This window comes from Scyliorhinus torazame, chromosome 9 (assembly GCF_047496885.1).
Source record: "Scyliorhinus torazame isolate Kashiwa2021f chromosome 9, sScyTor2.1, whole genome shotgun sequence".
Classification (NCBI taxonomy): domain Eukaryota; kingdom Metazoa; phylum Chordata; class Chondrichthyes; order Carcharhiniformes; family Scyliorhinidae; genus Scyliorhinus; species Scyliorhinus torazame.
Window position 1 is genome coordinate 92,641,192 of NC_092715.1, and position 72,089 is coordinate 92,713,280.

At 47.8% G+C, this 72,089-nt stretch overlaps 1 protein-coding gene across 2 annotated transcripts; it reads right to left on the bottom strand.

The window, feature by feature from the left end:
• Positions 1 to 9,080: 9,080 nt before the first annotated feature.
• arrdc3a (arrestin domain containing 3a) lies at positions 9,081 to 41,059 on the bottom strand. Of its 2 annotated transcripts, XM_072516265.1 has the most exons (8): positions 40,541 to 41,059; positions 36,245 to 36,326; positions 34,880 to 35,027; positions 33,046 to 33,148; positions 31,850 to 32,106; positions 29,335 to 29,497; positions 14,113 to 14,267; positions 9,081 to 11,228 (listed from the first exon to the last, which is right to left on the bottom strand). In XM_072516265.1, exons 1-8 carry the CDS (start codon positions 40,818 to 40,820, stop codon positions 11,163 to 11,165), a joined length of 1,254 nt encoding a protein of 417 aa, XP_072372366.1. In that variant the 5' UTR covers positions 40,821 to 41,059; the 3' UTR covers positions 9,081 to 11,162. The 2 variants fall into 2 exon arrangements, with proteins under 2 accessions (XP_072372366.1, XP_072372367.1); XM_072516266.1 differs by lacking the exons at positions 33,046 to 33,148; positions 36,245 to 36,326; positions 40,541 to 41,059.
• Positions 41,060 to 72,089: the final 31,030 nt, after the last annotated feature.

Here is a 72,089-nt window from a genome sequence, read left to right on the forward strand (position 1 = left end):
GATGGCGCGCATCGTGGCTTTTGCGATGTCCGCTTTGATGCGGCTGAAGGCCTGGCAAGCCTCTGTCGACAGAGGGAAGGTCGTGGTCTGTATTAGGCGGCGGGCCTTGTCTGCGTACTGGGGAACCCACTGGGCGTAGTACGAAAAGAACCCCAGGCAGCGTTTCAGGGCTTTTGGGCAGTGCGGGAGGGGAAATTCCATGAGTGCGCGCATACATTCGGGGTCGGGGCCTATTATCCCATTGCGCACTATGTAGCCCAGAATGGCTAGCCGATCGGTGCTAAAAACGCACTTGTCCTCGTTGTAGGCGAGGTTCAAGGCTTTGGCGGTCTGGAGGAATTTTTGGAGGTTGGCGTCGTGGTCCTGCTGATCGTGGCCGCAGATGGTTACATTGTTGAGGTACGGGAACGTGGCCCGTAACCCATGTTGATCAACCATTCGGTCCATCTCCCGTTGGAAGACCGAGACCCCGTTTGTGACGCCAAAAGGGACCCGTAGGAAATGGTATAATCGCCCGTCTGCCTCGAAGGCTGTGTACTTGCGGTCACTTGGGCGGATGGGGAGCTGATGGTAGGCGGACTTGAGGTCCACGGTGGAGAAGACTTTATACTGGGCAATCCGATTGACCATGTCGGATATGCGGGGGAGAGGGTACGCGTCTAGTTGTGTGTACCTGTTGATGGTCTGGCTACAGTCAATGACCATCCTTTGTTTCTCCCCTGTCTTCACTACTACCACCTGCGCTCTCCAGGGACTATTGCTGGCCTGGATTATGCCCTCCTTTAGTAGCCGCTGGACTTCGGACCGAATGAAGGTCCGGTCCTGGGCGCTGTACCGTCTGCTCCTAGTGGCGACGGGTTTGCAATCCGGGGTGAGGTTCGCAAACAAGGACGGGGGTTGCACCTTGAGGGTGGCGAGGTCGCAGATAGTGAGTGGGGGTATGGGGCCACCGAATTTAAACGTAAGGCTCTGTAGGTTACATTGGAAATCTAAGCCCAGCAAGGTGGGGGCACAGAGTTGGGGAAGGACGTTAAGTTTGTAGTTTTTGAATTCCCTCCACTGTACCGTTAGGGTAACTATGCAGAATCCCTGGATCTGTACGGAGTGGGATCCTGCAGCTAGGCAAATCTTTTGTGCGCTGGGGTAGGTAGTTAAGGAACAGCGTCTTACCGTGTCGGGATGTATAAAACTTTCCGTGCTCCCGGAGTCGAGTAGGCATGGCGTCTCGTGGCCGTTAATTAGGACCGTTGTCGTCGTCGTCTGGAGAGTCCGGGGCCGAGCCTGATCGAGCGTAACCGAAGCGAGCCGTGGTTGTAGTGGTGGGGTGGGGTCCGTTGTTGCCGTCCAAGATGGCGTCGGGGATGGACAAAATGGCCGCCCCCATGCGTCGTACAGGTCGGGGGCGGTCCAAGATGACGGCGCCCCCCTCCCCTCGTGGTGGTCGGGACCCAAAATGGCGGCGTCTGCGGGTCGCACATGGTGTGCTGGGGGGTCTGGGGAGCGTTAGGACCGCGCGGAGTTCCTTCACTGCGAGCGCCAGGGCCGCGGGCGCTAGGACCGCGCGGAGTTCCTTCACTGCGAGCGCCAGGGCCGCGGGCGCTAGGACCGCGCGGAGCTCCCTCGCCGCGGACAGCGGTGGTCGGAGCCCAAGTTGGCGGCGCCGGCGGGTCAGGCGTGGGGCTGCGAGCGCAATGAGCTCCCTCACCGGGGACAGCGGTGGTCGGGGCCCAAGTCGACGGCGGCGGCGGGTCAGGCGTGGGGCCGCGAGCGCAAGGAGCGTGAGGAGCTCCCTCATCGGGGACAGCGGTGGTCGGGGTCCAGGTAGGTGGCGCCGGCGGGTCAGGCGTGGGGCGCGGGACGGGGGTGAGGGTGGCATTCGGGACGCAAAAAACCCCTTGCTCTCCGTGGAGAGTGTTGGCCGGCACCCAAATCGGGAGCGCCGGCGGCGGGTCGTACATGGACTGCGGGGAGGGGGGTTGGGGAGTGTAGGCGGCGTGCAGGTCTCCCTGTTCTCCCGGGGCCGCGGTGGTCGGGACCCAGAGCGGCTGCGCCTGCGGGTCGCACATGGCGTGCTGGGGGGGTTGGGAGGCATAGACTGCTTGTAGGGCTCCCTGTGGCGCCGGGACGGCGGCGACCTCGCGGGATCGGCACACCACCGCATAGTGGCCCTTTTTCCCGCAACTTTTGCAGATGGCTGCGCGGGCCGGACAGCGTTGTCGGGGGTACTTCGCCTGGCCGCAGAAATAACAGCGGGCGCCCCCGGTGCGACTCGGCGTTTGGACTGCACAAGCCTGTGGGGTGTCCGGGGGGGCGGGGGGTAGGGGGTTTGCCGTGACGGGTACGTACGGGGCCCAATGGCCTGCCGCGCGGTCGGGGCCGTAGGCGCGGGTATTACACGCGGCGACGTCTAGTGAGGCTGCTAGGGCCCGTGCCTCTGAGAGTCCTAGCGACTCTTTTTCTAGAAGTCTTTGGCGGATTTGGGAGGATTGCATACCTGCCACAAAAGCGTTGCGCATTAACATGTCCACGTGTTCGTTTGCATTCACCGACGGGCAGCTGCAGGCTCGTCCCAAAATCAGCAGCGCGGCGTAGAACTCGTCCATCAATTCTCCGGGAGCTTGCCGTCTCGTCGCGAGCTGGTAGCGAGCGTAGATTTGGTTAACAGGGCGGACATAGAGACTTCTCAGTGCTGCGAACGCCGTCTGGAAATCGTCGGTGTCTTCAATGAGGGTGAAAATCTCCGTGCTCACCCTCGAGTGCAGGACCTGCAGTTTTTGTTCGTCTGAGACCCGGCCGGTGGTCGGTCTGAGGTAGGCCTCGAAGCAAGTCTGCCAGTGTTTGAAGGCTGCTGCCGCATTCACTGCGTGGGGGCTGATCCTCAGGCATTCTGGAATGATCCTGAGCTCCATAGTCCTTTTTAGGCACGCTTAATAAATTGTAGCGGACAAAGACTCCATGAGACGAATAGAGTGAAGTCGATGAGGCTTTATTAAGCGTGTCTGTTCCCCAGCAGCTCGATAGTAAACTGGCTTGCGGGGGAAGACACCGGCTTCTTATACTTCGCCTTCAGGGCGGAGCTTGAGGTCAACGGCCAACCAGGACCCGGGATCTGTCAGCCAATGACATTAGGGCTTCCAGTCCCACATGAGCCCCAATACATACTACCACAAGTATTCACTAGAGAAAGGTACCTTGTTACTCATGAGAACAGCGTGAACCAGGTTAATAGACTCAAACAGGTTGATATTAAGAAGGAGGATGTGCTGGAAATTTTGGAAAAGCATCAGAATAGATAAGTCCCCTGGGCCTGACGGGATATACCCAAGGTCACTATGGGAAGTGAGGGAGGGGATTTCTGCATCGTTGGTGACGATCTTTGTGTCCTCACTCTCCACTGGAATAGTACCGGATGATTGGAGGGAGGTGAATATAGTTGCCCTGTTCAAGAAAGGGAATAGGGAAATCCCTGGGAATTACTGACCAGTCAGTCTTACGTCTGTGGTGAGCAAAATTTTGGAAAGGATTCTGAAAGATGCGATTTATGATTATTTAGAAAAACATAGTTTGATTAAAGATAGTCAGCATGGCTTTGTGAGGGGCAGGTCATGTCTCACAAGCCTCATTGAGTTCTTTGAGGATGTGATGAGACACATTGATGAAGGTCGGGCAATGGATGTGGTGTTTATGGATTTCAGTAAGACATTTGATAAGGTTCCCCAGGGTAGGCTCATTCAGAAAGTTAGGGGGCATGGGATACAAGGAAATTTGACTATCTGGATACAGAATTGGCTGGCCGAAAGAAGACAGCGAGTGGTAGTGGATGGAAAATATTCTGCCTGGAGGCCGGTGACCAGTGGTGTCCCGCAGGGATCTTTTCTAGGACCTCTGCTCTTTGTGGTTTTTATAAATGACTTGGATGAGGAAGTGGAAGGGTTAATAATTTTGCCGATGACACAAAGTGGAGTTATAGATAGTGTCGAGGGCTGTTGCAGGTTACAACAGGACATTGACAGGATGCAGAGCTGGGCTGAGAAGTGGCAGATGGAGTTCAACTAAGATAAATGTGAAGTGATTCATTTTGGAAAGTCGAATTTGAATGCTGAATACAGGGTTAAAGGCAGGATTCTTGGAAGTGTGGAGGAACAGATGGATCTTGGGGTCCACGTACATAGATCCTTCAAAGTTGCCACCGAGGTTGATAGGGTTGTTAAGAAGGCGTACGGTATGTTGGCTTTCATTAACAGGGGGATTGAGTTTAAGAGCCGCGAGGTTTTGCTGCAGCTTTATAAAACACAAGACCACACTTGGAATACTGTGTCCAGTTCTTGTCATCTCATTATAGGAAGGATGTGGATACTTTGGAGAGGATGCAGAGGAGATTTACCAGGATGCTACCTGGACTGGAGGGCATGTCTTATGAAGAAAGGTTGAGGGAGCAAGGGCTTTCCTCACTGGAGCGAAGAAGGAAGAGAGGTGACTTGATAGAGGTGTACAAGGTGACGAGAGGCATGGATAGAGTGGATAGCCAGAGACTTTTCCCCAGGGCGGAAATGGCTGTCACGAGGGGACATAATTTTATGGTGAGTGGAAGAAGGTATAGGGGAGATGTCAGAGGTAGGTTCTTTACACAGAGTGTGGTGGGTACGTGGAATGCACTGTCAGCAGAGGTGGTGGAGTCAGAGAATTGGGACATTTAAGCGACTCTTGGACAGGCACATGGACAACAGTAAATTGAAGGGGTGTATGTCAGGTTGATCTTAGATTAGGATAAATGATCGGCACAACATCGTGGGCTGAAGGGCCTGTACTGTGTTGCACTGTTCTATGTTGTGTATGACCCACATCTGTTTTTTCTTATTTTTTGAAAAATTAAACATTTAGCACTAGTTGAAACAAGATCAATTTAAATCAATAAGCTGGTTCACTTGATATTTGTTGCACAGTCAGAGTAATGGCCAGTAAACTTAACTCATTTTGTAATGGCTTGCATCACATGGAAAAATCACAACTCCCCCCACAGAGCCAAATACACTTTATCGACTGGCATTTTCCCAGAATCTAGTTAGCAATACCCAAAGGAGAGTCATGTCTCTTGTTTTATGATTTACTATTTCTCCAGAAAACGTTTTTTTCTGTCCTAACGTAGGTGGACAAAAGGCTAAAGAATTGAACTCTGATTTCACCTCTCCATGTTTGGGGTTTAGTCAGTTGAGCCGTCAATTAAACCTACCACCTTGAATACATCACCTTCCCCAACCACAACATCTAAATGACCTGTTCAGTCTGACCCCTGCTATGCTTAGTAAAAAAGAGCCTTCTGATCTTCTGATGTTACATATATGAATATCACTTGATGACAAGCTATCAATTCAATTGCCAGAGTAAAACTATCAATACCGTTCTCTACTTTAAGATAAGGAATAAAGTTACATTTTTAAAAAATATGGACAAAATATTAGGTGACATCATGTACTAACTCACTGCTTGTATACTTGTTTCGGGCAGTTGAAAGCTATGGTGATGCTCTTTCTTCTCATTGTTAGCCTTAAATCTGGACTCCCTTTCGACTTCATGTCTGCATTATTCCCCCTTTCTGTCAATCGAACTCTGAGGGAAATCTGCACTCTTTGAACTGAAACTCTTTTTTAAGTACCAATCTCAAATTCTGCCTCTTTTAACATGGTAGCACAGTGGTTAGCACTGTTACTTCACAGAGACCCGGGTTCGATTCTAACTTGGGTCACTGTCTGTGTGGAGTCTGTACGTTCTCCCCGTGTCTGCTTGAGTTTCCTCCGGGTGCTCTGGTTTCCTCCCACAAGTCCCAAAATATGTGCTTGTTAGATGAATTGGACATTCTGAATTCTCCCTCAGTGTACCCCAACAGGCACCGTAGTGTGGCAACTAGGGGATTTTCACAGTAACTTAATTGCAGTGTTTATGAAAGCCTACTTATGACACGGATAAAAATTATTAAAATACATTTTAAAATATCTCTGCCTCGGTTTTAATTTACAAATATTTGAAATCACTTTACCACCAGTGCACATCAGTATTCCAGGAAGCTGTCATTTTTCAACTTGGTTCAGTGTCACCAGTGTGGCGCATGTGAAGATCCCCTCAGACTAATTTATCAGGAGTTTAACTTTACTGAACAATTTCTAGTCATACAACATGGGGACCCAGGGATCTTAAAATGATGAAAACTCTTTGTTCTGTGAACTGGATAATGCGAACTCACATGAGTTCCCAAGTGCATTTCCTTGATGCAAACACCAGTGAGACGATGCCATTTAAAATCAAAGAACAAAGAAAAGTACAGCACAGGAACAGGCCCTTCGGCCCTCCAGGCCCGTGTCGACCATGCTGCCCGACTAAACTACAATCTTCTACACTTCCTGGGTCCGTATCCCTCTATTCCCAACAAGTTGGTTTTTTTCCCCCCACCCCATGTAATATGCAAACTGAGAAACAATTACAGTGAATTTTGCATTACTCCTTGTAATGTAAAAAACAACAAAGCAAAGCACCTTACTTATCTAAGTTAGATAATTATACCTTCCTGATTATCATTCTCTTGGGAGACTGGGCTGCACGGTAGCAGTGGTTAGCACTGTTGCTTCACAGCGCCAGGGTTCCAGGTTTGATTCCCGGCTTGGGTCACTGTCTGTGTGGAGTCTGCACGTTCTCCCAGTGTCTGCATGGGTTTCCTCCGGGTTCTCCGGCTTCCTCCCACAAGTCCTGAAAGACGTGTTGGGAGGTGAATTGGACATTCTGAATTCGCCCTCAGTGTACCCAAGCAGGTGCCGGAATGTGGCGACTAGGGGATTTTCACAGTAACTTCACTGTAGTGTTGATGTAAGCCTACTTGTGAGAATAATAAAGATTATTATTAGTCAACATTTAAGGAAATTAAGCTCTCTCCCCAGACCTTATCCCAATAACCTCTCCCATGTTTGCATGACATGCAGCCTGATTTTCATTGCATTATCACAAATCTAAATATAATTTGCAAGTTTAATAATGTTAACAATCTCTCATTTTCTCAAACAAATATAGATACAGGTTTCCATGCCTGGCTCATCACCTTTCAGGAGAGGTCATTAAAAAACCTCAACCTCACTTCTTCCAGTGGCTTGAGACATTCTCCTCGATCAAGAGAACTGCCTGGTCTCAGGGAGTAATCCTCAGAATTGCGAAACTCACTTTATATTAAAATCAAATCTTTCTATATTTCAAGTGCTGTTCCTAGAAAAAAAATTGCCTGGCAGTCTTGTGTTGTGAATATCAATGCACGCTGGATGGTATAGTTCTGCAGCCTCCATAACACATGTTTCTCACGTAAGAGATGCTGAGTTTGCAAGCAGTTGACTAAATCCTGGCACAGTCACTGCGGAAGAAGCTGGAATCAGCGGCAAGCATACAGCCTCACTGGAGGAGCTGAAGATAATGACTGTTGCCTTCTCAAAGTTTACAAAGCGCTTTGTAGATTGCAGATACCTGGGCAATTTTCACATTGTTGTAATGGAATTGGAATTAACTAGCTCTAGATCATAGGTTTTCAACACCACATCCAAGATATTGTCAGGGCCCCATAACCTTTGATGTGTCCAATGCACCCACTGGTTTCTTCATGTCATATTGAATTGATCAAATTGGCTTGAAAACTGGTATCTTTGATGCATTAGGCCTCAGGTCGAGGTGGAAAAGGTTATCTATTTGGTACTTCCAGCTGAAGATGGTTGCAAAAGCTTCAACCTAGTCGTTAGTGCTCAAATTCTGGATATCACCATTGTCTGTATAGCCTTCGCCTTTCGCTGATTAATTACTTACCACCATTCACAGCTGTACGGCAGGGCTGCTCGTTTTACTGATAATGGAAGTGCTTAGCCTCATCTATGGCATCCCGATTTCATTGTTTAACATGCACACAGCCTTACATTATAGTTTCACGAGGTTGCTACCTCATTTGATATTATGCTCAAGCATGCTCTTCTAAATGCCTCGTTGAACCAGGATTGGTCATATGGCTCGATGGCAATGGAGGTATGAGGAAGGTGTTGGCCCATAAGCTTAAAGGTTGTGATGGAATACAATGCTGCTGCTGGAGCAAATGGCCCACAGCCCTTGTGCGATGCTTCAATGAGCTGCCAGGTCTGCCCTTGACCAATCTCACATTGCATATTCTACATGACACATACTTGAGGGTGTTCTGTGTGAAAATTAAAGTAGAAAGAATAGCTTTCAACAGCGTAGTCAAATGGTGCGTTTACAGTGGTTCTTTGTTTGTATTGCACATGATTAAAAATGAAATTTGAAAGGAATATTTCACTTTTGGTTCGAATTTCAACGAACTAAAAACGTAAAACATTCTGGGGGCGGTTTTCAGAATAAAGAAAGCAATTAAATTAGGTATTAAATTCACTAGTTCGAATACAGTTGCACAGGTTGTTTTTTTGTTTCCTTACAGAAAATAGGTCAGTGTTGTTTGCCTTAGCTTGCCCCATTGTAAAACCAAGAACAGCTGCATTGAATTTAGATTGAACACGAGACAAGACAGGTCATCTAGCCTGTCTGGATTGTGTGTAGATAATCCATTACCATCACAACCATACACTCAAAAAGTTTTCAATCCATTCCCCTCCCACCCCCCCCCGCAATTGGCTGCATTGATGTCCTCCTTCTCCAAATTCCACACTTCAGAGATTGATTATAACTAGGGTAAATTTTCATTCATTAGTAGACTTGTGATTCCTCAGCCTTGAATTCAGTTTTCATAGTGAACCCTTGACGGTATTGGGAAGAGATGTATCTAGGAGCATCACACAACTGAGATCCGTCCTACACTTACCAGGCATTCTCATACATCCAGCTTCCAGCAGGGGGTGCCAAATAGCAATTGCCTGGATTCATTTTTCATTTCACTTCCTTGATGGCTCTGGAGCCAATTGTAGAGCCCTTGCTGATACTCTGGCAAGAAACAAATTTGGAATCTCTCCCTGGCCTGAGCCATAAGCAACTAGACAGCTTTATATTACTTTGTTTTCAGAGGCAGCAAATAAGGTAAATACGAAGTGCAAAAATTCAATAGCAAAACATTTTTATTTTACACGAACAACGAAACAAAAATTAAACCATACAGGACATGGAACTTTATCTCCTTAACAAAATCTACAAATATAATTACAGCACAAAACTTAAAAAAAAGTCTGTACACAGTCAAGGAATAAACCTTACAAAAAACATTAAATATTGCACTTGGTTTCTAGAACATTTTGGATTTTTCAAAATATTTATTCCTAATTTTTAAATCAGGAAACTAAATTGAATATTGGACTACAAAGTCCTTTTTTCTTACATTAGGGATCGATCAATATTGAAGAAATTGTTTAAAAAAAACATTCTCGCACCAATTCAGTTTCAGCAACTGCGTCTATACCTGAAGCATCGAGAACTCCATTCAAATAACTGCACTCAAGATCTGGAAAGCAAAGAAAAACTGTGCATCGTGAGTAATGATGACCAGCCCTCTTTAGCCAATGAAGGGGCGCAGAATAATATTGACCAATCCCTTTGAAAATTTTTTGTAATTTTTTCATATGGAATCAGGTTTCATACCTGCTGTAGACATAAACAATTGTTGATCCCTAATTTTGAAAAAAGAAATGAGGGTTGCCCAAATGGAAACATCAAATGCCCTATAATGCCAACTACCCCACAAAATAAATTTGTCAATCAGGGGCACTCGTAAAATGCTGTGAACCTCAAAGCCCTCCCTCACAACGCAGCAGAACAATACACAGCAGAATATCCAGTCAAACCCTTCTACATATCTATCCCATGTTTGTGCTGCACTTGTGTCAATACAGAATAGCACACTTCAGTTGAATTTGTTTTCTTTACAAAAAGGCCACACATGGAATAAGACCACTTGTACTCAATCCTACAGTTGATCGAACTGGAAGAGTTTGACTTTTGTTTGCAACAGAAATGCCCATTACTGGTTCTAAAAGTTTCAACCTGTAGCATTCAATACTAAACAAAGTGTTTAGGTTCTTCAGACGTTTATAGATTATCTAGAATTGCTCCATTTTTTTTGTTGGAAATAGGTTGGCCAAATCTTGGCCCAATTCACAGGGGACAGGGTCACAAAACGTAGTGGAGAAAAAGTAATGCTTCATTGTGAGAATAAATATTATGGTCAAATGTGGCAATGGTATCATTATGGGGAGAGAGAAAGGAATTCAAAATCCATCCATATTTTGGAAGTGTCCCTTGCTTTAAAACAGTGCAATTTAATCAAAACACAAAAAAAAAAAGAATATACCAACAATTTGGCAAGTGACAAATTCACCTGAGATTTGAGTGTTTTAGGCAGTCTGAAACACAAAACTACTCTGTATATTGTAGAAATGCAACAAATAGGAGTAACAAGAAAATACATAGCCTCCCAACAATAGAAAATGAACCTAGAATCTTCTCCGAAACCTCATTCCAGGTTTTTTGATCAGTTGCTATTCTACTACAATAGGCTGCAAAAGAACAAATATTGGCTTGAAGGCATTTGATGTTTTAAAAGAAGCCACAGTAGGTTGGTGTTGCAAGGCCTGTCTGAGACGACAATACTGAGCACGTGCAAAGCAGGTACAGTCCAGGCTACATAACATCAGTGCATTGTCAGTTTTGTACACTGCTGACTTGATCTTTGAACTGTGCAGACCCCAGATGAAAAGAAAAATCAATAACTTGAAGTCTGCAGTCTGCAATTCACCACAACCAGAAGTAAAATTAAACAGCCATCTTCAAGACTGAATGGAATATGAAGCGCAACACAAGCACTGAATAATATGTGCAAATTTCCATTTTAAGGTTGAGAACCCCAGGAGAATGGTGTGAATGTCATGAAACTGTGGCCACTGTCCACGTCAGCTGCTTCTTGGATGTGCCACTTGAAAGTGTTAGGATTTCCTCTGGCATTTTCAGCAGCTCTCTGTCTAGGCCACAGATTTTCGGTTTCATTAGCACAAAGTTGTCTCTGTCTGTCCGCTGTTAAAAAACATCACAGAACTTTTCTCTTTAGCGTCGAGTCTTCTGTCCTCAACAGTGCAGCGATGCATTTTAAAACCATTCTGAAAGAATAGGCTCGATAGCCACACAAACCCCCATCAGCGGGAAGAACAGCATGGGTTTATTTCTCGGTTCTGATTTGCCTGATCTGGATTAGGATCAATCTGCAAAATGAAAACGCATTCAAAGAATAAGTAGGTAAATGGACAAGTCCCCAGCGCACAACAATCTGCAATTCAACAACAATAGGCAGCTATGCAGCAAAGGGCCCTGAAAGCATATGCTGGGAATTACTTGCTGACTCTCTTTCGCTACCCCCACCCACCCACCATTTGCTATTGAGTGATGCCGAGATCTAATTTGACCTCTGGTCCATGTCTTAATCAGGTAATGCCAGCCATAAGTCAAGTGTGTCGGGGGAGGAGGGAGAAAACCAGGAATGTCAATGCAGCAACAACAAGAAGAAACAAGTATCTGTGTAAAAAGGTAAATGGATGGGATTGGCAAGGATAGACCAATGGTGGAAACCAATGGTGTTTCCTGCTTCTAAAGATTCCAGGCCTGCAATTTCTTTAAAAATGTAACTAATGATTCGTATCAAAATCTGGTGCTACCAACATGTGAGTGCTATTAGCATACACCTGAAATTTAAAACCACTAGAAATCAGTATAAATAGAGCCATAAAACAGTTTCCATATTCCATATTCTTTGAATACATGGAAATTAAATGTTTGAGGCCATCCAATCAGGTGTTACACACATTGGGTGGGATGGATTCTCCAGCCGGGTTCATCCGGAGAATCCTGCCCGGGGTCAATGGATTTTTCCACTGTCAGCGTCTCACCCCTGGCATTCTTGTGGTGGGCAGGGCGGGAGAATCCAACACATAAGCTGCAAATCTGTTAAGGAGATGCAATTGTGCAACTCATTCTGATGTGACACAAATGCGTCCAAAAAGGTCCAGTGTGCAGTATTTTATGAATCGCCATTTAGAACAGAGGAGGCAGTTTTGTTAATGAGCAGCAGACAGTTGTTGGAGAAGTTTCGCTGAATAGGTGCAACAAAATAGAAGAAATGAAAGACCCGGACTTGGTTATTAAAGGCCTAATTTCAAAGTTTGAACATGACACAAAGCTTGGAAATGTAATAAATGAGCACAGAAGCAGAATTCAGGAGAGCGAAGAATGGCTGTTGAAATGGGTCATCACATGGCACATGAAACTGAATGCAGAAAAAGTGTGAAGTGATGCAATAATGAGAAGCATTATAAGCTAAAATAATACAATCTTAAAAGGGGTGCAGGAACCTAGGTGATGATATATTTGAAGATTGGCAGGACAGAAATTGATACGGCAGTATACAGGATCTTGGCTTCATAAATATATACACTTTTCACAGTAACTTCATTGAAGCCTACTTGTGACAATAAACGATTATTATTATTATATAGGGGTATGGGCCTTGATATTAATACTGCATCATTTAAAAAGTGAAAATGGACAAGATGACGACACCACATGTTTCCTTCCACATGCCAGTTGATATCACTGCGACTGCATGGTCCACCGTAGAATGATGGGATACTTAATTAACATTTAAAAAAAAGGGCTCCCGCAGCATAATTGGATGTTCAATTTAAAACTGACAGTTCCTGAATGGGCTACCCAGGGGTTCAGAAAACTCATAGTAAATGGGAGCTGTCCCTCCAAGATCAGTGCTTCCTCCTGCATTCTGTGTGAGAAAGAAGGGGCAGAAATATTCTGCCCAAACTCCAGAAGGAATTCACTGTCTTCTCCCCAGATCTTTCCTGTCCAGGCACCCCTGACCACCCAATAGGAGAGCCACCTTCTGCTGCCAGTTTGGCTGGAGCCCGGCAGGAATTGGGAGTGTTAATAAAGTCCTTGCCCTCATCCTTGGCAGGTTCTTTGGTTGTTCCGGCCTCATGTGCACTGTTCCCATAAATACTGGGGCCGCTGAATGAAACAAAATGAAAAGAAAAATGAAAATTGCTTGTCGTCACAAGTAGGCTTCAAATGAAGTTACTGTGAAAAGTCCCTAGTCGCCACATTCCGGTGCCTGTTCGGGGAGGCTGGTACGGGAATTGAACCCGCGCTGCTGGCCTGCTTTAAAAGCCAGCTATTTAGCCCACTAAATCAGCCCCTAAAAAAATAATTTAAAATAATTGCCTAAAAAGGTCAAGAGTTGAGATAGGGGGAAATATTTTTATGTAGCCGGAATGCATAAAGGAAGATGATCCCAAAAATAACACCAAAGGAACATTTCCTGGGCTATGTGAAAAGGGACTAATTAGTTAACTCTTTCAAAGGGCTGGCACAGGTGAAATAATCAGAAAGGCCTTCTGTGCTGCATGATTCTAAATTTGGGGAGTGTACAAAATGACACAAATCACCTACAGCAAGTTTCTCTAATCTTTTGCACTGAAAACTGGCGTTCTTGGGTCTGTTTTGACACGGGTTTAAAAGATTACATGCCCTGATGTTCTGGATTTAGTTGTAGTGATAGCTGCCTAAATCTAAACGTCTACTGATCCGGTAAATCCTTTTGAGAAGTAGAAACTAGCAATTACTAGTTGATCTCTCCTGTGATTTGCTTTTAGGAGGCATTACCCCATCTCTCTGTATTGTATTGCGTAAAGGAGATAACACAACCAGCCACATTCTAGGTCTTGCTGTTGCTGAGGTACCTGCTGATACTGGTGCATGCTGGGAGCTGTCACCGTACCTGCTGATATTGGTGCATTCTGGGAGCTGTCACCCAGCATTATGACAGAGGCATTTTCAAATGGTCAGAGAAACATCTTTGACATGAAACTCAGGCTCCAGGCATCAGTCAGGGGCAGGTCTTTTGGTATTTCTAATGCATCACATCTGGTTTGTGGATAGGTTCAGCTCAGAATTGAGGAACATCGACTGTCATATGCTTTACAAAAGATCTTCAATAACACATACTCTGTATATACTCAAGTTACAATTAATAAGGAGGTCTCCATATTCCTGATTCTTGTAAATAAATTAAAAGACACTTACCTCTGAATACACAGGTGGCGGCTGGTACCTAAATTCCTGGATGTAGGCAAACAATGGTCCCTCAAACACTCTTTCTAATTCATCCCGCACTGCTATGGTGGCAAAGTTATTTCGTCGCTGCTGCTCAGACACAATTTCTGCATAGCTAGGTGGAGCTGAAATGAAAATATAGTTGTGTATCATTATCTGAAATTAATTGCACTTGATTCAATCAACTGCTAGGGCAAGGTGGCAGAATTCTACAGTCCTACTACATCCAGAATTCTCGTTGTCAGCCTCGTTTATGATTTTTGTTCTATTTTTTGCTGCAGCCCCCTTTCAGGCATAGACTCTTGCTGGTATACAGTTCCAAACCCATTGGTTACTCTCTGGTACATTGCCTAGGTAGTGACACTTCACATGGCACCACAGACAATAGGTATCAGAAGCTGGGTCATCCATCCTGGGCCATGCAAGAATTCCTGGTTTCTCCTTGTGGCTTGGGCAATCACATATACAGGGAGTGTTGCCATCTCAAGTTCCAGGTTGTGGGGCGTAGGCAGCAGCTGGAGTCACTACCGGGCATCCATGAGGCTCAGATCTTGGTGGATTGCACGTTTCTGGAGGTGGTCACCTCAGAACTTAACATGTACAAAAAGAGAGGGAACGAGTGACAGAAGGACAAGGAAAAAAAGGCAGGGATCCCAAGTGTATTTCACTGCCCAACTGGTATTTTGTTCTGAATGCTGGTGAGAAGAGTGATTGTTCCTCTGGGGAGTGCAGCCAGACCCATGTCCACAGCACTGTAATTGGCTCGGTTCCACAGGTAGGTGGGAGCGAAAGAGCGTGTGGTCGGGGACTTGATGGAGAAGGGTGTTTTTGTGGCTGCAGCCGTGACTCCAGGATTTGTGTTGCTTCCCTGGTGGCAGGGACGGATGCCACGGAGTGGTGACCAGGCACGGAGGAGAGTGGGTGAACGGTTAGAGGACATGGTTCAAAACCAGCACCGATGACACGGACAGAAAGGTCGATTTCTGTAGAGTTTAGGGAGCTGGGAGATTGAAAAGCAGGACCTCAGCGATATGCTGGTGACTGCTAGAAATAGGAAGGTAGAGCTGATGAATATGTAGCTGGAGAGATGGTACAGGAAGGAAGGCATTGGCAGACATCTGGTGCTGTGGGTGTGCTAAGCAGGCACACAAAAGGTGGCTCTCTCCCTTGAACCATGAATTTAGGCACTTTAAACTCAAAATAGTCCGCTAAATGCGGGGGAAAACCCTCAACCTCCTCCAACACCATCAAGACTTGCCTAGCAGCAGCAATTCTACAGGCTGAAGAGACGGCAAAGGCAGTAAGAGCTGGGAGAACGAATGGAGAGAGTTCCTAATGCAGGAATTCCCAGGGCTCAAGGATGCCATTAGGATGGAAATGATGGAAACGGTGAAGGTGGCGGCAGCGGAGGCACTGGGCACCCAGCAAGCAGCGCTGGGGATACAGGAAGCGACATCAAGGAGCTGGAGAAGGCCGTGACCAACCAGAGCGATTGGATCGCCTCACTAGAGACAGAATTGGCAAGGTTGGTGGCGAGGCAAGGGACACTAAGGGGGAAGGTCGAGGACCAAGAAAGTCGGTCACAACGCCAAAACCTCTGCATTGTGTGCCTACAAGAGGGAACAGAGGGCAGGAACCCTGCAGACTATGTGGCCCAGATGCTAGGCAAACTGGCTGGAAGGGAAAGCTTCCCCAAGCCTCGTGAAGTGGACAGAGCCCACAGGTTACTCCGGCCAAAGCCCAAGGCCGGGGAACACGGGTCATTATTACGAAGTTGCACTGACAGACCCGGAGGAAAGCAGAGGGACATGGCATGGGGGAGGGTTAGTCTGACTATGACAGATTGCACATGGCAAGGAACAAAAAGGCACCGCAAACAGCCACTGTGGGAGGCCCCCAAACAAAGGGAAACCCGGACTGCAGGTGCACGCCCATATATGGCATACACATAGATGGCGGCCATCTTGGGTTAAAGGGAAACCCCGCAGCGCAGCGGCCCAGACTCATGGTGAGTACGGTGACCGCAGACATTTTGGTTGTCCCCCTAACAAAAGAGAAACCCCGGAGTTCAGGGGCGCATCCACAAGGCAAGTATAGTTAATCCCACAGGAGGTGGGTGGAGGGGGGCGGGGACAGAAACCCTTGATCAGAATAGTCATCTGGAATGTCAGGGCCCAGTGAAAAGATTCAGAGTCTTCGCCCACCAGAAAAGTATGAAAGCCAACAGTCTTCCTTCAGAAGAGCCACCTGAAGGAGAAGGACTGACTGTGGAAGAAAGAGCTGGGTGAGGCAGACTTACCAATTGTGCTATGGGACAAGGACAGTTAGGGACCAAGGGGAATGGTAAGTCATGGTTAGTGGTGTCCTGGAAGGAGCACCAGTGGTCCTTGTAAACGTGTACAACTGGGACGATGCAGAATATGTGAAAATAAATCCATGGCAGAAACCCCGACATTGACACACACCAACTCATCATGGGGGGAGGGGGAGGGGGGGGGGGGGGGGGGACGAAATCAAACATTGTAAAGTAACTGGGTGTGTTCATGGAACAGATAGGGGCAGTGGGCCCATGGAGGAGAACACACCCAGGGAAGGAGTTCTCCTTCTTCTCCCAGGTACACAGGGTCTACACCAGGATCGACTTCGCTGTAATGGGGAAAACAGTGCTTCCAGCACTAGTAGGAGCAGAGTATTCCTCAATCATAATTTACGACCGCACATGGGAGGTTTGAGACTGGCACGGCTCATCACCCCCGTGGAGGCTGGACATGGCCTCCTTGCCGATGGACATCACAGGCCATAGAAGGGTACGTTACCAACAGGGAGGTCTCGCCTTCCACGGTCTGGGAGGTGGAGGGGAAATTATCGCTTACAAAGATCACAAAGAGAGGGTGGCTAGGCAACAATTGGGGTGGCGTGGTGGTACAGTGACTAGCACTGCTGCCTCACAGCTCCAGGGACCCTGGTTCAATTCCAGCTTTGGGTGACTGTCTGTGTGGAGTTTGCACTTTCTCCCAGTGTCTGTGTGGGTTTCCTCCGGGTGCTCCGGTTTCCGCCCACAAACCCAATTAGGTGGATTGGCTGAAGTGCCCAAAAGATTAGGTGGGGTTATTGGTGGGCTTAAGTAGGCTCTTTCCAAGGGCTGGTGCAGTCTCAATGGTCCGAATGGCCTCCGTCAGCACTGTAAATTCTACGATTCTATGAACTGGCTGACTCCATACTGGAGGTGGACTGCCAATACTCCACAGCCCGACTGTGGAGCTACTGGCAGAGAGGAAAAACTACAAATGGACTTTGACTTGCTCTCTACAGGGAAAGCAGTGCACCAGCTCCACTACAGGGGGGGACCTTTTGCGAACAGGGCATCTCGGGGATTAAGCAGATCCTTGCCAGACGTGGTGGAAGACAGGAGATGGGGCCTCGATGTGCCATTAGAACTGGAAGAAGTGATGGAGAGTATCAACTCCATGCAGGTGGGGAAGGCGCCGGGGCCAGGTGGATTCCTGGCAGACTTCTACATAAAATGTGCGACAGCACTGGCCCCACACTTGGGGGAGATGTTCGCAGACTCGCTGGTGAGAGGCTTCCTGCCACCAATACTAATGCAAACCTCAATATCGCTGATACCCAAAAAGGACAAAGACCCAACTGAGTGCAGGTCCTATAGGCCAATCTCAATACTCAATGTAGACGCCAAAGCCCTGGCTAGATGTCTGGAGAAGCAGCATGCCGGAGGTAGTCAGAGATCAAGGGCAGGCAACTAACATCGAACATCAGGCGCCTGCTGAACGTGATAATAACCTTCTCCGGGGTCAGAACACCAGAAATGATCATCTCCCTGGCCGCAGCAAAGGCCTTCGACAGAGACAAGTGGAAGTACCTCAGAGGTACTGGAACGTTTTGGGTTCAGGCCAGGGTTTACCTCTTGGTTGAAACTACCGTACAGCGCTCCCACGGCGAGCGTATGGACTAACACCACCAGCTCTAAATATATCCAGCTGCACAGAGGTGTCCCTGCTGCTGTTTGCCCTGGCAATCGCCCTCACAACGGCAAAGGGGTGGAGAGGTATCCAGAGGGGAGACAGAAAGAGTCTCACTCAATGCGGATGACCTGCTCTTCTACATCTCGAACCCCGGAAGCATGGAAGGGATAAGATTGGAGCCTTCTTGGGCTACAAACTCAACCTGAGCAAAAATGAATATGTCCTGGTAAACCTTCAGAGGTGAGGGACAGAGCTGGAAGGTCCACCGTTCAAACAAGCCCAAACCAGATTCCCCTACCTGGGGATCCAAATAGCCCACAACTGGATAGGGATCCACAAATGGAACCTGACAAGTCTGGTGGAGGAAGTCAAAAGGGACCTGCAGGGGTGGGGCTCACTCCCACTCTTGCTGACAGGAAGAGTGCAGATGATCAAAATGAAAGTACTGCCCAGGCTCCTCTTCCTGTTCAGATACCTCCAGATCTACACCCCCAAGGCCTTCTTTAATACAGTAGACTAACTAATCATGGTGTGTGTACATCAGTGTGTGTGTGGGTGTGTGTGTGTGTGTGTGGGTGGTGGTGGGAAAGAACCAAGAACCAGAGGATCCAACAAAAAAAAAAAAAAAAAAAAAAAAAAAAAAAAGGTCCTACAAAAGGAAAAACATGGAAGGCCTCGCCCTCCCAGGGTGGGGGGAGGAGGGAGGGGAGGGAGGGGGGAGAGGGAGGAGGGAGAGGGAGGAGGGAGGGGAGGAGGGAGGGGAGGAGGGAGAGGGAGGAGGGGTGATGAGGAGCAGTAAACAAGCTAAGGGACAAAGGGGAGGGAGCAAAAACAAAGTAGGGAAGAGAAGCAAGGGACAATATCGTAGGGGATGGACCCCGAGGGTAAACTGAAAACCAAAGTCATTGGTAAAGGCGCACTTGTAAATAAGCACTCGGGCCGCACTGGGGAGTATAACAAAGACAGACTGGCGAAAGTGGGGCAGCGGCCGAAGGGAGTCAAAGGCCTGTAAATATATGTGAGGATTTTGGATTGCCTTTGTCTTCCCCCTTATCTTAGTTTTCTTTGTTCTGGTCTTATAAATTCAATTTTTTCCCTTTTTTTTTTTCTGTTTTGTTTTCTTGTGTGGGTATGCAACATGTAGCTGAAGTGTGAAACATTAAAATGTGAAAACTAATAAAAACATTTTTTTAAAAAAGATTTGAACCATTGGGACCACTTCTGGGAGAGGTGAGACCTGTGCAAGTCAATGTGTGAAAAAGAGCCGGGACCATATCCTCGCAAGCGCTTGCGCCGTTGGAAAGGTTTTTAACTAACTTGGTTGGGGAAAGGGAATCCGAGGATGAGATTCAGAAGGGAAAGGAGTAAAGTTGAAAATGAGTAAAAGTGTGATTGCAATGCAGAGGAAATGAAGGGTAGAAAATGAACATCAAAGGAATTTGACTGTGCTGCATGCTTCAATGCAAGGCAAATGAGCTGAGAGCACAAATTGACACTTTGGAGAAGAATAACACAGCTATTACGGAGACATGGCTGAAAAGGGGCAGTAATGGCAGCGTAATATTCATGCTTACAGGGTTTTTAAGAGGAGATAGAGAGGGGGATTAAAAAAAGGAGAGGGGGGTTATAATATTGATTACAGAAACAATTATAGCTATGAGGAGGGATAACATGCGAGAAGGATTAAATGGAATGAACTGAAGAACAATAAAAAAGGGACAATCACACCACTGGGATTGCACTTTGGCCCCCCTCAGAGTCAGAAGAAAAACGAGAAGTGGAAAAACAAGAGAGCAGTAATAGGCAGGGAATTACAACTACCCGAATAGTAACTGGTCTGAAAGACACAGAAGGAGCATAATTCTTAAAATTTACAGTGCAGAAGGAGGCCATTCAGCCCATCGCGTCTGCACCAGCCCTTGGAAAGAGCACCCCACCTATGCCCACACCTCCACCCTATCCCCATAACCCCATCTAACCTTTTTCAAGATAACATTTTTTTAAGCCAGTATTTAGCAAGTTCAACAAGAGAGGGGCAGTTCTGGACTTGGTTTTAGGGAATGAAGCTGGGTAGATGGAAGTGGTCATAATTCAATTAGATGAAGTGGATTGGATTTTGTTTATTGTCATGTGTACCGAGGTACAGTGAAGTATTTTTCTGCGAGCGGCTCAACAGATTGTAGTGATCTGTACATGGGTATGTACAGAAGATGCTGATGGGAAATGGAAAGACCACTAGGGGGCAGCACTGGCGGGTATAAAAGGGGAAACAAAGCAGCCCTCAAGGGCTCTTTGGCTGAGAAGACTGTGAGGAGAACAAAGGCAGAGATTTAGCTCAGGGCTGCTAGTGTGGTCAGGCCTAGTTGTCGTGTATAGAAAAGTTGTAACCTTTCTACTAGTACAGTTCTTAAAAGTAAGAGCTCACGCAGTTATTTAAGTTGTGTTACTCAATAAATTTTATGTAAAACTTCTGGATGACTTCGAGCCTTCTTCCGAAAGCCTTTGCTGCAACTGAATTGAGTAGCACATGTTACCTGCCATACAGGTAACAAAACATGTCACCAGGTTGGTTTAATCGAACAGCACTAGATAGATTAGGTTAGAGACCAGAAAGAACCAAAATAAGCAGAAAAAGTAACGGGCCGGCCACTCGACTGTGGAGGACTTCGCAGCATTTGGATTCCAGACAACCAACCAAAGCGATGGACCACACGCCACTTCCAGAGCTGCTAAAAACTACCGGTAATTTAAATAGTAACTGGAAAATGTATAAACAGCAGCTTCAAATATACATGGCAGCTACTGCCTGAAATGCAGCCCCCGACGAGAGAAAGATTGGGGTATTACTGTCAACAGTAGGCCGGCAAGCTGTAGACATTTATAACTCTTTTACGTATGGTGACAATGAAGATAAAAATAGCTTTCAAGTGATAATTGCAATATTTGATGAACAATGTAAATCACAGTCAAATGAAATCTTGAAACGCTTTAACCTGCGTAACAGATTACAACGAAATGGGGAGACTCTCTCTAATTTTGTCACAGATCTCCGATTGCAAGCACAAGGTTGTAACTATGCTGATGTAACAGACTCAATCATCAGGGATCAATTAATCTATGGTCTCTCAGATGAAAATTTAAGGGAATTATTAATGCAGCAAAATGATTTAACTTTAAAAAGTACCATAGCAAAATGCTTTCAGCAAAAACAGAAAAAACAGCAGTACCTAGAGTTTCTAGAAAAAAAAACGTGGAGAAAATCCTCTACGAGGTGGAAGACGTTACAATGGTGGCCTCTACTCACAGGCATTCGTTTACGGCCGCTGGCGACCATTCCAGCATGTCCGCGCATGCGCAGTATGCAAAGTTCCGAACCCAGCCAGAAGAGCGAGTCGCACATGCGCGATCGCTGCTGACGCGTGGCGTCACGAACGTCATGATGTGTTACCGTTGTGGCAACGCCCACTTAAAAGGGAAATGTCCTGTTAGGGAAAAGATGTCTAAAGTGCTCCAAAATAAATCATTTTGCCTCCCAGTGTCAGTCCACAGCAAAATATTACTCTCCAACGGTAAGACATGGAAACTTCAAGGTTCGCATAGATGCAATAGATACTCGAAGAAAATTTTTCCGAACACGAAGATTTCCACTCCTGGGAGAACACATACGGCGTTGGAATCATAAATGCCACAGAGGAACCGGACGAGCTGACCACACAGCCTCAATACGTGCATACCATTGACTCCGCAAGCGAATGAAGTGCCATGGTGCAAGTGAACAACTCCCCAATTACGTTCAAGCTTGACACGGGAGTATCCGCAAACTTGATGACAAGCGAAGATCTCGCATCCATCCCAGGGACACACACACGAGATGATACTGCTGCAGGCAAGTTAACAAACTACAATGGCAATCAGATCGCCTCGAGGGGATCAGGCCACCTACAAGCAGTCAATGAGAAAGTCACGAAAGGACTACGCTTTGAGATCGTGGCTGACAAACGAACGTCGCTGTTAGGTGCTCAAGCCTGTAAGGATTTGCGGCTGATAGAGGATTTTCATGAACACGATTGATTCATCACGACTGGCTGATGTCATCCAGCTGCTTCTCAGTGAGTATCCTGATGTTTTGTGGCATGGGTACGTTGCCCTACAAGTATAAAATCCTGCTCAAAGACGATGCAACACCAGTCATTCATGCACCAATGCGGATACCAGCTACGTTGCGGGACAGGCTTAAAGCAGAACTCCCAACGCCTCCAATCTCAAGGCAGCATATCACAGGTCACACACACGTCAGCTCGTTGGTGTGTGTGTCAAGAAGCCGACCGGTGAACTCCGATCTGTTTAGATGCCAAAGATTTGTACAAAAACATTTGCAGGGAACACTATCACATCCCCAAGCGAGAGGAGATAATGAGTGAAATGGCGAAGGCTCGCATATTCACCAAACTTGATGCCTCACAAGGCTTCTGGCTGATGCAGCTCGATGATTCAAGCCAACTGTTGTGTACCTTCAACACACCGTTTGGACGATACTGCTATAATCGTATGCCTTTCAGAATTATCTCTGCATCCGAAATATTTCACAGAATTATGGAGCAGATGACGGAGGGCATTGACGGTGTCCGAGTATATGTTGATGACATCATAATAGGGTCAACGACAGAGGAAGACCACATTGCTCGGTTAAAGCAAGTCTTCAAAAGAATCCACCAATTTGAGCTGAAGCTTAACCAATCCAAGTGCACCTTCATCTCTGACCTGCCTGGGTGACACGATATCAGAGCACTGGGTGATGCCGGACAGGGAGAAGATCGCGGCAATTCAGAACATGCAGCGGCCACGTGACAAGAAAGCAGTGCTCAGATTTCTTGGATACATCAACTTCCTAGGCAAGTTCATATCAAACCTAGCAGCACGGACGACAGCATTATGAAATGTGACAAGGAAGGACACGGAGTTTGAATGGACTCCACGCCACCAAGACGAGTGGGTGGATCTGAAGCACCAATTGATGGCAGCTCCAACACTGCTCTTCGACTCTACAAAACCCACAAAGATCTCCACCGACACCAGTCAACATGGAATTGGTGCGGTGCTACTTCAACAGAATGACCAATTGGACTGGGTCCCAGTGGCATACGCTTCTAGAGCGATGACCGCCACAGAATGCACAGATAGAGAAGGATTGCCTGGGATTGATCAAACAAAATTCCACCACGATATGTATGGCCTTCCCACATTTCTAGTAGAGACTGATCATAGGCCACTGGTCAACATTATCAACAAAAATCTCAATGACATGACGCTGCGCCTACAACGCATGATGATGAAGTTGAGGAGGTACGACTTCACGCTGGTCTACACTCCAGGGAAAGACCTAATAATCGCTGACACCTTGTCCCGAGCCATTGATGCTAACAGTACACCTCCGGCATCCATTAATGATGGAGAAGCTGATGCACAGTTGCGCAGAGAGACACTCCCGGCAACGGACGAGAGGCTGCAGCAAATTCGTCAGGCAACACGAGAAGATGCGACCCTGCTCCAGGTCATGCACAAGCTTCAGCATGGCTGGCCAAGAGGGCGGTGCCCACAGTTCGAAAACGTCAAAACTGAACTGTCCGTGGTGGGTGGCATCATACTACGAAATGACAGAATCGTCATTCCACTGGTGCTCCGAGGGGACATGCTCCGCAGGATTCAGGAGGGGCACCTTGGTGTCGAGAAATGCAAAAGAAGAGCACGGCAATCAGTGTACTGGCCTGGGATAAACGAGGACATAACAAAAATGGTGCTCACATGTGACACGTGTCAAAAACATCGGCCGGCACAATGCAAGGAGCCACTCCGATAACATGAGATGGCTGCGTCACCGTGGGCCAAAGTTGGTATTGGCTTGTTTCATTCCATGGGTCGACACTATGTTCTTCTCATCGATTATTACTCCAACTTTCCGGAAGTAATGAAACTCCCAGATCTCACATCGGCGTCAGTTATCAAAACCTGCAAGGAAACCTTCTCGAGGCATGGCATCCCACAAACGGTCATGTCTGACAATGGTCCTTGCTTTACAAGCGGGGAGTGGATGGAATTTTCAAAAAAAATATAACTTCAAGCACATGACATCGACTCCACACTTTCCTCAATCGAACAGCAGGGTGGAGAAAAGTGTACACATTATTAAGCAACTGTTCAGCAAGGCCACTGACTCGAATTCCGACATACACTTGGCTCTATTATCATATCGTTCATCACCATTGAGCTCAGGGCTGTCACTGGCTCAAATGCTCTTCAATCGAGATGTGAGGACAACGCTACCGGCGTTACACTTCACCGATCCAGATCACTCGCAAGTGCTGGACAAGTTGTGTCACCAACATCACATACAAAAGCAGCATTATGACCGACATGCAAAAGTGCTGCATCTGTTAGCGATCAACGACATGGTTAGACTGAGAAAGCCTGGTGGAAGATGGTCTAACGTGGCAATGGTGCTCCGACAAGTATCATCACGATCGTACATTGTGAAATCTGATAATGGTATGCTGTTTCGACGCAATCGACAAGACCTGATGAAGGTTCCACCTCATCAACCTGTATTTCCGACATTGGATCTGCAGGACGCTATCATGCGACATCCCGGGACACCAGCAGCTGGTGCCAAGCTGGATGTAAAAACCTCAGGGTCTCCATGCCCACTCAGGAGGTCTACCTGAATCAGACGTGCACCCAACCGTCTGAACTTGTGAACATGGTACTGATACAATTATTGCTCTCTGTTTTGTATTTGTGCATGAAACTAACGGTGTTTGTTCCATTGTAGTTACAGCTCTGCAACTAAATAATTTTTTTAAAGTGGAAAAGGGGGATGTAGTGATCTTTACATGGGTATGTACAGAAGGGGCAGATGGGAAATGGAAAGACCACTAGGGGGCAGCACTGGCAGGTATAAAAGGGGAAGCAAGCAGCCCTCAAGGGCTCTTTGGCTGAGAAGACTGTGAAAACAAAGGCAGAGATTTAGCTCAGGGCTGCGAGTGTGGTCAGGCCTAGTTGTAGTGTATAGAAATTTTGTAACCTTTCTACTAGTACAGTTCTTAAAGTAAGAGCTCACGCAGTTATTTAAGTTGTGTTACTCAATAAATTTTATGTAAAACTTCTGGACGACTTTGAGCCTTCTTCCGAAAGCCTTTTCTGTAACTGAATTGAGTAGCACATGTTACCTGCCATACAGGTAACAAAACACAGATCATTAAGTACATGAAGATAAAATAAAATACATAATAGGACAACACAAGGTACACAATGTAACTACATAAACACCGGGATCGGGTGAAGCATACAGGGGTGTAGTGTTAATCAGGTCAGTCCATAAGAGGGTCGTTTAGGAGTCTGGTAACAGCGGGGAAGAATCGGTTTTTGAGTCTGTTCGTGCGTGTTCCTAGACTTTTGTATTTCCTGCCCAATAGAAGGAGTTGAAAGAGTGAGTAAGTTGGAAGTGTAGTTAAAATGTACAAAAGATAGCCCAGGAATGAAAGTTCTCAACTTGGGGAAAGCTTAGTTTACTAAGCGGTGATGTGATTTAGCTAAAGTGGACGGAGACAGTTACTTGAAGGCAAATTAGTACCAGATCCGTGGGAGGAATTCAAGTGTTGGGGAGAAATCAAAAAAAGGAAACTAGGAAGGCAACAGAGGGCATGAAAAATATTGGTAAAATGAAGGAAACCCTAAAGATTTTGTAAAAGCAAATGGCAAACTAAAGAAAGAACAAGGGCCATAAGGGTATGTGTGTGTGTGTGTGTGCGTGTGTGTGGAGGCCTTGGTATGGTTCTTAATGAATACTTGGCATCGGTTTTCACAAAAAATGATGATACAAGCATAGCAATCTATGAAATATCGGATGACATTATTTATTGAAAGAGAAAGTATTAAGGGGTCTAACATCTTTGAAAGTGGATAAATGCCTAGGCTTGGACAAAATGCATCCTAGGCTGACACAGGAAGCCAAAGAAGAGAAACATAGCAGAGTCTCTGTCCATCATTTCTAATCCTCCCTGCCTACAGGTGTGGTGCGGAGGTCCAGTGGACAGTTTTCATTGAATCATTGTTGGAAAAAAAAAGGGAGAGACTGAGCAATTTCACGTCAGGCAGCCTACCCTCAAGTGGTGGGAAAATTATTGGAAAACATTTGAGTCATAGAAACATGCATAGAAACAGACCCTTCGGCCCATCATGTCTATGCCAACCATCAAATACCAATTTATACTAATCCCAATTAACCAGCACTGGACCATCGCCCACTATGACTTGGTGATTTAAGTGCTCCTCCAGGTGCTTCTTAAATGTTGTGGGAGTACCTGCCTCCACCACCCTCTCAAGCAATGCGTTCCATATTTCCACCACCCTCTGGGTGAGAGGTCCCCTCTAAGCCAGTTCCTCCTCATCTTAAACCTATGCCCTCTGGAGAGATACCTCTGCCAGAAAACACACAATATATGCCTCTCATAATTTTGCATACCTCTTATCAGTTCGCCCCTCAGTGTCCTCTGCTCCAGGGAAAACAAACCCAGCCTGTCCAGTCTCTCCTCATAGCTGAAACCTCCCATCACAGTCAACATCCTGGTGAATCTCCTCTGCATCCCCTCCAGTGCAATCACGTCCTTCCAATGGTGTGCTGACCAGAACTGCACACAACATTCCGCTTGTGATCTTCCCAATGTTTCATAAAGTTGTACCAAGACCTCCCTATATTCTATGCCTCGGCTAATGAAGGCAAGAATTTCATAAGCCTTCACCACCCTCTCGACCTGTCCGGTCACCAGATCCTTACCCTTATTAGATCTCCCGAAATGCAATACCTCACACTTACCAGGATTAAATTCCATCTGCCATTGCTCTGCCCAACTTATCATTTGATCAATATCAGTCTGTAGCCCAAGACTATCCTCATCACTTATCAACAAGTCAATTTTTGTGTCATCTGCAAACTTACTAATGATACCTCCTACATTCACATAATCATAGAATCCGTGCAATGCAGAAGGAAGCCATTCAGCCCATCGAGTCTGCACCAACCCAAGAGCCCCTACCCAATCCTTATAACTTCACCTAACCTTTTGGACACTAAGGGGCAATTGAGCATGGCCAATCAACCTAACCCGCACATCTTTGAGCTGTGGGAGAAAATGGGAGCACCCAGAGGAAACCCATGCAGACACGGAGAGAATGTGCAAACTCCACACAGTCACCCAAGGTTGAAATTGACCCCGGGTCCCTGGTGCTGTGAGGCACCCGTGCGAACCATTGTGCCACCGTACATCACCAACAAATATGTGCTGACTATCCCGGCCTTTCCAAATGTTGATTAATCCAGTCCCTCAGATTTTTTTCTATTAATTTCTCTACCACGGACGTTAGACTACTAGCCTGTAAATACCTGGCTTATCCTGCTGTCCATCTTGAATAAAGATCTTCCAGTCATTCGACACTTCACCTGTGGCCAACGAAAATTTAAATATCTGCCATCAGGGCCCCCACAATCTGCTCCCTTAGCAGCCTGGGATATATCTCACCAGGGCCTGGGGATTTATCCCACTAAAAATATCTAATACGGCATCCTTACTAATCTACACATGCTGTAGAACTTCACCATCACAACTGAAATCTCCAGCTGCCATGTCTTTCTGCTTGGTGAATACAGACAAAAAATATTAATTTAAGACCTCGCCCATGTCCTCTGGCTCCACACACAGATTGCCCCTTTGGTGCCTAATGGGCCCCACTCTTTCCCTGGTCTTAACATACTTTAAAAATGTCTTGGGATTTTCATTAAACCCATTTGATGTGGTGTATCTGGGATTTTTGTCACTTTTGGATAAAGTTCCATATGGCAAACTGGTCACAGCATGGGATCCAAGGCAAAGTGACAAGTTAGATCCAAAACTGGCTCATAGGCTGGAAGCAATGGATTTTTTGCAACTGGAAGGCTGTTTCCTGGGTTGACCATTAGGTCTCTTACTAAGTCAATGATTTGGACTTGAATGTAAGAGCGTGTGATTGAAAGTTTGCAGATGATACAAAATTGCTCATATGCTTGATCATGAAGAAGAAAGCTGCAGACTAGCAAGATATCAATCGATTAGTCAGGTGGGCAGAACAGTGGCAAATGGAGTTCAAGAAGTGCAAGGTAATGCATTTGAGGAGGACAAACAAGACCAGGGAATTCATAATAAATGGTAGGATGCTGAGACGTGTTAAGGAACAGAGGAACTTTGGAGTGCATATCCAAAGATTCCTGAAGGGGCTGGACAGGTAGATAAGGCGGTCAAGAAGGCACGCAGAATTCTAGTTGTTATTAGCCGAGGCACAAAATACAAGAGCTAGAAAGTTTTGCTGCCACTACATAGAACACTCATTAGGCCACAGCTGGAGTAGGAGTGCAGTTCTGGTCAACGCACAATAGGGAAAATGCACTAGAGAGGGCACAAAGGAGATTTATGTAGATGTTTTCTGTACCGGGGAATTTTAATTATGGAGGACTAATGTGGATAGGCCAGGATTGTTTACTTTGGAGCAGTGGAGGCTGAGGGAAGACACAATTTAAACATAGAAAATCATGAGATATCTAAAGTGTATAGGAAGATTCTATTCTCCTTGGTTGAGCAGCCCATAATTCGGTGGCATAGATTTAGGGTTAGAGGTAGGTTCACAGGGCACTGTGATTCTTTTCACCCAGATGGAGATCTGGAACTCATTGTCTGGCAGGTAGAGCCAGAAACCCTTACGTGTAAAAAAGTACTTGGATATGCACTTCCAGTGCTGTAACCTGCAAGGCAAGCCATGGGACCATGAGCTGGAAAGTGTGATTAAGCAGCATGGCACTTTGCTGACTATCGTCCAAATAGCCACCTTCTGGCCTGTAAATTATGTTGATTAAAGTACATCCCTGTTGCATCCAAACCAAATGGTCACATGTTCACTAAAGCACATCCCTGTGGCATCCAAACCAAATGGTCACATGTTCACGTTTTCCAGTACACGCAAGCAGATAGCATATATAAGCAGGAAGCCCGGATATATTTTTAAAATATGCACCTTTGGCCAATTTCAGTGAAATAAATTGTAAGTTCAATTAGCTAACTCAGCACAGGCCAGTAATTCAATATTGGACCTTCTAGCTAATTGCTACATTGACAGAACTCATTCTTACCTTCAGGTCTTTCAGGCAGTGCGAGGCTTAACCAGTTCAAATTCACGCTACACTGGCTGCTAACACTGGATGTTCGGCTGCCGAAGGGATGCAAGGGAATCGTACCAATAACTAGTGGTAAATTCAGGGTTAAATTCATTGCTCCAGGGATATCCACATAGACCTAAGAAAAAAGAAAGTTAAAAGTTTCAAGCCCTGACACTTGTTTTTCCACCCCCCTCCAATGTTCTCCCCTTACTCCTTCACTTCAGAAGGTGGTAACTTTTGCTGGAGCAAAGTTCCAATGGTAGTAGTACAGCCCTTTGGTACCTCACCCAAGTGACTAATTTCCACATGAGCACCTGGATAATGAAGATTGATGATCTATTCCATATTGGGGTCCAACTAATCCAGTTTCCAATATATCCATTCACATGCACTTCCAGCATGGTTCTTGGATAGCATTCTGGAGTGGGAAACATGATCAGTTTTGTTTTCTCTTTATATTAAAAAGAAAACTACCATTCCCCAAATCCTGGAACCACTGAGGCCAAAAGTAATAATAATATTATATTATAGTGCCTTCACCAATGTCTGGTAGATATCACCTAACTCGACAGAGCTGGAATCAAAACATGTGAGCTTCACGGTTTGCACAACTCAATAACATACCATTGTGTGCATTGACCCATTGAGCTGTGGGAGAAGACACTACAATTTACCTCTGAATGCTGTGTTACTGAAAAGACAAAGTTAAACTACAAAACCGGTGTTCAGAAATATATTGGTAATTCAGAAATATATCGGCAAATTATTCGTAAAAATATATAGGCCTTTTCCCTCAAAAGTCATTATCGATTGCAACTCATCCATCTTGCATGGTTTCTGAAGACGTATGTATTTTTGAGCCATTCCTTAATGGCATGCAAGTTTCAAATAAATAATCCCTCTCAAATTTCTCCCCTCCACTCAAATTTCTTCCCCTCCTTCCATCGAAGGCAGTGATTTGTGTTGTCTTAGAGTCTACCAGTGCCCAACATCTTGCCCAAGTAACCATTCTTAATTTAGGATCCCAGATAGGAATCGGTTATAGGCCATTGAACGACAAGATAGCAGTAAACAGCACTGAACAGTGATCATGAAACACAACCCTGATTGATTTCCAACCCCTCAGCCAGGTGCAAAGAGACACCCAGATTATCATGTTACATGTTGGCGGAGATCAACTTAACTCAGCACAGGCTAATTAATCAAATCGGTAACTTTGATGTGCCGTGGTTCAGTACAGAATGCTTTTACGCTTTAGGCTCTTAGAAATGCAAATACAAAAATGAAAAAGTATGCCTTTATACAAATGCTTCACCCATCAGGGAGCCGAAAAATCTTGCATGAGCTAAAGATCACCAAGTAAAAGGGAAAATAAAATAAATTGATACACAATTTCCCAAGTTTTACTACAGGGCTATTTTGAAATTCAGCACCTTCCGGTAATTCAGTGATGAATGCAGTGTTCTACAGAAAGGAAATTGACTACACAGCAACAGGTGATGTGGTTTTTGAGTGACACGGTCACCAACAGGAAACCACAGTTACCCTCCAGCTCACATATTTTTGCAGAAGGATGCAAATAGATGTTAGTTTCTTAAACTTGTTGCATATCACAGTACCATACCCAGAATGGTCATAATTAAACTAACCCACCAAGAAAAAAAAAATATGCAGCAAAACTTAAACTAGCAGGTTCCTAGAGAAGGGGCAATTCTTCTAAAATATAAAATGACACTATTCCCAAGATAGTGTGTTACCAATCTCAACCGGGCCAGTGGAGGAGGGATAAGTGGAAGCTAACTGTCTCCCCAGAAAAATAATTTAAAAAAATGTTTTAACAGTTTTAAAAACAGGGCAAGTCACCCCGCGCACCTCCTGGCAGCCGGTTACAGAGCGGCATTGGCCTGGGAGCAGGTCACCTTCACGCCCTCTTGGCCGGGATGTTGTGCGTGGTGATCTAGAGAAGGGAGAAAATAATTTTTTAAATGGGAAAGAAATAGATACAAACATTTTAAGACATTTTATTCATTTTTTTCCTTCATCTTACAAACACCTGCATACACAAACGTTACCTGTGGACTGGGAATTTTGCGCTCTTCAAACTTACAGCAGGAAACCTAAAAAAAGGGTTAGGAAAAACTGTGAAAATTTCCCATACGGTTACCTGGGCTTTCCTTGGCAGCCAGTTTCACAGTCTTGGTCAGGTTTTATGGAGGGAAACCTGGCTGGGAAAGGAACCCCACCTATCTCGGATGTTTCCGAAAAACCAAACATCCTATTCAAATATTGAGCTGGATTTGCAGGGGGTGGGGGGTGGGGGGGATGGAAAAAGAGAAGAAAATGAAAGGTAAGGAGAAACTAAAGCTAGAAAAAGACGATAGCACAGTAAACCTCCTTCTTTGAAGGACTGGTGCTATCAATGAATTGCTTTGCATTGTCCTCATTTTCCAATGGAGCACACAAAACAGTAATTCAAGAAACCACCTACCGTCAGTGAGTATTCCACACGAATGATGCTGCAGTCTACAATCGAGGGTGACACGGGTGGAATTTTCAGTAGTTTCCCATTCCAACTTTCTGTTTTTCCAGATGACAGTGATTCGCCTCGCAAGTTGGCTACAAGGTGTTTAACTTCCTTCATTTTCCCTTTGGCATAGAAAGTCTGTGTTTGGTAAATGGCTGCCTTTGGCACTACCATACGGGAAGAACAATTCTCAATTTCAGCAAATATGTGAATTGATTCACCTGCGCAAGAAGAGCACACCCATACACACATAAATGTAAATTACATTGTGCACTATATCTGGAATGTGCATTGTCTCAAGTTTTAAAGTTTCTGTTTCAATAACATCTAATGAATCAACCTATTGATCTGTAGTATTCTGTATTAATATCACGTGTTTTAGCAGTCAAAGGTGCCTCTATTAAAATGACAAAGTTAGTAGTACTGGTCTCAGCATTAACAATGGAAATTAGGAGCTATTTTGTTCCTTTCAATTAAAACATTAGGGAGGAGTGATTTAAAGAAACACATTTTAATTAACTTATTGCAATTAAAAGCCAAGATTTGAAAAGAGGCACTTATAGAATTTGGAAAACAAATTAATTAAATTTGATTATTATTGTTGCAAAGAATCTTCTGCACAAATCTCTGATCAGTTTGTGAAATGGCAACTCATGCTAAGGTATGGTCCCATTACCACCAGCAACTCTGTGGTAGTGATCTGAACATTTGTCAGTCTGGTGCTGACGAAGACAATACGTGCTGCAGGCAATTTGATAAATTTAAAAAAGGCTATTCGATGACAGTCCAAAGATGTGCAGGTTAGGAGGGGTTATGGGGATAGGGCAGGGGAGTGGACTTGGGTAGGGTGCTCTTTCAGAGGATCAGTGCAGACTCAATGGGCCAAATGGCCTCCTTCTGCACTGTAGGAATTCTATGATTCTATGACAGCCGAACCTAATTTTCTCCTGAACAGAAGAATGTACATGTGCACTTTCCAGTAAGGGTGGTTGGAAGTAGGGATAATTGTATAGCAATTTTGGAATGTGAAACTTGGCTGAATTTCTGTCTTAGTCCACACACTGAAATCAGTTGTAGCACCAATACTGCCGCCTGGCTGAAATCAGTTAATTTAGCATAGACCAAGAATTTATTTAGTTTTCAGTGCTCCAGATTTTTACCTGGTGTGTAGCCCTTCCGTTCGATTTTGGCACTTAGGGATATTGGGCCTGAGGAACAGAACCAGCAACAAAGAGTTTTCTCTTTTGTGCCTGCCTGTGGTGACTGCAAAAAGAACAGAAAGCACAGTAAATACCCCTGCTCCCCTTCAGAATAGACAGTCTCTCAGGATGATATATGGAGCTATATTAAATAGCAAAATACCCAAAAATCTCTGCTATACACTTTCAAGTGCAAGGTATTAATGGTTGTACAGAGAATTTTACTACAGGCATTTTATCAATTTGCACATTGCAGAGGAGTGCTTAATGTCAGTCTCCTAGCTGGTGCACAGTATCCCACCACCCTTAATGGACAAGTTAAAATTAGTATCACTAAAACACCACAGGTCAGAAATGTTTTAGTTTGTTCTGAACTGTTTTCAAGTTCCAATTTTGAGCATTATTGTCAAAAATACCCTTGATTGCCATGGATATTTAGAAAAAAGGTAACCAGTCTCTGGGTTTAGAAGAATAAGAGGCAATTCTGAACATTTATAAAAATCAAATTACGCATGTGCATTAGTTTGGGTAAAAAGATTCTCCTCCCAGTCATTACCCACTCTTGTACTGCTAGAAATGCAAGTACATGTCAGTTATTGACTGAATAGAGTTAGAAATTAACTCTATGTTGGAATAGTCTTACTTTTATGTAGTTATACCCTTTACTGCTTTTTTTGAGACATTTATAGCCTGAACTGTGAAATGCACTCTGCTGGACCAACCATGTGGGGGAACCAACAGATTACAATTTTCACACGAGAAGCTCATTTCTGTTTCATAGTCGACTGCTTCGCACTAAAGCTGTCCATTAAACAAGTAAAACAAAATTGCACTGAGAATAAAATGTATTTTTAAAACTGTGAGCCAAACTCGATGTGAAAAAGTTGAATTGTTGGCATCACTTTCACTTCCAATCAATCAGGATTGGAGTGATGCAAAGCACAGTGTAGATGGGGTTTACAAATTCTAGTCAATATGCTGCAATTTATTTTTAAAACACGATGAATGTATCTGTTTCGGGCAGCATTGTGGATAGCACAATTGCTTCACAGCTCCAGGGTCCCAGGTTCGATTCCGCCTTGGGGCACTGTCTGTGCGGAGTCTGCACATCCTCCCAGTGTGTGCGTGGGTTTCCTCCGGGTGCTCCGGTTTCCTCCCACAGTCCAAAGATGTGCAGGTTAGGTGGATTGGCCATGATAAATTGCCCTTAGTGTCCAAAATTGCCCTCAGTGTTGGGTGGGGTTACTGGGTTATGGGGATAGGGTGGAGGCATTGACCTTGGGTAGGGTGCTCTTTCCAAGAGCCGGTGCAGACTCGATGGGCCGAATGGCCTCCTTCTGCACTGTAAATTCTATGATCTGTGATGATTGTTCTTGTCTGGAGAAACTATTTAGTCTTTTGGGAGAATTTCCAGCACCACTGCAGTTAAATAGGTTCATAGTTGTCAATGGGAAATGACTCAAATAGTTGTTAGCTTGCATTTCAATTTAAGGAGAACAATGCAAGTCTTCAAAATAATCATCTACACTACAGCTTGTAAGGGAACCTAACCTCAACGAAAACAGCAATTGTTTCATAAAAGTGCAAAAGCAATATTTTTTTCTTTATACAGCTTTCTACTAAGCTGTGAGCCAGCAGAGAATAATCATTTTGTTTTACTGTAACCAGTTGGTTTCAATTATTGGGAACCCTGTATTAACGACTTGCATCCTTTTTAAGTTGAATTAAATGCCCATGTCTGAAGAAATCTATAGAATTTTACACTAGTGAGTTTGCAAAGGTTTCTAGCACTTACCAGCAACAATGGAGTATTAATGTCGATGTGTTCAAAGACTGTAAATTCCTTCTTCACTTTCATTACCAGCATCCATGGCCTGTGCAGTTCAGCTTTCACCCAATAGCGCACACTGCCATATTTGCCTTCAAAGGAGGTAGCTAATGGTCTGTCAGGAAAAAAAGAATAAGAAAATGGCCACAAATAGTACAGTATTAATTTGCAACAGCAAAATAATCCTCATAGGAACCAATGCATCAGTCAAAAGTATATTTTAAAAGTCATGGGCAGCTAATTTGGTTGAAATAATTTTGATTACAAGTATAATATCTCAGATCACTTCTTTCATTATGCTGCAAATCCCCTGTGAATACTTTCACAGATAGAATAGAAGTTCATAGAATACCTACAATGCAGAAGGAGGCCATTCGGCCCAAGTCTGCACCAACCCTTCAAATGTGCACTCTATCCCTCTAACCCCATATTCGAACCTGGACACTAAGGGGAAATGTATTATGGTCAATCCAACTAACATGCACATGTTTGCACTGTGGGAAAAAACTGGAGCACCCAGAGGAAACCCACACAGATGAGAACAGACAAACTCCACACAGACAGTGACCCAAGGTTGGAATTGAACCTGGGTCACTGGCACTGTGAGGCAGCAGTGCTAATCAATGTGCCATGGTGCCCCTCTTCAGACACGCAACTGCAGCAAGAGAAAAGGGCATAAGTTAGAAGAGAGTAGTCGGAGGTGTAAACCGATGAGATCATTAAGATATTTATAGCATTGATGCAGTGAGGATGTTTCCATGTAAATAAAAATACAGATATACAAACATAAAAAAGGCAGTCACTAGTAAATCCAAAAGCAGAATTCAGAGGAAACGTATTTATCTGTAGAGGTGGTTAGAATGTGGTGAAAACAAGCAGCATAGATGCATTTAAAGAAAAACCAGATGAACACAAGAGAGAAAGGCGTTGAAGGGTTAAATCAAGTGAGCTGACAGGGGCTCCTATGTAGCATAAACACCAGCATGGACCAGTTTGACTGAAATGTCCACTTCTGTGCTGTATATTACATTTATTTCTACGCTGAGGTGATTATCTGTAATGGATCAGTAGAAAAATTGGGAGAGGCCAGAACATGGGACACATTTAAAAAAAGATTCTGTGAAGGGAAGACCTTTGGGTTGTTATTGTGAAATGGAGATTAAATGGCCTGAACTGGCTTCTTTGCCAGAACCTCCCCCAAAAGGCTTTTCACATGTGATGAATCTCAAAGAAGCAGATTTGTGATATAAATTCATATTCACATTTGTATTTTGCAATTTACTCAAGGGGCACATCGTATGGAAGCAGCAATAAAGAAAACTCAGATCTTACATCTGTGGAAGCTCAAAGCTGAATGGATATTCATGCCTGCCTGAAGGTATCGTGGTGAGGTCCTCTTCAGAATCATCATCATCTGAAAAAATTGATTAAATAATCTGAAGCAGCAAACAAATTATTTTACAAATTATGTAAATGTCCACAATCAATTTGACAAATTAATAAATAAAAATGATTTACTTTGAAACATCAAGATCCCCCAATATTTTTGACAAGTTCACCTGAGGGAAATATATTGTATTGGAAAAGTAACTTCTAGATAATTTTAAAATTCAGTATTCATGCAGTAAATGTACCAAATACAGTTTAGGAAAATTAGCATAATAATTAAACATCAATAAGAACGGATTGGAAACTTGTAAAAGCCCTGCTCTAGTTTACATTATCAATGTTTATAATTATAGACCTTGTAACACCTGTATCCTCCAACTTTTAAAATTATTTCTTAGAATGTGGGTGTTGCTGGCAAACCTGCCATTTATTGCCCATTCCTGGTTACCTTGAGAGGGCCTTCTTTGTGAACTGTTGGTAGCAGTTCCATTGAGTGGCATACTACAGGGCTTCAGGGGGAACAGTCAACCACAAAAAGAATGGGGCTAGAGTCACATATGGGCCAGCCCAGGAATACCTCCTTCCCTTAGGAAGGCATCATTTGATTTTTCTTTTTGCCATGGAAGTGCTGAAATAATGCAGATAAACTGGGGCAGCACGGCAGCATTGTGGATAGCACAATTGCTTCACAGCTCCAGGGTCCCAGGTTCGATTCCCCGCTGGGTCACTGTCTGTGCGGAATCTGCACATCCTCCCTGTGTGCGCGTGGGTTTCCTCCGGGTGCTCCGGTTTCCTCCCACAGTCCAAAGATGTGCAGGTTAGGTGGATTGGCCATGATAAATTGCCCTTGGTGTCCAAAATTGCCCTTAGTGTTGGGTGGGGTTACTGGGTTATGGGGATAGGGTGGAGGTGTTGACCTTGGGTAGGGTGCTCTTTCCAAGAGCCGCAGACTCCATGGGCCGAATGGTCTCCTTCTGCACTGTAAATTCTATGATAATCTATGATTAATGAAATGCCAATTACATAACCTTTGTCAGTGGAAAGGCAGTGAATGTAGTAGACCAGAGTTTTAAAGATCAAAGTGTAGCTGATATTCAAGCAGGAAGCTGCTAAATATTTTTTTATTTAAACTAGTGATGGATTCGCTGTCTCTAAATAGGCTGTAATCGCGCAGTTAACAATTTCCCCACTTGGTTCCCAACAATTGACAGCAATGAACCTGTTACCCCCGCCAGGAAATGGGCGACGGTACAGTCAAGGCAGATTGTGTTTGAAGAGTTACTGGTGCTCTCCGGAGCTACCAGATCCCCACCCTTACACACCACAGCTGAGCCTCTGGGGATTTTAATGATAAACAATTTGACCTTCCTTATTCTCCGCAATGACATGACGGTTCAAACCACCTCGGGTCCTGGGCACATTTTAAGTAATTTCGTCCACTGTCGAGCATCGGGATTTTAAACCCAGAACCAAAAAAATAATCAGCAGATCCTGCAACAACCTGATGCTGGTTTCCATTGACACCCCCTTTCCCAACAAGGGAATCGGGAGCGTTCCCGAGAGCCCACTGGACATTAAAACCCCAATCCAATTATTAATTTTATTATATTTTTTTTGAGGGGGGGGGGTAAATCAGGTCTAGGAGTGACGTGCAGTCCCGACATCAATGCAAGATAAAGAGAAATTCATATTTATTCGTGATTTTAAAAAAGATTTGAAGAGCGAGATATTTGAAAAAAATAAAAATAAAATGCTGCGTTCGTGAAGCTCTTTTCAGTAACTTTTGCTTCCCTGTAAGATTCTGTTGGGGATTCAGTCGCTGTTCTTTCTTCCTCTCTTTTTCTGCCAGCTCAGCAGGCTGGGCTTCGCAGTGAAGCGGTAAACAAGTGGCGGAGCTGTCAATCAGAGGCAGGCAGGCAGCGGAGAGAGCCGGCCTGAACCGGCGCGAACAGCCCACAGCAGCCGCAACCACATGGTATTCATCAGCTCAGAGAGCGTGCAGCCCAACCTGCTGGGGGAGCGTGCAGCCTACCTTGCTGGGGGGAGGGAGGGGCCACACAGTCACAGCAGCACACTGAGCGAGGGAGGGGCCACAGTCACAGCGCACTGAGCGAGGGAGGGGCCACAGTCACAGCGCACTGAGCGAGGGAGGGGCCACAGTCAGAGCGCACTGAGCGAGGGAGGGGCCACAGTCACAGCGCACTGAGCAAGACCAGAGAGCTCTTTGCAAAAAAAAAACTGCAGAGCCACCAATTGCAATTGCTCCTTAATGCACACTGGCAGAATACGAATAATAAAGACATTCTCATGGGTTTAGGTTTCCGATTTGCTTTTTAAAAAAAATAATGAATGCTGTGGACTCGTCCACCGTTGCGAACCCAAATGATACTGAATTCTCGGTGTTAAACCGAAGGCAGGATGCAAACCACTGTCGAGAATTTTCAAAGATGCAAATACATTCTAATCGATATTGCATTTCTGCCACGTCCTCTTGCTGCACCTTTTTTTCTCAAGATGTATTTTTTTTGGGGGGGGAAATGAGACGCTGATAACTGGAGCAGAGCAAACGGAATAATAGGCAGCTTCCTTGAGCAATGGGAAGTTAAATAGCGCCTTAGCAACAGTCTAACAAACAGCAGCACCAATCGGCAGGTAGGGGAGGGGCATCTGCAACAAAGCTGAACGATACAAACTTGGGTGAGGTACAGATCAAACTTCACTGCGAAAAAAAGGGTACAAAATATACCCCAGTAAATACCCATTGTGACTATTCGACGAGGTGCGCTGCCGATTGGGGGAATTGCACAAATATTCGTTTTGAAGAGGTTGGAAATAAAATTAATGTATCTGTGCCTTTTTACCCATGGGTGAGAGCAAACAATTGCAATGGTGTTCTTAACCCATTAATTGAACCCCAGTGGGAGTTCAAGCTGGATGAACAGGGAAAAAATACAGGCAACCTTTTCCCAAAATATCCACGACATTGGATTCAATTAACGCAATTTTATAGTGGAAGCTTCGAAAATTGAATATTGTGGTATGGTAGCCTTAGCTGGGTGTTGGAAAGGTCGTTGTGAGGAAAAATACAGATTTTCATTTGGTAAGATACACATATAAACGAAGGTGCGAAGCAGCTGTTGCAAATTGTTTTTCTGCAAAATAGCATTAAGTCATCCTCACCATCTGACGATGTAAACCAATGAACGAAGGGCAGACTCACAGTCCCCACCCACCCTTCCCCCAATGCTTGTCCCAAACAGGATTGAACCGCTTTGAACAAAGGGTGGAAACTTAGGAAAACAACTAACCTTTTTTTTTAAATGTTACCGAACGCACAAGGGATTTGCAATTATTTAATATATGATTTCCAATCACAATAGTAATAGATCGAGAGATGTCATGATAGAAATCCACAATTTAAAATCCATTTTGATGTCAAAGCACCTCCTCACCCAAGTGATAGTGTCGAATTGTAAAGGTTACTGTAACCGCTCCTGCACAACACTTTAAATAAAACACAACCCCGATGCATCAAATTAATTAGGTACATTTGTTGAAAAGGAAGGGACCAATTGTTGGACTGCAAAAATCAAGGGCTTGTCTGGAAGCCATTGCACGCACACGGGGCATTATATAAATGACTGCAATTCTGAAAAGATATTCGGGCAATTTGATTTCTATCGTAATTTACACTTCCTGGTTTCGGAATCTAAGCGTTTTTTTTTTAAATAAAGAAAAGCTTCGTTGGGTGAAGTTTGTGGATATTACTCAGCAGATAGTGATTTTTTTTTTTGCGTTTGTATCACATTTATATTACAGATTGAAGGACACGATTAGAGACAAAAGGGGGGGGGGCTAAGCCCCCATGAATCGGTGTAGTAGAATTGCAACATAACCGGCGAGGTATTGATACGAACATTTATTTTACAGCATTAGTTATCCGCCCTATGCAACATCTCGCCATTCATTGGCAAACAAATTGGCAGTGAAAGGTGAAGCCACGGGATACCGAACTTTTACATCTGTGAAGTTATGTCGGATGGATTTTTTGGGGGTTTATGGCACATATTAATGCTGGGTGTTTTATAACATAATAAAACACACGATTCCAAATGCCCAACGATTTGCCCTGCACTGGTCACATTTTACAGTAGGGTTACAGTAAGCTGCACAAAGACTTTGAACAATGCAAACTTCCAGACCATATTTTAAGGTCATCTCTTATAATTCCAAGCTTACCTCTCTCGTGTCCGATTAATAGGTCTTTGTGGTTGAAATACTCTACTTCTTCAGTGTAGTTCTGAGTGTAGGCAGTATTAGAACCAGCATTTCTCGATTCCGTCCAGCGCACTTTCGCCTGTCCTCTTGCATGGATTGTAAGAGATCTCACCCTGATTTCACCAGTAACTTCTATAATCACCCGTCCAGAGACTGAATCTCCGCTGGCATAGACGGGGATATTGTTATCATTAGGACAGTCATAGCTTATTGTAAAACTCTTCACCTTTCCCAGCACCATGGTTATATATCTATATAGATATGTGGGTGACTATTAAAAAAATGTACAAAAAAAAGATCTGAAAAGTGGGATCTTCACCAGTGATCAATGCCTTTGGCTGCAAAAGCTGCAGGCGCGACCACTGCAACATTAAAAAGGAGCATCTGGATTTGGACAGTCAGAGATGCTGTTGCCCAGCTTTGGGTCTGTACAAAAGACGGGGATATCATACCTACCACCTCACTTAAAACGGTTTTTGTGAAAAACAACCCCAGTGCGCCTGTGCATGATTCACTCTGCTTCCGCCTTGCGAGTCTGGAGCTGGTGCCAGCTGATCAACAGCTGATTGAGGTCATCTCCCCCCCCCTCGCTTTCCGCTTTCACCACAGCAGACCAGTGGCATTGGGGCAACATACAAAACACCCACTTTTATTTATTTATTCTTTTGCACGCACATTTTAAAATACTGTTATATCAATCTTCGCAATGTATTTCTCCAAGGCGATTTTTGTATTAATTCGGTTACAAAAGGCAATTAATTCAGTCAATTCGATGAACAGGGCGATTTAGCGCCACCCTCCGGCTTGTTACAGTAGCGCATGGATCACGTAGCGTACATCCGCAGCACTCCAGTGTTACATTATTCATCCCGGTTATACGAATGGATTTTGAAGACTTGATTCTACACGTTAAAATGGACAAAATCACCGTTGAAGGATAATGTTAAATAATAGAAAAAGATGAATCACGGCTGTTGCAATAGTTGCACCCAAAAAACGCAAGGCGCATGATTCTGCCTCTGTGCCCCGACGACACCGTGTGGCTATTTCCGGTAATGGCCAATTCCATTTATTCTTTAAAGTTAGGGGCTTTTTTGACTTAGTTTTTTTTCTCCCACGACTTTACATCTTAAGTTCATTACACCGTTTCAATATTTCTAGGTCTTTCGCATGCACGTTTGCAGCCCCTCAAATGTGTATTTTTTTACTTTTCTGAGCCCTTTCGCTTAGTTTCCTTTCGCTTTCAAAAACTCATTCACAGCTGCAATAATTACTTCCAATACAAATAAAGTCTTTAAAAGTGTTTTTTTGTTGCTATTCTTTATACAAAGGGTTATAGAATTGAACAAGGTGAAACGTATCCACGTAAAATGAGTTTGGCTCGACTTTTTAACACTTGAACACAGGTACAGTCATAGGCCATTCGGCCTCTTCAGCCTATTCAAAATAATGACAATAATCTTTATTGTCACAAGTATGCTTACATTAACACTGCAATGAAGTTACTGTGAAAAACCCTTAGTCACCACACTCCGGCGCCTTTTCGGATACACAAAGGGAGAATTCAGAATGACCAAATTACCTAACAGGTAAATTACTAAATTACCTTTGGGGACCTGTGGGAGGAAACCGGAGCACCCAGACAAGGGGAGAACGTGCAGATTCCACATAGACAGTGACCCAAGCTGGAAATTGAACTTGGGACCCTGGAGCTATGAAGCAACAGTGCTACCCACTGTGCTACCGTGTCACCCGATATTCCGACATTCAGTTAGATCATGACTGATCTGTTTCTTAACTCCGCCCATTTGACTTGGTTCCATAGTGGCTCAATAACTTGCTTAGCAAAAATCAATCAATCTCAGTTTTGAAATTTTCAAGTGACCTAACTGCAGCAGTTTTTTGGGGCAGGGAATTCCAGATTTCCTATTCCCTTTGTGAAGAAGTGATTGATTGATTTATTGTCACATGTACCGAAGTACAGTGAAAAATATTTTTCTGCGACCAAGGGGGCATAAAGAGTAGACAAAAAGAATAATCAACAAATAAGTAATTGGTTACAGTGCAGAACAAGGGCCAAACAATGCGGACTTCCGGCTGCGGCTATGCCTAGGTAGGTCACATGGTCGGCAGCTTTGAGGCCCTTTTACGGAGCTCCAGTGGCACTTTGACGGCGATTCCCGGTGTGAGAGGAAACAGTGAGGGTCTGTATGGAGTGGACCAGGAGTGGGGCGATCAGAAAAGCGGCTTTGGAGAAGAGAGGAGACTGGGCGCGAAGAAACAAGATGGCGGCTGGCGGGGATCAGGCAGCATGGGCCCAGTGGTCACGGGAGCAGCAGGAGTTTTTGAGAAGCTGCTTGGCGGAGTTAAAGGCGGAGATGTTGGTTCCTATGAAGGCGTCGATTGAGACGTGCCAGGGACGGCGATAAAGGAGATGCAGCAGAAGGCCTCTGATAACGTGAATGAGATTCTGGGCCTGGCTGTTAGAGTGGAGGCGCACGAGGCACTGCACAAAAAATGGCAGGAGAAGCTGGAAGACCTGGAGAATAGGTGAAGGAGGCAGAACCTGCGGATTCAGGGTCTCCCTGAAGGGGTGGAGGGGTCGGAAGCTGGGGCGTATGTGACCACGATGCTGGGTACGCTGATGGGCGCGGGGGCTTTCCCGCGGTCCCTGCAGCTGGATGGGGCGCACAGAGTCCTGGCAAGGAGGCCTAGGGCGAACGAGCCGCCGAGAGCTATGGTGGTAAGATTCCACCGCTTCACCGATAAGGAGTGTGTCCTGCGATAGGCGAAGAAGGAGTGGAGCAGCAAGTGGGAGAACACCAAGATCCGTATTTACCAGGACTGGGGTGCAGAGCTGGCCAAGAGGCGTGCGGGATTCAACCGGGCCAAGGTGGTCCTCCACAGCAAAGGGGTGAAGTTCGGGCTGTTACAACCGGCGAGGCTGTGGGTTACATATCAGGACCGGCACCACTATTTTGATACGCCGGGCGAGGCGTGGACATTTATCAAGAATGAGAAGCTGAGTGCGAGGGAGGAAAAGCAAGATGGCGGTGGGTGGAGACCAAGCAGCGTGGGCGCAGTGGTCGCAGGAGCAGCATGAGTTCCTTAAACGCTGCTTTGCGGAGCTGAAGACAGAAATGCTAGCGCCAATGAAGGTGGCAATTGAGAAGCTTGTGGAGACACAGAAGGCCCAAGGGGCGGCGATCCGGGAGGTGCGGCTTAAGCCTCGGAGAACGAGGACGAGATCTTGCGCCTGGCGGTGAAGGTGGAGGCGCACGAGGCGCTGCATAAGAGGTGGCAGGAAAAATTTGACGACCTGGAGAATAGGTCGAGGAGGAAGAATCTTCATATTCTGGGTCTCCTTGAAGGAGTGGAGGGGCCCGATGCCGGGGCATATATGAGCATGATGCTCAGTTCGCTGATGGGCGCGGGAGCTTTCCCGAGGCCCCTGGAGCTGGATGGGGACCCAAGGCCAACGAGCCGCCAGGGGCTGTAGTGGTGAGATTCCACCGCTTTATGGACAGACAGTGTGTCCTGAGATGGGCCAAAAAAGAACAGAGCAGCAGGTGGGAGAACACGGAGATCCGAATCTACCAGGACTGGAGTGCGGAGGTGGCTAAGAGGAGGGCTGATTTTAACCGGGCTGAGGCAGTTCTCCATCGGAAGGGGGCAAAGTTCAGGATGCTGCAGCCAGCGCGATTGTGGGTCACGTTCCAAGAACGGCACCACTATTTTGAAACGCCTGATGGGGCATGGAACTTTATCCAGTCTGAAAAGTTGGACTCAGACTGAGGGTTTGTCGTGGGGGGATGTTTACTGTGTTTACTGCATTTGGGGAATGTTCTTTTTGTTTTGGTGCTGGGTGGGGATGGGTGAATTGATTTGATGTGGGGGCTGTGGGAGAGTGTGGGCGTCAGTGTTGGAGGGGTAGGGCCCCGCGGAGGAAGAGTGGGGGTGGAGGCCCGGCGATGGGGAGTTGGGGTAAGGCCACAAAAAGGAGCTGCACCAGAGGGGGCGGGGCCAGCTCAGACGGAAAGCGCGGGCTTTTTCCTGCGTTAGGGAAGGATGGGGGCAGGGCCGGGGGGAAAGGGCGGTGCTGGAGAGGAGCACACACTGACTGCCAAGGGGTGGGGGGATTCTCACACTGAGGGGTCGATGGAATGACGGGAGAGGCCGGGGTCAGCAGGAGTCAGCTGACTTACGGGAGTCTCATGGGGGGGAGCAAAATGGCTAGATAAAGATCTAGCGAGGGGGGGTTGGGGGTTGGGGGGGTGGAACTGGGTTGCTGCTGCATCGGCCAAAGAGGAGCTGGAAGTAAGAGAGGTAGTCGGGGCGAGGGTCCGCCGCCGCCTGGGGGACGGGAAGGTGTGGGAGGCGGGGCACGTGGCTGGCCTAGAAAAGGAGATGGCTAGTCGGCAGGGGGGGTAGGGGGCAGTAGCCCCCTGATCCAGCTGATAACTTGGAATGTCAGGGGCCTGAACGGGCCGGTCAAGAGGGCCCGGGTGTTCGCGCACTTAAAGGGACTGAAGGCAGACGTGGTTATGCTCCAGGAGACACATCTGAGGGTGGCAGATCAGGTTAGGCTGAGAAGGGGATGGGTAGGGCAGGTCTATCATTCAGGGCTGGATGCGAAGAACAGAGGGGTTGTGTGGTAGTATGCATGAGGGGTCATGTGGGACTGTGAAGCCATGATGTAATTGGCTGACAGATCCCGGGTCCTGGTTGGACGTTGACCTCTAGCTCCGCCCTGAAGGCGGAGTATAAGTACCTGGAGTCCTCCTCCGCAGGCAGTCTACTACTGAACTGCGGGGGAAACAGTCAAGCTTAATAAAGCCTCATCGACTTCACTCTATTCGTCTCTCGGAGTCTTTGTGCGCTACAATTTATTAAGCGTGACTAAAAAGGACTATGGAGCTCAGGATCGTCCCGGAATGCCTGAGGATCAGCCCCCACGCAGTGAACGCGGCAGCAGCTTTCAAGCACTGGCAGACTTGTTTTGAGGCCTACCTCAGAACGGCCACCGGCCGGGTCACAGAAGACCAAAAACTACAGGTCCTGCACTCGAGGTTAAGCACGGAGATTTTCTCTTTCATCGAAGACGCAGAGGATTTCCAGACGGCGTTCGCAGCACTAAAAAGTCTCTATGTCCGCCCAGTAAACCAGATCTACGTTCGCTATCAACTCGCAACGAGACGGCAAAGTCCCGGAGAATCGATAGATGAATTCTACGCCGCGCTACTAATTTTGGGACGAGCCTGCAGCTGCCCGTCGGTGAACGCAAATGAACACACGGACATGTTAATGCGCGATGCTTTTGTGGCAGGTATGAACTCCTCCCAAATCCGCCAAAGACGTCTAGAAAAAGAGTCGCTAGGACTCTCAGAGGCACGGGCCCTAGCAGCCTCCCTAGACATGGCCGCGCGAAATACCCGCGCCTACGGCCCCGACCGCGCGGCAGCCCATTGGGCTCCGTACGTACCAGTCGCGACAAACCCACCCCCCCCCGGACACCCCACAGGCTTGCGCGGTCCAAACGCCAAGCCGCACCGGGGGCGCCCGCTGGTATTTCTGCTGCCAGGCGAAACACCCCCGGCAGCGCTGCCCGGCCCGCGCAGCGATCTTCAAGAGCTGCGGGAAAAAGGGCCATTTCGCGGTTGTGTGCCGGTCCCGCGAGGTCGCCGCTGTCCCGGGAGAACAGGGAGCCCTGCACGCCGCTTACGCTCCCCAAACCCCCCTACGCCCCATGTACGACCCGCAGGCGCAGCCACTCTGGGTCCCGACCACCGCGGTCCCGGGAGAACAGGGAGCCCTGCACGCCGCTTACGCTCCCCAACCCCCCCCCCCCGCGCCCCATGTATGACCCGCCGGCGCTACCACTTTGGGTCCCGACCACCGCTCTCCCCGGAGAAGAGGGAGTTCTGCGCGGCTCTAACGCCCCCCAAACCCCCTCCCACGCCCCACGTATGACCCGCCGGCGCTACCAATTTGGGTCCCGACCACCGCTGTCCCTAGAGATGAGGGAGCCGCGCGCGTTCCTAACGCTCCCCAACCCCCCCAGCGCCCCATGTGCGACCCGCAGGCACAGCCATTTTGGGTCCTGGCCACCACGAGGGGAGGAAGGGCGCCGCCATCTTGGACCACCCCAGACCTGTACGACGCATGGGGGCGGCCATTTTGTCCACCCCCGCCGCCATCATGTGACCCCCCAGCCATGTGCGATGCATGGGGGCAGTCATTTTGTTCACCCCCGACGCCATCTTGGACGGCAACAACGGACCCCAGTGTCGACGGCTCCACAGGGTTCGAAGAAGACGCTCAACTACTACAACCACGTCTCGCTTCAATAATGCTGGACCAAGCTCGGCCCCGGACACTCCAGACGACGACGACAACGGTGCTGATAAACGGGCACGAGACACCATGCCTAGTCGACTCCGGGAGCACGGAGAGCTTTATCCACCCCGACATGGTAAGACGCTGTTCTTTGACCACCCATCCCAGCGCACAAAAGATTTCCCTAGCTGCAGGATCCCACTCCGTACAGATCAAAGGCTTCTGCATAGTTACCCTAACGGTGCAGGGGAGAGAGTTCAAAAACTACAGGCTCTACGTCCTTCCCCAACTCTGCGCCCCCACATTACTGGGATTAGACTTCCAGTGCAATCTACAGAGCCTTACCTTCAAATTCGGCGGCCCAATACCCCCACTCACTATCTGCGGCCTCGCAACCCTCAAGGTGCAACCCCCGTCCTTGTTTGCAAACCTCACCCCGGATTGCAAACCCGTCGCCACTAGGAGCAGATGGTACAGCGCCCAGGACCGGACCTTCATTCGGTCCGAAGTCCAGCGGCTACTAAAGGAAGGCATAATCCAGGCCAGCAATAGTCCCTGGAGAGCACAGGTGGTAGTAGTAAAGACAGGGGAGAAGCAAAGGATGGTCATTGACTATAGCCAGACCATCAACAGGTACACACAACTAGACGCGTACCCTCTCCCCCGCATATCCGACATGGTCAATCGGATTGCCCAATATAAAGTCTTCTCCACCGTGGACCTCAAGTCCGCCTACCATCAGCTCCCCATCCGCCCAAGTGACCGCAAGTACACAGCCTTCGAGGCAGACGGGCGATTATACCATTTCCTAAGGGTCCCATTTGGCGTCACAAACGGGGTCTCGGTCTTCCAACGACAGATGGACCGAATGGTTGATCAACACGGGTTGCGGGCCACGTTCCCGTATCTCGACAATGTAACCACCTGCGGCCACGATCAGCAGGACCACGACGCCAACCTCCAAAAATTCCTCCAGACCGCTAAAGCCTTGAACCTCACGTACAACGAGGACAAGTGCGTTTTTAGCACCAACCGGCTAGCCATCCTGGGCTACGTAGTGCGCAATGGGATAATAGGCCCCGACCCCGAACGTATGCGCGCCCTCATGGAATTTCCCCTCCCGCACTGCTCAAAAGCCCTAAAACGCTGCCTGGAGTTTTTTTCATACTACGCCCAGTGGGTCCCCCAGTATGCAGACAAGGCCCGCCCCCTAATACAGACCACGACCTTCCCTCTGTCGACAGAGGCTTGCCAGGCCTTCAGCCGCATCAAAGCGGATATCGCAAAGGCCACGATGCGCGCCATCGACGAGTCCCTCCCCTTCCAGGTCGAGAGCGACGCCTCCGACGTAGCTCTAGCGGCCACCCTTAACCAAGCGGGCAGACCCGTGGCCTTTTTCTCCCGAACCCTCCACGCTTCAGAAATCCGCCACTCCTCAGTGGAAAAGGAAGCCCAAGCCATAGTGGAAGCTGTGCGACATTGGAGGCATTACCTAGCCGGCAGGAGATTCACTCTCCTCACGGACCAACGGTCGGTAGCCTTCATGTTCGATAATGCACAGCGGGGCAAAATCAAAAACGACAAGATCTTAAGGTGGAGGATCGAGCTCTCCACCTTCAACTACGAGATCTTGTATCATCCCGGAAAGCTGAACGAGCCGTCCGATGCCCTATCCCGCGGCACATGTGCCAACGCACAAATTAACCGCCTCCAAACCCTCCAAGAGGACCTCTGCCACCTGGGGGTCACTCGGTTTTACCACTTTATCAAGTCCCGCAACCTCCCATACTCCTTAGAGGAGGTCCGTACAGTCACCAGGAACTGCCACATCTGCGCAGAGTGCAAACCGTATTTTTTTCAGGCCGGATGGTGCGCACCTGATTAAGGCTTCCCGCCCCTTTGAACGCCTTCGTCTGGATTTCAAAGGACCCCTCCCCTCCACCGACCGCAACATATACTTCCTTAATGTGGTGGACGAGTACTCCCGCTTCCCATTCGCCATCGCCTGTTCTGACATGACCGCGGCCACAGTCATTAAAGCCCTGAACACCATATTCACATTGTTCGGTTGCCCCGCATACGTCCACAGCGACAGGGGGTCCTCCTTCATGAGTGACGAGCTGCGCCAGTTCCTGCTCAGCAACGGGATAGCCTCGAGCAGGACGACCAGCTACAACCCCCGGGGGAACGGGCAAGTAGAGAGGGAGAACGGCACGGTCTGGAAGACCGTCCTACTGGCCCTACGGTCCAGGGACCTCCCAGTTTCACAGTGGCAGGAGGTCCTTCCGGATGCCCTCCACTCCATCCGGTCACTACTGTGTACTAGCACTAACCAAACGCCTCATGAGCGCCTCCTTGTCTTCCCCAGGAAGTCCTCCTCTGGAACGTCGCTGCCGACCTGGCTGGCGGCCCCAGGACCCATCTTGCTCCGAAAGCACGTGCGGGCGCACAAGTCGGACCCGTTGGTCGAAAGGGTTCACCTCCTTCACGCGAACCCGCAGTACGCTTACGTGGAGTACCCCGACGGCCGACAGGACACGGTCTCTCTGCGAGATCTGGCGCCCGCCGGCAACACACACACCCCCCCGACACCAATCACCCAACCCCCCCCTTCCTGCCACCGCCGCACCCCGCGACCGCCCCCTTCCCAGGAGGATCAGTCCTCCTCCCAGGCCCGACCAGGAATGAAGCCCAAGCTGAAACCGTAAGGCTCCCGGAGATGACAACACCGGAACAAGCATCACCACCACCACCGGGGCCGAGGCGATCGACACGGACGACCAGACCGCCCGACCGACTCGTGGCGTCGATCTAACAGTACAATGTGGACTTTTAACGAGAACATTTTGTCTATTCCTGACGATTACTGTCAATAGTTTGAAACAAAAAAAAAAAACCTTGTACATACTGTTATAACATGTGAAAGTTTTCCTCCCAGGACCAGCCTTGTAAACCCTTACCACCATGCGAAGCATCACCCCGCCGGGTTCATTTTTAACAAGGGGTGAATGTGGTAGTATGCATTAGGGGTCATGTGGGACTGTGAAGCCATGATGTCATTGGCTGACAGATCCCGGGTCCTGGTTGGACGTTGACCTCTAGCTCCGCCCTGAAGGCGGAGTATAAGTACCTGGAGTCCTCCCCCGCAGGCAGTCTACTACTGAACTGCGGGGGAAACAGTCACGCTTAATAAAGCCTCATCGACTTCATTCTATTCGTCTCTCGGGGTCTTTGTGCGCTACAGGTTGCAATACTGGTGGGGAAGCGGGTGTCGTTCGAGGCACTGAATATTGTAGTGGATAATGGAGGTCGCTATGTGATGGTGAGTGGTAGGTTGCAGGGGGTGCGGGTGGTACTGGTGAATGTATATGCCCCGAATTGGGATGATGCCAGATTTATGAAACGCATGCTGGGTCGGATTCCGGATCTGGAAGTAGGAAGCTTGATAATGTGGGGGGGACTTCAACACGGTGCTGGACCCAGCACTGGACCGTTCTAAGTCCAGGATGGGTAAGAGGCTGGCTGCGGCCAAGGTGCTCGGGGTTTATGGACCAGATGGGGGGAGTGGATCTATGGAGGTTTGCCAGGCCGCAGGCCAGAGAATTTTCTTTCTTTTCCCACATCCATAGAGCCTACTCCCAGATAGATTTTTTCATTTTGAGTAGGGCGCTAATCCCAAAAGTGGAGGGAACGGAATATTCGGCCATAGCCATCTCAGACCAAGCCCCGCATTGGGTGGAGCTGGAGTTGGGGGAGGAGAGGGACCAGCGCCCACTGTGGCGCCTCGATGTGGGACTATTTGTGGATGAGTGGGTGTGCGGGCGGGTGCGGAGGTGTATTGAAGGATACTTGGAGGCCAATGACAACGGGGAGGTGCAGGCGGAGGTAGTCTGGGAGGCGTTGAAGGCGGTGGTCAGGGGAGAGCTAATCTCCATTAGGGCCCACAGGGAGAAGAGAGAGAGGAGGGAGAGGGGGAGATTTTAAGGGTGGACAGGAGTTATGCAGAGGCCCCCGAGGAGGGGCTACTTCGGGAGCGACGGAACCTCCAGATGGAATTCGACCTGATGACCACGGGGAAAGCAGAGGCACAGTGGAGGAAAGCGCAAGGGGCAGCATATGAATATGGGGAGAAGGCGAGTCAGATGCTGGCGCATCAGCTTCGTAAGAGGGAGGCAGCGAGGGCGATTGGTGGAGTTAGGGATAGAGGGGGGAATACGGTGCGGAGTGCGGTGAGAATAAACAAGATATTTAGGGACTTCTATGGGGATCTGTACAGGTCTGAGCCCCCAGCGAGGGAGGAGGGGATGCGACGATTCCTAGATCAGCTGAGGTTCCCGAGGGTGGAGGAGGAGCAGGTGGCTGGTTTGGGGGTGCCGATTGGGCTGGAGGAGCTGGTTAATGGATTGGGGAACATCCAGACGGGGAAGGCCCCGGGGCCGGATGGGTTCCCGGTTGAATTTTACAGGAAATACGTGGACCTGCTGGGCCCATTGCTAGTGAGGACTTTTAATAAGGCAAGGGAGGGGGGGAGCTTGCCCCCGACAATGTCCAGGGCGCTGATTTCTTTGATTTTGAAGCGGGACAAGGATCCATTGCAATGTGGGTCGTATAGACCGATCTCGCTCCTCAATGTTGACGCTAGGTTGCTGGCGAAGGTGCTGGCTACGAGAATTGAGGACTGTGTCCCGGGGGTGATTCATGAGGACCAGACTGGATTTGTGAAGGGTAGGCAGCTAAATACAAATGTGCGGAGGCTCCTCAATGTGATTATGATGCTCTCGGTGGAGGGGGAAACGGAGGTAGTGGCAGCTATGGACACGGAGAAGGCCTTTGATCGGATGGAGTGGGAGTATCTTTGGGAAGTGTTGCGGAGGTTTGGGTTCGGGAAGGGGTTCATCAGTTGGGTCAGGCTGCTATATAGAGCCCCTGTGGCGAGTGTGGCTACGAACCAGCGGAGGTCGGAGTACTTTCGGCTGTACCGGGGGACGAGGCAGGTGTGTCCCCCCTTGTTGTTTACACTGGCAATTGAGCCGCTGGCCATGGCACTGAGGGAGTCCAGGAAATGGAGTGGATTGGTTCGGGGGGGAGAGGAACACCGGGTGTCGTTGTATGCCGATGACCTGTTGTTGTATGTTGCGGACCCAGTGGAGGGAATGGCGGAGGTCATACGGATCCTTAGGGAATTTGGGGACATTTCGGGGTATAAACTCAACGTAGGGAAGAGTGAGCTCTTTGTGGTGCATTCAGGGGACCAGGGAAGGGGGATAGACGAGCTACCGCTGAAGAGGGCGGAAAGGAGCTTTCGGTACCTGGGGATCCAAGTAGCTAGGAGTTGGGGGGCCCTGCACAAGCTCAATTTGACGCGGTTGGTGGAGCAGATGGAGGAGGATTTTAAAAGATAGGATATGCTGCCACTCTCACTAGCGGGTAGGGTGCAGTCGGTCAAAATGACGGTCCTTCCGAGGTTCCTCTTTGTGTTCCAGTGCCTTCCCATTTTAATCCCCAAGGCCTTTTTCAAACGGGTAAGCAGGAGCACCATGGGATTTGTGTGGGCGAATAAGACCCCGAGGGTGAAGAGGGTGTTTCTGGAGCATAGCAGGGACAGGTGGGGGCTGGCGCTGCCGAATTTATGTGGCCATTATTGGGCAGCCAATGTGGCGATGATCCGTAAGTGGGTAATGGAGGGAGAGGGGTTGGCGTGGAAGAGGCTAGGGATGGCGTCCCGTGTGGGCATGAGCCTGAGGGCACTGGTGACGGCACCGCTGCCGCTCTCGCCGACAAGGTACACCATGAGTCCGGTGGTGGCGGCGACGCTGAAGATCTGGGGGAAGTGGAGGCGACACAGGGGCGAGGTGGGAGTCTCGGTTTGGTCCCCGATTCGGGAGAACCATCGGTTCGTCCCGGGAAGGATGGATGGGGGGTTTCGGAGCTGGCATCGGGCAGGGATTAGAAGAATGGGGGACCTGTTGATCGATGGGATGTTTGCGAGCCATGGGGCGCGGGAGGCGAAGTTTGGGCTACCCCTGGGAGACGCTTTCAGGTACATGCAAGTGAGGGCGTTTGTGAGGTGGCAGGTGAGGGAATTCCCGCTGCTTCCGGCACATAGGATTCAGGACAGGGTGATTTCGGGTGTATGGGTTGGAGAGGGCAAGGTTTCGGCGATTTACCAGGAGCTGCAGGAAGAGGAGGAGGCCTTGGTGGAGGAGTTAAAGGGCAAGTGGGAGGAGGAGCTTGGGGAGGAGATAGATGAGAGTCTGTGAGCTGATGCCTTGAGGAGGGTTAATTCTTCGTCCTCTTGTACCAGGCTCAGCCTAATACAGTTTAAAGTCACTCACAGAGCGCATATGACAGGGGCGAGGTTGAGTAGGTTCTTTGGGGTGGAGGACAGATGTGGGAGGTGCTCGGGGAGCCCAGCAAATCACGTCCATATGTTCTGGTCGTGCCCGACGTTGGATGGGTTTTGGAGGGGTTTTACGAGGACTATGTCCAAGATGGTGAACGCCCGGGTCAAGCCGAGCTGGGGATTAGCATTATTTGGGGTATCGGACGAGCCGGGAGTGTAGGAGGCGAATGAGGCCGGTATTCTGGCCTTTGCGTCCCTGGTAGCCCAGTGGAGGATTTTGTTACTGTGGAAAGATACGAAGCCCCCTAGTCCACCGCGTGCATGGCGGCCTTGATGATGTCGGCCTTGATACGGTTGAAGGCCAATTGAGCCTCAGCCGAGAGGGGAAAAGTGGTGGTCTTTAGGAGTGGGCGGGCTTTGTCCGCATACTTGGGGACACACTGGGCGTAATAGGAGAAAAGCCCCAAGCACCGTTTGAGGGCCTTGAGGCTGCGGGGGAGAGGGAGTTCCTTAAGGGGGCGCATGGGGTCGGGGTCGGGACCGAGGACCCCGTCTTCCACGACATAACCGAGGATGGCCAGCCGGGTGGTGTGGAAAACGCATTTGCCCTCGTTATAGGTCAGGTTAAGGGCTCGGGCGGTCTGGAGGAACTTTTTGAGGCTAGCGTCATGGTCCTGCTGATCATGGCCGCAGATGGTGACATTGTCCAAGTACGGGTATGTAGCCCGCAAACCGTACTGGTCCACCATTTGGTCCATCGCCCTTTGAAAGACGGAGACCCCATTTGTGACACCAAAGGGGACCCTGAGGAAGTGGAAGAGCCGGCCGGCTGCTTCGAAGGCAGTATAGGGGCGGTCTTTTGGTCGGATGGGGAGCTGCTGGTAGGCAGATTTGAGGTCGACCGTGGAAAAGACTTGGTATTGGGCGATCCGATTTACCATTTCCGCGATGCGAGGAAGGGGGTACGCATCAAGCTGCGTGAATCGGTTTATGGTCTGGCTATAATCCACGACCATCCGTTTCTTCTCCCCAGACCGGACTACCACCACTTGCGCTCTCCAAGGGCTGTTGCTAGCCTCGACGACCCCCTCTCCCATTAAACGCTGGACCTCTGACTTGATAAAAGCCATATCTTGGGCACTGTAGCGCCGGCTCCTGGTGGCGACGTGCTTACAGTCGGGAGTGAGGTTAGCGAATAGTGAGGGGGGTGCGACTTTCAGTGTCGCAAGGCAGCACACCGTGAGGGGGGCAAGGGTCCGCCAAACTTCAGTGTCAGGCTTCGGTGGCTGCACTGGAAATCCAGTCCGAGCAGCAGAGGGGCACAGAGGTGAGGGAGGGTATAAAATTTGAAACGGGTGTATTTGGCACCCTGGATCGAGAGATCCGCAATACAGTACCCTGTGATTTGTACCGAGTGGGACCCAGATGCGAGGGCTATGGTTTGGGATGCGGGATGGGTGCGTAGGGAGCAGCGCCTGACCGTTTCAGGGTGGATAAAGCTCTCCGTGCTCCCGGAGTCGAAGAGGCATGCAGTGTCGTGCCCGTTGACCTGGACCTGCATCATGGAGTTCTGCAGGTGTTTTGGCCGAGTTTGATCGAGGGTGATCGCACCCAGTCGCGGGTAGTCGGAGTCGTCAGCCGAGTCGGACTCGTAAAATGGCCGCTGCCATCGGTCGCACGTGTCGGGTCGAGAAGATGGCCGCTGACCAGATGGCCGCTCCCATGATTTGCACGAGGCTGATGACGCGTCAGAAGAGGGTGTGTCGGGTCGGTGCGCAGCAGCACTGCGAGGCCTGCGGGCCTGAGAGCCTGATTTTCGGGCCGGCTGTTCTTTGTTTTTCTGGCCCCTGGGTCTGGCCAGGCAGACCCTCGCAAAGTGCCCTTTCTTCCCGCAGTCGCTGCAGATCACGGAGCGGGCTGGGCAGCGTGGGCGTGGGTGCTGGCCCTGCCCGCAGAAGTAGCAAGGTGTGCCCCCATTGTGAGCGGGTCGCCGCGTGGCGCAGGCCTGTAATACGGGTGAGTCTGAGGAAGTCCGGGGGGGGCTGGCAGAGTCCGCGGGGTATGTACCCAAGTTATGTCGGGCCACCTCCAGTGAGGAGGAGAGCGTTAGCGTCTCCTGGAGGTCTTTTGCCCCGTTTTCGAGCAGCCGCTGCCGGATGTAGGTCGAGCGGATTCCGGACACGAAAGCATCCCTGATGTGCAGGTTCATATGGACTTCCCCTGTCACATCCTGATGGTCACAGTCCCTGGCCAGCGCGGTGAGTTTCTCAACAAACTCGTTGAGCGATTTCCCCCGAGCGCTGCCGGCAGGTATAGAGCAGATGCCGGGCGCGCACCTCATTGACAGGTTTGACAAACCGCTTGAGAGCAACTCAATCGCTTCCTCATAAGTCGTCGCATTTGCGAGCGTGGCGGAGATTCTGTGACTCACCCGGGCGTGGAGTAGACGCAGCTTGCGTGGCCGCAGGATGGGAGTCTCTGCGGAGTCCAGGTAGGCCTCGAAGCACCGCAGCCAGTATTTAAAAATTTCCTTTGCCTCCGGAGTTCGTGCTTCCAGATTGAGCTTCTCTGGTTTTAGGCCTGCGTCCATCCTGAATCTAGTTTAGTTTATTAAATTGAGGTACCCTCAATAATGATGCTTAGAGATTAAACTGTAAAGAAGGCTTTATTAGACTAATAACTATGCTACAGCTATGGACGAGAGCTGACTGCTATACAGACCATGAGGCAGGCCTTTATGTATGGCTCCCAGATGGGCGGAGCCAGAGGTGGAGTCCCCAGGGTTCCAAGCCCGGTCTTAAAGGGGACATCACCTTACATGATGATAAGGCAGTAACCGTTCATCACAGTTAATTTAGACAGATTTTTGGTGTCTCAGGGAACCAAGGGATATAGGGAGCGGGCAGGAAAGGTGGAGTTGGGTGAAGCCCAAGATCAGCCATGATTGCATTAAAGGGCAGAGCAGGCTCCTCAGGCCAAATGTTTCCCTCCTGCTTCTATTTCTTGTGTACTTCTCTTGAGAATTTAAGTTCAGTTTTAAAAAATTGTAAACAAAATGTTTGCTTCAGTAAAAGTGACAATGCACGTAGTATATAATAATCATTTATTGTCACAAGTTGGCTTCAATGAAGTTACTGTGAAAAGCCCCTAGTCGCCACATTCCGACACCTGTTCGCGGAGACCAGTACGGGAATTGAACCCGTGCTGCTGGCCTTGTTGTGCATTATAAGCCACCTGTTTAGCCCACTGTGCTGATCATATTGTGATACTGTCCTCTCTGCTGGGAGGAGTGAATATAGTGTGCCATATGATGGCTGATTAAAATAGTCTCTGTGTGAGTGATTTCCAGCCCCAAGACACAGCAGAGAGATGGTGGTCAGGAAGGGATGGAACTTTTGTATTTCTTTTGCATAATTAAACACCAAAGAGCATCGCGACATACTTTTTGGAACTCACAAAGTTAAATTTGAGGATATTTTGAATGTTTCAAAAGATTGCTCCATGTGCCCATCTTACTATTTGTGAACAGCTTGGTGGGTTGACATAAGGTATGTAGTGTGGTAACTGTTGCATTTTTGATCCACAGTTGTATGGATTTTGAATGGTGTATGTAATTGAATAGAAAAATTGCAAAATATTTGAGCTCAATGAAGGAAGTTAGCTCTAACAAAGAACACGGTGTATTTATGAATGAAGGCTTAACATTTGGATGAAAATAAATAAAATAGGCAATAAGAATAAAGTTAATGTCTTCCTTCACCATTATGGGGCCATGTAGTTCCCAACCAAGTTACAGTCCAATGAAAGACAACTGAAATAATTAAGATTCTGGATTCCCATTATGGCATGACTGTGAATGAAGTTATTCTGAAAGTTCCATTACAAACATAGGAACAGGAATAGGCCATTTGCCCCATCAAGCCTGCTCCGCCATTCAATTCGTTAACGGTTGATCATCTACCTCAATGCCACTTTACTACACTATGATAATCCCCACGAGGACCACGGGGAAGCAATAATAGATCTCCCCATGGGCTCATGGAGCAGGAGTTTCCCTGGTAACAGGTGGAGACCCACCCAGCAGGGACTCGTTAACTCAGCCCTTTAAATGCCAGCCTGAGCCTGGAATGGCAGTTCTGGTAGCTGGGGCTTTGTTGGTGTATGCCATGGTAGTGGCTTTACCTTAGTAAACCAGTAAGATTAACTTTGTTTATTTATAACTCAAAAGGTAAGGTCAAGACACCATAGTCCCAGATGATCATCGGCTGCTTTCCACTTTGAGAGGGGGAGCTAACGGATGATGATTTAACCTGAGGATCACCACACCTCAGGCGAGGGGCAAGGTTGAGAAGGCAGATATTCATGAATACACTCAGCCGGTACGGGAATTGAACCCATGCTGCTGGCCTCACTACACAATGGTTATCACTGTTGCTTCACAGCTCCAGGGACCCGGGATTGATTCCCGGCTGGATCACTGTCTGTGCATAGTCTGCACGTTCTCCCCGTGTCTGCGTGGGTTTCCTCCGGGTGCTCCATCTTCCTCCCATAAGTCCCGAAAGACGTGCATGTTGGGTGAATTGGACGTTCTAAATTCTCCTTCAGCGTACCCATAGTGTGGTGACTAGGGGATTTTCACAGTAACTTCATTGCAGTGTTAATGTAAGACTACTTGTAACGCTAATAAAGATAATTATTTATCACAAACCAATTGTCTAGCCAACTGAGCTAATGAGGGGCAAGAACAAGATTCTGGGCAGCCTTGCCATGAGTCAATTTCGGTAAGAAAAGGTGGAGAAAATTTGAAAATGCCTCTATTTGGCAAACTAGAGCCATAAATTGCTGGCTTGGAAGATCAGCCCCAGTATGCTGAAAGAATGCAATACTTCTTTGGGGCAAACAGCATAGAAGGTGAAGACCGACAGAAGATGATTCTCCTGACCACTTGCGGAGGCCTAACGTTCGGCATCATTAAAAGCCTGACCATAGTCCCAGATGATCATCGGCTGCTTTCCACTTTGAGAGGGGGAGCTAACGGATGATGATTTAACCTGAGGATCACCACACCTCAGGCGAGGGGCAAGGTTGAGAAGGCAGATACCTGGCAGCCCCGGATTCGAAACCATTTAATGAACTGGTAGACCTAGTAGCAAACCACTATGACCTTCAACCCCCTGTGATATTGCAGTGTTATAGATTCAACATAGCCGTAAGGAACCCCGGAGAATCAATAATGGAATTCCCGATAAGACTTCGAAAACTATCCGAACACTGTGATTATGGACCGTTCCTCTCAGAGATGCTGTGGGATCGACTAATATGCAGGACAGATAAAGTCACAGAGCAGAGGAAACTGCTGGCAGAACCTATCCTGGATCTTAAAAGAGCCATAGAATTGCACTGTCCCTGAAGAACGCTAAGGAGCCCAGGAACTCCAGGGTCCCATGGATTACAGCGTCCTCTGCAATGGACGACCCTCGTACAGGCTAACTGATTTCCTCACGGACAGCACTCACGTGACCCACCCGCCGCCAAGTCAACAGCCAGTCAATAGAGATAAGGAGCGGAAGCAATGGCTACGAGACACCTGAAACAGATGGGAAACTTCCCCAGAGGGCTACGGAGAGCAAAGTTGCTGCACCTGCAGTCGTAGGGCACGCTTAAGGTAAGGCTGCCAGAATTGGCAGAATGCATACCACCCAGGTCAAAGGCAAAGTCACCTCAGGCCATGGATTTGCAAATAAAGTAGCCCACCCAAGCATTTCAGGGCACAACCAGTCCCCCATGCTCTACTCGCCAAAGTAGAGACCGAAATGGAACGACTGGAGGAACTTGGCATCACACGCCTAGTACAATTCTCAGAATGGGCCACGACAGCACTCCCAGTATCGAAGTTGGTCTGCCTTTGCATTGATGACAAGATGACCGTCAACATAGCCTCCTGCCTAGACCAGTATCCCATGCCACACATTGAGGACCTATATGTGAAACTGGCTGGAGGTCATATATTCACAAAATTGGATATGAGCCATGTGTACCTTCAGCTGGAGCTTGATGCGGCATGTGCTATTTTCCAGAGGGTGATGGAAAACATCCTTCAAAGATTGTCCAAATTGGCAGTTTACCTGAACGACTTATTAATCTCAGGAGCCACTGAGAAGGAACATCTGGAAAATTTGGAGGAAACCTTACGGCGATTCTCTGATGTAAGTGCCACCTTACAAGAAAGAAATGTGTGTTTCAGGCAAGCGAGGTGATATACTTTGGGTACCATGTCAACAAAGACGGCCTACATCCCTGAGAAAACAAGGTAAAGGCCATAGAAGGAGTCATGACACCAAAAAACACAACAGAACTAAAGTCGTTCCTAGGCCTCATAAATTATGACGGGAAGTTTATGTCTAATTTCGCCACTTTGTCGAGGTGCACATGCTGTTAAAAATGAATCAGAAATGGTCGTGGAAAACACCATAAGATGAAGCTTTCGCAAGGGTGCAAAAAGAACTGCTTTCATTAAACATATTGCCACATTATGACCCTTCAAGACCACTCATATTAACGTACGATGTCTCTCCTTACTGAGTAGGAGCAGTATTATCTCACCGATGGGACAATGTCACCCAGCGGCCAATCACGTATGCGTCCAAGACCACAAGAATATAAGACAAAGGAGCGAAATTAGGCCTTTCCGCCCATGGAGTTTGCTCCGCCATTCAATCATGGCTGATACGTTTCTCATTCCCATTTTCCTGCCTTCTCCCCATAACCCCTGGTCCCCTTATTAATCAAGAACCATGGTAGCATAGTTGTTAGCACAATTGCTTCACAGCTAAAGGGTCCGAGGTTCGATTCCCAGCTTGGGTCACTGTCTGTGCGGAGTCTGCATGCTCTCCCCATGTGTGCGTGGGTTTCCTCCGGGTGCTCCGGTTTCCTCCCACAGCCCAAAGATGTGCAGGTTAGGTGGATTGGCCATGCTAAATTGCTCTTAGTGTCCAAAATTGCCCTTAGTGTTGGGTGGGGTTACTGGGTTACGGGGATACGGTGGGAGTGTGGACTTGGGTAGCATGCTCTTTCCAAGAGCCGGCGCAGACTCGATGGGCTGAATGACCTCCTTCTGCACTGTAAATTATATGATCTATGATCTATGATCTCTGCCTTAAATCTCTCATCCCTAGAGCATCTCGACCACAAGGATTCCTACATCAGACTCCTATTTATTGACTACAGCTCCGCCTTCAACACCATAATCCCAGCCAAGCTCATATCAAAGCTCCAAAACCTAGGACTTGGCTCCCCACTCTGCAACTGGATCCTCGATTTTCTGATCCACAGACCACAATTAGTAAGAATGAACAACAATACCTCCTCCACAATAGTCCTCAATACCGGGGCCCCACAAGGCTGCGTACTTAGCCCCCTATCTACTCCCTGTACACACACGACTGCGTAGCAAAATTTGGTTCCAACTCCATCTACAAGTTTGCTGACGATACGACCATAGTGGCCGGATTTCGAATAACAACGAGTCAGAATACAGGAGGGAGATAGAGAACCTAGTGGAGTGGTGCAGCGACAGCAATCTCTCCCTCAATGTCAGCAAAACTAAAGAGCTGGTCATTGACTTCAGGAAGCAAAGTACTGTACACACCCCTGTCAGCATCAACGGGGCCGAGATGGAGATGGTTAGCAGTTTCAAATTCCTAGGGTGCACATCTCCAAAAATCTGTCCTGGTCCACCCACGTTGACGCTACCACCAAGAAAGCACAACAGCACCTATACTTCCTCAGAAAACTAAGGAAATTCAGCATGTCCGCATTAACTCTTACCAACTTTTACAGATGCACCATAGAAAGCATCCTATCTGGCTGCATCACAGCCTGGTATGGCAACTGCTCAGCCCAGGACCGCAAGAAACTTCAGAGAGTCGTGAACACAGCCCATTCCATCACATGAATCTGCCTCCCATCCATTGACTCCATCTACACCTCCCGTTGCCTGGGGAAAGTGGACAGCATAATCAAATACTCCTCCCACCCGTCTTACTCACTCTTCCAACTTCTTCCATCGGGCAGGAGATACAGAAGTCTGAGAACATACACGAACAGACTCAAAAACAGCTTCTTCCCCGCTGTTACCAGACTCCTAAATGACCCTCTTATGGACTGATCTCATTGATAATACACCCCTGTACGCTTCATCCGATGCCGGTGTTTATGTAGTTACATTGTATACCTTGTGTTCCCCTATTATGTATTTTCTTTTCTTCCCTTTTCTTCCCATGTACTTAATGATCTGTTGAGCTGCTCGCAGAAAAATACTTTTCACTGTACCTCAGTACACGTGACAATAAACAAATCCAATCCAATCCAATAAAGACAATCAGTGGTTTGACCTCCACAGTATTCTATGGCAAAGAACGCCACAGATTCCCATCCTCTGGCTGAAGAAATTGCTCCTCTTCTCAGTTTTGAAGGGGGAGCGGCATGGTAGCACAGTGGTAACACTGCTCCCTCATGGCGCTGAGGACACGGGTTCGATCCCAGTCCAGGGTTACTGTCCGTGTGGAGTTTGCACATTCTCCCATGTCTGGGAGGGTCCCACCCCCACAACCCAAAGATGTGCTGGGTAGGTGGATTGGCCATGCTAAATTGCCCCTTAATTGCTTATATTTAAAATTGAAATATTTTAAGAAAAATCTCAGTTTTAAAGGGTCGTCCCTTCAGTATGAGGCTGTACCCTTGGGTTCTAGTTTTTTCTACTAGTGGAAAGATCCTCTCCACGCTGATGCTATCTAGGCCGCTCAGTATTCTGTAAGTTTCAGTAAGATCCCCACTCATCCTTCTGAACTCCAATGAGTACAGACCCCAGAGTCCTCAACTGCTCGGCATATGACAAGCTCTTCATTCCAGCGATCATTCCTGTGAACCTCCTCTGGATCTTGCCCGATGCAGAGGGGAGATATGCACAGATTGAAAAAGAGGGATTGGCCATGATATTCGTGGTAAAGAAGCTTCACCAATACGTCTCCGGACAACACTTTCCCATCATGATGGACCTCAAACCTCTAATGGGCTTCTTTAAGGAGATTCCTCCCATTACTTCAGCCTGGATCCAATTCTGGGCACTATTATTGGAGCCATATGAGTACACTTGTGAGCACCGCCCAGGAACGCAAATAGAAAATGCCCTGAGTCGCCTACTGCTGCTCTTGAGCCTGCCCCCCTTCTCCCCGTCAGTGATGGAACAAATCATTCTGACTCTAAATTTCATTAAGATTTCGCCTGTTTCTTGCAAACAGACCCAGACATGGACTCAAAAGGGACCCTATCCTGGCAAAGCCACGTCGTTCTAAGCGGTGGAGTACAAGAACACCCACAGAGGAGTTAAAACCCTCCTCACAAAATGCCAGAAACTAAGTGTGGAGGATGGCATTATGTTGTGGAGAGCCCAAGTGATCATCCCACGTCCAGATTAGGCCCAAAATTACAGGAGCTGCACAGCGGCCACCCAGGAATCTCAAAAGTAAAGATGCTTGCAAGGAGCAATGGACTCGATGCGCACATTGAGAAGATAGTAAGACAGCATCCATCCTGCTAGAGAATCAGAAGGTCCCGCCATCAGCCTTGCTCTACCCATGGGAATGGTCCGGGAGATTCTGGATATAGACCCAATGTTACTACTCTAGTCTTAATCAGTGCCCATTCCAAATAGACAGATGAGCATCAGATGACCTCCACTCTTTCCAGCGCCACTGTAGAGAGACTTCAACGGTCATTTAGAACCCATGGAATACCGGAGGTCCTCGTAATGGACATCAGGACCCAGTTCACCAGCGGGGAATTCCAGGCATTTATGAAGACTAGTGGAGTGAAGCACATCCCTTCGGCACCATATCATCCATTCTCAAATGCTCTAGCCGAATGGGCAGTCAAAACATTCAAGAGCGGCATAAAAAAGCAAACCATAGGCTCGCTCTTCTTTAATTATAAGCCCATGCCACATACAACAACAAGAGTGGCGGCAGCGAAAATATTAATGGGTCGGTGCCTCCAGACCAGACTCAACTTAATGTTCCCCAATTTAAGCAGGTAGATGGAGTCAAAGCAAGAGGTCCAGAAGAAAAACCATGACAGCCAGAGACCAGACAGGACCTTTATGTGGCGAGACACTGTCCACGTCTGAAAATCCAGAGACTGCTTCCCTTGGATCCCGGGAGCCACAATAGAGAAAACGGGGATCGTATCATAGAACATAGAACATAGAACAATACAGCGCAGTACAGGCCCTTCGGCCCACGATGTTGCACCAAAACAAAAGCCATCTAACCTACACTATGCCATTATCATCCATATGTTTATCCAATAAACTTTTAAATGCCCTCAATGTTGGCGAGTTCACTACTGTAGCAGGTAGGGCATTCCACGGCCTCACTACTCTTTGCGTAAAGAACCTACCTCTGACCTCTGTCCTATATCTATTACCCCTCAGTTTAAAGTTATGTCCCCTCGTGCCAGCCATATCCATCCGCGGGAGAAGGTTCTCACTGTCCACCCTATCCAACCCCCTGATCATTTTGTATGCCTCTATTAAGTCTCCTCTTAACCTTCTTCTCTCCAACGAAAACAACCTCAAGTCCGTCAGCCTTTCCTCATAAGATTTTCCCTCCATACCAGGCAACATCCTGGTAAATCTCCTCTGCACCCGCTCCAAAGCCTCCACGTCCTTCCTATAATGCGGTGACCAGAACTGTACGCAATACTCCAAATGCGGCCGGACCAGAGTTCTGTACAGCTGCAACATGACCTCCCGACTCCGGAACTCAATCCCTCTACCAATAAAGGCCAACACTCCATAGGCCTTCTTCACAACCCTATCAACCTGGGTGGCAACTTTCAGGGATCTATGTACATGGACACCTAGATCCCTCTGCTCAGCCACACTTTCAAGAACTTTACCATTAGCCAAATATTCCGCATTCCTGTTATTCCTTCCAAAGTGAATCACCTCACACTTCTCTACATTAAACTCCATTTGCCACCTCTCAGCCCAGCTCTGCAGCTTATCTATATCCCTCTGTAACCTGCTACATCCTTCCACACTATCGACAACACCACCGACTTTAGTATCGTCTGCAAATTTACTCACCCACCCTTCTGCGCCTTCTTCTAGGTCATTGATAAAAATGACAAACAGCAACGGCCCCAGAACAGATCCTTGTGGTACTCCACTTGTGACTGTACTCCATTCTGAACATTTCCCATCAACCACCACCCTCTGTCTTCTTTCAGCTAGCCAATTTCTGATCCACATCTCTAAATCACCCTCAATCCCCAGCCTCCGTATTTTTTGCAATAGCCTACCGTGGGGAACCTTATCAAACGCTTTGCTGAAATCCATATACACCACATCAACTGCTCTACCCTCGTCTACCTGTTCAGTCACCTTCTCAAAGAACTCAATAAGGTTTGTGAGGCATGACCTACCCTTCACAAAGCCATGCTGACTATCCCTGATCATATTATTCCTATCTAGATGATTATAAATCTTGTCCCTTATAATCCCCTCCAAGACTTTACCCACTACAGACGTGAGGCTCACCGGTCTATAGTTGCCGGGGTTGTCTCTGCTCCCCTTTTTGAACAAAGGGACCACATTTGCTGTCCTCCAGTCCTCTGGCACTATTCCTGTAGCCAATGATGACATAAAAATCAAAGCCAAAGGACCAGCAATCTCTTCCCTGGCCTCCCATAGAATCCTAGGATAAATCCCATCAGGTCCCGGGGACTTATCTATTTTCAGCCTGTCCAGAATTGCCAACACCTCTTCCCTACGTACCTCAATGCCATCTATTCTATTAGCCTGGGGCTCAGCATTCTCCTCCACAACATTATCTTTTTCCTGAGTGAATACTGACGAAAAATATTCATTTAGTATCTCGCCTATCTCTTCAGACTCCACACACAATTTCCCATCCCTGTCCTTGACTGGTCCTACTCTTTCCCTAGTCATTCGCTTATTCCTGACATACCTATAGAAAGCTTTTGGGTTTTCCTTGATCCTTCCTGCCAAATACTTCTCATGTCCCCTCCTTGCTCGTCTTAGCTCTCTCTTTAGATCCTTCCTCGCTACCTTGTAACTATCCATCGCCCCAACCGAAACTTCACACTTCATCTTCACATAGGCCTTCTTCTTCCTCTTAACAAGAGATTCCACTTCCTTGGTAAACCACGGTTCCCTCGCTCGACGCCTTCCTCCCTGTCTGACCGGTACATACTTATCAAGAACACGCAGTAGCTGATCCTTGAACAAGCCCCACTTATCCAGTGTGCCCAACACTTGCAGCCTACTTCTCCACCTTATCCCCCCCAAGTCACGTCTAATGGCATCATAATTGCCCTTCCCCCAGCTATAACTCTTGCCCTGCGGTGTATACTTATCCCTTTCCATCATTAACGTAAACGTCACCGAATTGTGGTCACTGTCCCCAAAGTGCTCTCCTACCTCCAAATCCAACACCTGGCCTGGTTCATTACCCAAAACCAAATCCAACGTGGCCTCGCCTCTTGTTGGCCTGTCAACATATTGTTTCAGGAAACCCTCCTGCACACACTGTACAAAAAACGACCCATCTATTGTACTCGAACTATATATTTTCCAGTCAATATTTGGAAAGTTAAAGTCTCCCATAATAACTACCCTGTTACTTTCGCTCATATCCAGAATCATCTTCGCCATCCTTTCCTCTACATCCCTAGAACTATTAGGAGGCCTATAAAAAACTCCCAACAGGGTGACCTCTCCTTTCCTGTTTCTAACTTCAGCCAATACTACCTCGGAAGAAGAGTCCCCATCTAGCATCCTCTCCGCCACCGTAATACTGCTCTTGACTAGCAGCGCCACACCTCCCCCTCTTTTGCCTCCTTCTCTGAGCTTACTAAAACACCTAAACCCCGGAACCTGCAACATCCATTCCTGTCCCTGCTCTATCCATGTCTCCGAAATGGCCACAACATCGAAGTCCCAGGTACCAACCCACGCTGCCAGTTCCCCTACCTTGTTTCGTATACTCCTGGCATTGAAGTAGACACACTTCAAACCACCTACCTGAACGCTGGCCCCCTCCTGCGACGTCAAATCTGTGCTCCTGACCTCTATACTCTCATTCTCCCTTACCCTAAAACTACAATCCAGGTTCCCATGCCCCTGCTGCATTAGTTTAAACCCCCCCAAAGAGCACTAACAAATCTCCCCCCCAGGATATTTGTGCCCCTCAGGTTCAGATGTAGACCATCCTGTCTGTAGAGGTCCCACCTTCCCCAGAAAGAGCCCCAGTTATCCAAAAATCTGAAACCCTCCCGCCTGCACCATCCCTGTAGCCACGTGTTTAAATGCTCTCTCTCCCTATTCCTCATCTCACTATCACGTGGTAATAATCATATAAGATCAAAATCAGAGAGACGACCTTCAGAAATCATGTAGACCAACTCAGAAGCAGGGAACTCTCCACTGAGGAACCCTCCTCTGAGAGAAGCATCAATTCCAGCATCGGGTGACTGTGTGGAGTTTGCACTTCCTCCCCGTGTCTGTGAGGGTTTTCTGCCGGTGCTCCGGTTTCCTCCCACAGTCCAAATATGTGCAAGTTAGGTTGATTGGCCAAGCTAAATTGCCCTTAGTGTCCAAAAAATTAGGTAGGGTTACTGGGTTACGGGGATAGGGTGGAGGCATGGGCATAAGTAGGGTGCTCTTTCCAAGGGACAGTGCAGACTCGATGGGCCGAATGGCCTCCTTCTGCATTGTAAATTCTGTGATCTATGAAAGAATTCCAAAGATTAACCACCCTGAGTGAAGAAATTCCTCCTCATCTCAATTTTAAATGGCCTACCCGTTAGGTTGTTGTGGTAGTCACACTGTTGTATTATATTGAAAATATGGGTATTACGGTAAGGCCCTTGTACTACAGGTACGGGGGTAGATCCCTGCCTCCTGATGGTATTCCAACATTCTGTTTAAAGGTCATTGACCTGCGACGTGCATCAAATTTATGACCAAGGGCTAAAGTTCCACCACCATGACCAAAAATGGGGTGACCCCACTTTGGCCAGTGGCAGGACCCAGAGAGGCATATTCCTGGTGGTGGCCAATCAATTGGGAGCACTTGGGATGCTGGAGCCTGACGAGGGCAGATGGCATTTTCGTCCTGGAGGCAGAGATTGCTCCCGAGGACCCCGCTGTGTGTCCTGTGTTGCCATGGGGTTGATAAAATTCCGATCTTATGTTACTAAACACGTTGGCTTGTCTGCTGAGTATTTCCAGCATTTTTATAAAATTTATAAAATTTCCAGCATCCACTTGTTGTGACTTTTTAACCCCTTCTGATCTGGATACTTGTATTTTTCACAGGAATGTTTCTTCAATCTTTCCAATGAGGGGCTATGAAAGCACGGGGTGAGGCAAGGCTTAGCATGAATGATGAAAGTGCTTTATTTCACAGCAATGTGAACATCCAGAACAACAACAATTATGAATAAATCCATTAGCTTTTTTCACAAACAGAGATCAAAGGACTTCACAACACACTAACATGGATTTCTTTTTAAATATCCAATCTATTGATGTCATTATTGTTTAATCTTGGGGTGGGGGGGGGGGAATCTCCACCCATCACATCAACCATATTTAATCTCTATGCTTTTTTAAACTTTGTGACATTCCATTGCATAAAAACATTTCAAGTAATTCTAACTTTCAGAATTTTGAAAGTATTGAAAAATGGTCAGGATTTCTGGCAGTAAAGCAAAGATGAGATAGGTTTTGAAGAATTTGAAGGTGGGAGTACATGGCAAGCTTGAGGAAGTAATTGCACAGAGTAGGACTGAGGTGATGGAAAGTTCTGATAGAGATGGTATTAAAATTCAATCATTGCACTTAGGAACTTAAGAATGGTTTACTGAATTGGAATTTTTTTTCCATTTCTTCTAGGGATGTGAGCATTGCTGGCTAATGCGGCTGTTAATTTAATTGATCATGTTTGGCCAGTATATCACATCTCTTGCCTTTCTCAGAGTCGATTTAATTCCTTGATGGCTTACATTGATATGCTCCAACATCTTTCCTCTCATTTTCTTCGGGATGATGACTCTGTGTTGCCACCTTGGGCTGTCAATTCATCTCGGAATGCCCAATATGCTCTTGTGACCACACATGAGTCCTTGAGGCTCGCTGACCATTCTTTCATAACGCTTGTAGAATTGCATCGTGTTGGGCATTCACTTGATTCAAGCAAAGCGCTTATCTGTCAGATTCTTTTTTAAAAATAAATTCAGAGTACCCAATTATTTTTTTCCAATCAAGGGACAATTTATGTGGCCAATCCACCTAACCTGCACACCTTTGGGTTGTGGGGGTGAAACCCACGCAGACACGGGGAGAATGCGAAAACTCCACACGGACAGTGATCCGGGGCCAGGATCGAACCCGGGTCCTCAGTGCCGTTGGCAGCAGGGCTAGCTACTGCGCCACTGTGCCGTCCCTTGTCTGTCAGATTCAATAGGCCCGATTCTTTGTTCCAAGGACTAAGTGTTGATGCTGGGGCAGGATTACTGGACTTCTACGACAGCAAAACTGGTGCCACACCTGGGCCAATTCACTGACTGTTAAGGGGCTACCACCGGTGCCACGTGGAATACAATCGATTCCAATGAGAAATGGTGCGGAATTCGTCGGGTTCGGGATTGACACTCAGGAGGCTGACAAGCTGCAGCTGCAGATACACACTTCAGAGCCCATACACACCACCCCCGGATGCTGGTGGCAGAGGTTGTCAGTGCCATGGGCAACACCACAAGGAACGGATAGCAGTGCCGAAAGAAACTGCAAGACCTCCTCAGGGCTGCCGGGGTGAGCAGGCAGCACTGTGATCCTAGCACCAACCCCCAACCTACACACCCATAACCCCCCCCCCCAATCTGGAGGGTGGCTGAACCCCCACCATGCACCACATGCTGGCACCCATACTGCACCACTCCCCCCCCCGCCCCCCTATCGCCCCAGGAGAAGGCCGCTCACAAACGTCATGAGAGAGAGAGAAGACTGGCTTAGCCCCTCAACAGAGGGCACTGGACGTGGTCGGAGATCCGCAGAAAGGGCAGTCATCAGGGCGGAGGGTGGCATCGGGCAAGGAAATGAGACCCTGCTGAGTTGCAGTTCCCCATGGCACATGTGTCACCCACCCACCACCACCCCAACAACACCCCGATCATCACCCCCACACCCATACCACCCCCACACCTCTGCTCGACCACTCCCACCACCACCCCGACACCTATCACTTCACCAACATCCCAGCTCCACCACCATCACCCCCATACCATCCCCACACCTGCCACCACCAATCACCACCCCCACATCCCCGTTCCACCACTCCCACCACCACCCCCATACCCATCAGCTCACCAACACACCTGCTCCACCACCATCACCCCTTTACCCCTTCCCCACACACTCCCCCTCCACCCACACACCCCCACCACCCCTTCCACCGACACACTCCCACCATTGCCACAACCCCTCCATCAGCAGTGCAGTCATTGTTTTGTGGTTTGCAAGAGCTGCTGGTGATGAGGCGGGTCCTTCTGTTGTCCCCTGTCCCCGACCCCAACCACAACCCCAGGTGTCGACCATCAAAGCTGTCCCCAACACACTCCACCATCCCAGAGACACTCACCTTGGTGGGCACTATAGTGAAGAGGCTCCTGGAGTACTATCTAGTGCATACCACACACATGCTCTGGCACATCAGATGGAGGTAGGAACCCCCGAGGGGACAGACGGTCAGAGGGCGGCCTGACCCCAGGGACTTCTTGCCGTCCAGACACCATGGCGTCTGTGTTTGAAGACTGAATTTAGCTGAACAGGATAAATTGGGTTTGAAAATATAAAAGAACATTAGCTGTTGTCAGTTTAACAGAGTACAATTCTTTTTCAAAAGTTCAGTATCACAGGTTTAAGTTGGTTTCAACTTCATGAGAAAAGTAGCAGCATTCAATATAATGTTACATATTTGATTCTGTTATTAGCTCGCTTAGACTTTTTCAATTTATGTAGTACAAAAAGAGGTATAAATTACACACTAAGGCCTTGTTGTGCCTGATGTCGTGTCGTGACGAGGCCGTTAAATCTCCCAAGAGGCATCTCGCAAGATTCGCAACAAACTCCGAACCTCGTGAGACGTCGCGACCTGGGTCCTGTCTGCGCTTGGCGAAATCCGGTTCAGCAAATTTAAATGATCCGTCAGGTTAATTTAAATATGCATGTGCCGCATTATCCCAGCACCCGGGAACTAATGGCCTCCCCAGTAAGGTTTCGACCGGGCACCATTTAGTACTAGTTTCAACACAAATGTGGGCCAGGTGTAACAGCACCTGAGGGGTTTCCCATGCCAATGGAGACCCCCGGGTGGTTGGGGACAGGATAGATGGAACCCTGGCTCTCCGTCTGGCACCCAGGCATCTTGGCACTGCAAGACTGGTACCTTGGCACTGCTGCCCTAGCACTGCCAAGGCGCCTGAGAGGCACTGCCAGGCTGGCAGGCACTTCCAAGATGCATGGGTGTCAGTGTCAGGGTGGCACTGCCAAGGTCTGGGGTCTGAGAGGGGCCATGCTCATAAAAGGGGGGATGAGGAGGGTGGGTATGAATGGGCCTCATAAAGGGGGGGGTGAAGGATGTGGGTCCTGAAAGCGGGTAGCTGAAAAGTGATGGGGGGTGATGCACTATCAATTACGACAAGACGAGAGTAGAGAGTAATCGAGGCTTTATTACGCAGAGATGTGGAGCCTCACGCAGCTGCTGCCGAAATGTCTGCAACTTGGAGAGCACACACATTTATACTCCACCTACTGGGCGGAGCCAACAGGCAGGGATCTACCCCCGTACCTGTAGTATAGGGGCCTTACCGTAATACCCTCATATGCAGTATATACAATACAACAGTGGTGACTATCACAGGGGGGAAGTGCCTGAAAAGGGGGGCCCTTAGTGACCCCATGGCAGGGTGTCCTCACTTTGGGGGGTGGTTGACATTGCCCGTGGGTGGGGATGTGGAGGGTCCTCAAGCTCATTGAGAGATTGGGGCACCCTTTCAAAATGGTGGGCCAACCTCTGAGAAGCCGGTCTTGTCGGCAATTTCAGATCCCCAGTGTGGAAAACATTTCAAAGTGTGGGCTGAACCAGGGAGAAACTCCCCAAGACCCCAAAAATGACAAAGTGTGGGTGAATAACGATGTGGATCTCACCCAAAAAGCTGGCGGGAAACACCCTGCCAAACATGCCCAAAATGCCACTTTCAGAATTTTTGGTCAAATCGAGCCCTACATTCCTGAACGTTTTGCAGCTCTTCTGTCTACGTTGCTTCCTCTTGCAGAATCTGGCAGCTGAACTGCCTGAGTGGAAGCTGTGTTTGTCACCAGGTGGCAGCACCAAGTACTCTCAAAGGCTGAAAATGAAGCAGGAGATCCTGAAAATAGATGACAACATTCCAGTGTATGATCTCAGGGGACAAGGCCCCATGAAGCTGTGGCTGCGAGTTCCTTTCTGTGTCACCCTCAGTGCAGCAGATGTTTTGTGTAAAATCAACCACATATGGCAACCCAAGTCAGGACCAAAGGAGGTGCTGAAAGCTTGCATAAGCACAGCAACCTTATGTGATTCTATCCATTTCAAAGCCAAGACTCAGAGTGAAACTGTCATAGCTACTACATATCCAGATGAATCAGGAAGGCCAAACGGTAACTACATGGGGCTGGATTCTCCAGCTCCCCTGCCCCGTGTTTCT

Excerpts from the sequence above, each read along its gene's own strand:
- arrdc3a (XM_072516265.1), bottom strand. The coding sequence starts at position 40,820 with ATGGTGCTGGGAAAGGTGAAGAGTTTTACAATAAGCTATGACTGTCCT. Across the intron at positions 35,028-36,244 it reads AGCTTTGAGCTTCCACAGAT|ACCATTAGCTACCTCCTTTG; the intron begins GTAAGATCTGAG and ends TTTTCCTGACAG. Across the intron at positions 32,107-33,045 it reads ACGGAAGGGCTACACACCAG|GTGAATCAATTCACATATTT; the intron begins GTAAAAATCTGG and ends CTTCTTGCGCAG.